We start from the raw sequence: 72,089 nt of genomic DNA, 5'->3' as shown, positions 1-72,089 counted from the left end.
ATTTGGCATGTCCCACTGAGCACCCACCCGAATAGAACCGTTAGGCTATTGAATAAGTGCTACTGAGCATGATCCACTGGGTATGAGTCCAAAGAGCCAACTGGGTCACTGTGTACCCGCAACTGGGCTCGTTCACTGTGCATGTACCAGAACAGACAGTTTGGCCAAATGGTTATGTGTAATAAGCATGTTTCCCTGAGTATGTCCCCGAGCAGACAATTTCGGCCATTGCGTATGTATAGGTGGACATGTGTCACCAGTTGTCCAATCTTCAAAATGGTTGTGTAGTATCGGGTAGGTGCGCGGATAGATAAAGTCAAGAAGAGGCGCTAGAAGTGAAGTCGGTAACGGAAAATTGAAGAAGAAATTACAAAGAAGCGAAAAAAATTGGTACCGAAAGTATCTGAGTCGGTTAAAAAAAGTGAAATGAACGAAATGAGACCATAGCGTGCATTGAGCGAAGAATCTTTAGCCGGCTGCATAAATTGATGTCGTCGACAACCGAAGTGAAAAATTTGCCAATACTATGTGTTCCTGCATTACATCAATACTTATCTCATTAAAACCGATATTTATAGGGAAATACGTAGTCCCGGAATTATTTTCGCTTATTGCTGTGGCACCAGCACAACATATAAGTGATTGTCCATGGTTGCGTGATCGCTTTGGCGTTACGCTGCTAAGGAAGACGGTCTGCGATCACATCGCGTCCTCGGCCGCGGCATTTCACTGGGGGCTAAATGCGAACGCGCTAGTTTGTAACGTACATTGGCTGCACGGTAGAGAACTGAAGGAGCTCAAAATTGATCCGGAGTTCCCTACTATGGCTTCCCTCGTAATAATATCGCAGTCTTGGCACCCGAAACCACATACTATTTTTAGAACGTATAAGTGCAAATTGATAGCTTGGGCTTTTCGGCGGAAATAAAAGGCACACAAAAAAAGAAAATACCTTCTTTCATGAAAGCATGTCAATATTTGCTTTAGCAGACGGGTTGTGGAAGTGTTGCAGGAAGCGTCGGGGAAGTTAAACTGCAAGGCATCTTGCTCTTTTTAAGATTTTTGTTCAAAGGCTAACTGCTTTCCAAACTCATCACTCGCCCCGTATTTGTGTAAGGCTTAGGCTGAGAGACGCCAAGAGAACAGGCTCGTTCTTTATCACCAATGTTTGAGGAGGCATTATTCCTTGCGAAGAAGCTATGGGGCAAACAAAATGAAGTGAAAGTACTTTGAATATACGAACTTCGAAAGTGCGTTTAGATTGCACAGGGTCAACTTAGGAAGGAAAACTGATTTTTAGTTTTCTATCAAAACACTCGAAAACTTCAGTGGGCTTCAGCATTGGCCAAAAAGAGCGGTAGAAGAATAAGAAAGCAAACACAGTCAGTGAAGTGTATTTGGAACAACAAAGCCTATAGAACTCAGGCTTTTGGAGGTTATACTGCATTTCTAGAAACACCTGACCATGTAGTTGAACTTTCAGCACCATATTCTCAATTTTTATATGCACCGCAGCGTTATGTAACCATGATGAGCTCAAACCACGAAGGCTTCCCGTAGCTTGTTTCGTTATACGCATAATTACCCCTTTTGCGTATAGCACGAAAAAATAAAGACATTATTTGAAATTCTCAAACCACATTACACACTTGAGTCGACATGCCTACGACTTACAAGAATAGAGCTCTAAGGACGAAGACAGTGCTTAGAACTCTACTACGCGTCGCTGCTAAAGAGTTGCTAGAGCCTTAGCCTCTTTCCACCTCGTGCAGGCAGGCCATTAGCCACAAGAAGTTTGAAGGGCGCCCTGTGAAGTTACACTTCCGCTGGGGGACTCCGGGCTGCTGCGCTGCGCTCGCTCGCTGGCTCCGTGACGGCTGCTTGACGGGGTTGCTTCATTTGACCTGCCCACGTTTTTTTTTAAATGCCGTGAATTAGAAGGCTCATAGTATTGCATGTACGTATATAATAATCTAAGCCATTATACCCCGCGAAATCGAGAGGAATCGCCGTCGGAATCTCACTCAGTTTCGATTGCTCGGGGCGCCGTCCGCTGCCCGTCACTTGCGTGTGCCTCGTGGATTCCTTATCAAGAGTGTTTCGAGGCTCCAGCGCGATCAGTATGGTTCGCCTGCCCGCTTTTAATGACGAACGGCACCACTTGGCCTTCGGGGCGCCACGTGGGCGCTGCAATACAATGTTTGCCTAGGGTCAGCGTACCATGCGTGAGTGGTCGCACGCTCATTTGGCCACGTAAATTGCAGTAGATTTGCCTTGCAGCGTTTTGAGCATATCAATGAAGGCGTGTGATACCATGTCATGCGGCAGTAGGTGATTAAGCCATGGATCAGCAGTTTAAAAGATGGATCAGCTCAGACATGATGAAGTGCGAAAACGCCCGCCGTGGTTGCTCAGTGGCTGCGGTGTTGGTCTGCTGAGCACAAGGTCGTGGGATCGAATCCGGGCCGCGGCGGCCGCATTACGATGGGGGCGAAAGCACTCGTGTACTTAGATTTAGGTGCACGTTAAAGAACGCCAGACGGTCGAGATTTCCGGAGTCCTCCACTATACGGCGAGCCTCATAATCAGAGAGTGGTTTTGGCACGTTAAACCGCAAAATTTAATTCTTTTTAAAGTTCGAAAACAACAATTGTGCGACTGAGTGTGAGAGCCCAGGTTTCCTTGAAATTTGGTGCATGTTTCATTTACAAACGTAGGATTCCCAGTTTGTCGTCAAAACAAAGTGACGCATGACCAGAGCATAACAATAAATCATTGAATTTGCAGCGTCACTTTCACCAGAGCAAACAGACTACACTAGCACCGAAGCGTTGTTTGCATTTTAATTCTTACCACTGACCGCCCAACCCAAGTTTGTGGCCGTAATGAAATGTCTAAATCATCTGGCCGAAGGGGGGACAAAATTAATGGACAAATGGGACAACGTTACGTATACCCATGCTGCAGTGCTAACCGACATTAGATGATTAAAATTGATTACTTCCACCATGACTCAGTACGGCCCCCACAAGTAAGATGGCTCGACGTTGACCGGCTCTTCGTTTCTGGCTGCTGCCTTGCGTATAGGGCACAGTTCGCTGCAGACATTTGTCAAGGGATATAAATAATAATATCACTCAACAAAAACAGGTGACAACATTTGCCAAATATAAATAAATTGTTGTTTTCAATATATTTTGCTCTTAAGCGCACCATGCTGTATTTGAATCCGAGACAAGAAGGTAGATAAGTTTATGACCGGCACTCGACCGAATAAGTAGCTGGAATGACGAACAGACGAGGACAATGAAATAGAGACACACAGGCGCAATAAAAATGTTTTGCGCTACAAAAATACTTTCAACAAGGATTGTACGTAATTTATTAATTTTTATTGATTACAGAGTATTCTTATTCTTACAATGGTAAATTGTTGTCTTCCGAACCAACTGCGATCCTCTGAAAGTGCGCAAAACAAAGAAATTATGAGAGAACTCAACTCGTGATCTCTGTCGACGATAATGCGAATAACATTGCAGCAATGTAACGACATATTGCATTCGTGAAGTTACGTTTATTTAATATGTTTAGTGATTAAATATAAGAGATTTCTTGCCTTCGCTACATGCATATATACGATATCGTCCCACTTTCCTATGGCACTGGCTTTCCAAGGTAATCAGCAGCACATACATAATTGCCCAAGCAAGTAGACAACTTGGGTCACTCCGTCAGCGTAAGAGCTATATTGATAGATATATAAGCTCAAAGTGGTTGAAGTAGACAAAGCTTGCTATTCCTATTAGTAAAGTCAAATCACGGTCTCCTAAGGAAACATCAAGGTTACGCTATAAGTACTAATGAGATTTATTTTGAAGAAAATTTTGTTGAACATGCATCCCGGATTGGATATATAAAAGATCGTGGAGAATACTGAGTTCGAGGCCTTCCACACGCAATATTCTAACATTTGTATTGTAAGCTGACAATATATATATATATAGCTGCAATGGCGGCGCTTGCGGAGGCATGGCAGTTCTATCTACATCTTGCGGGGTCAACTTCTCGGTGGAAATACGGCATCATTCAACGTGTCCCGTTCGAGTTTCGTTGCTCCAAGTCGTCTACTGCGCCGGCTCTCATCACATCTTATATCTGTAAAAATGCATCGTATATAAGTGAAAATATTCGCCCCAATAGCGCGTCGCAATCTATCTTGAATACACCCATCTATATATATATATATATATATATATCCCTCATTGTATAACGGCATGCATTGCACTGGTGTCCCTTGAGAGTTCTGCATGAATTTAGATAAATGGGCCTACCAAGAATTTGAACTACGTGTCATATGCATGTGTGCTTAGTGCCAACACCCATCTGTTGCGTTGGTGTTTAGATAAAATCAACATTAAATTGAAATAATTAAAAAATGGCACTTTTCTAGTCACTAACAGAGCAGGCGTTCCAGGTTTATATTTTCTCTAGGAATGAAGACGTAGCTAAAACATAATATATAGTTAAAGGCAGTAAAAATGAAGTTACTGATCAAATCTTATAAGGTTATTACTACAAAATTTGCCATTACTTTTCCATATCTGCGCCTTAGAGAGTTTTCACGGTATGCTAGTGGTAAATACGGTAATACAATCTCGTCATATCTCAGTACGCATCGCCGCGAGCGAACATCATAAAGCCTGCAGCGTTCCCTATTCATAATTATTCGTGGATGAAAGCAAACTAGCTCTGACTTCACATTTTCCTATTGTATTGAATTTGTATATATTTTTTTCAAGTATATCTTTAGTGATGGGGATGCGTAATTTTCATCAACTAATGTTTTTCTCCACGGGATGTAGTCGCGCTTCAAGCGCAACCAGAATTGATGTCGCTGCTCGTTGGTTTGGAACAGCATTTCAGCCTCACCTTCGTGACGGTGTGAATTGACTTTTTATACAGGACCGTATAAAGCAAACAGGCAATGAAACCAAAAAAGCATACGGGTATTTACCTGTAGTTAAAACTGAAATGCAAGAAAAGGAATAAACAAAAGAAGGACAAGGGAAAGATAACTTATTGCCAATTTGTTACGCGTACGATGCTATACAAATTATGCTACAGCGACGGCCATCAACGCTTCCCCTAATTAGATCTAGAAGTAGATCAAGCATTAGGAGTGTTAGCCAAAGCCACTCAGAACAATGGCGGGCGGATGTGGAAGACCATTTTTCGCCCGATGGCGCCACGTAACACATGATCTTCGGAGAATAGGCATGCGGGTCATAAACCCTCGCATGCTGCTTAATGGCGACTGGGCTGCCAGATTCGAGGTAACTGCTATGAATGAGCTATAATGGAAACGAGGCGGCTTGTTTTTTGGCAATCAGGGCCATATAAAACAAAAAGTCAATGAAGCCAAGGAAAGCATAGGGGTAGTTAGCTATGGTTGAAATTAAAAGGCGCAAAACAATGAAGAACAGAAAGGTGCAAGAGGAAGAAATGATAATTGGTCAACCGGTGAGGACCGAACCCATGGATGTATATATATATATATATATAGATATATATATATATATATATATATATATATATGTATGTCGGTGTGTGTGTTTGTGTGTGTGTGTGTGTGTGTGTGTGTGTGTGTGTGTGTGTGTGCGTGCGTGCGGGCGCCACCAAGTGACCATATAACAAGCTACATGTACAACGGGTTCAAAAACACGGTCGCTTAGCCGACGCGAAGTCTGGCAAATAAACCTTGGGGCCGTGCCTCCTTTTCAAATCTGCGTAGGTTCTGGTTCACGCACTCAGCAGGCTGTTCAGTGACTGTGTCATGAGAGTGAATCGCTATGACCGAGGTTACATGGAAGATGCATTAAGGAATTAATGTTTGTTGGCCTCAAATTTCTTCCATTTATAATATCAACCCTGGAAAATATAAAGGTAGCTGTTTTCTGCGCGAGTGCGCAGCAAGAGCGCAAGCAAACGAATCAACATACAGCTATTTTATTCGAAGCGCAGGACACGACTAAGGCAAATCCCCCTGCTGACTCCACTAGAGCGCCGGTCACAGCGCCGTCATCAGTCAAATACGAAACTTATAGCCCATAATGTAAGCTAGCTGTAGAATACCACTTTTCACATCGATTCCTCGAGTGCTCAGCGGGGACAAGTAACCACTCTCTCTTTTGCATTGGACCCTTCAACATTTTAAAGCGAAATCATTATTTGCCCGATTATGAGTAAATCCATCGGCGTCGGCGGCGTGACCGACCGATGGTCCTAGAAATGTCCGACGGTGAAACAGTAAAAAAAAAAAAAGAAAGAATGCTAGGGTTTACATCAGATTCCTCAGGAAGGTTCTTGTAAACAAAGTAAGTTAATTACCTTTATAGGAACGTTTGGTACATTTTAGGTAGGTTGAGTGCCAAACGAGCAAACTTCTGCTACGCCAAAGTGTCTCCACGGTTACGGCTTTCTAAAGGTGTCACAGCCTAGTACGTGCGGCATAAACGTGGGACCTAGTCCGCGCTTGAAGTTAGGCACGTGACGGCGCAGTCAATAGGGAAGAGGTGGGCCTTGACTGTATAAACTTAGCGCGCTGCCACACCTGCGTCACTTGCTCTCTGGATTTCATCGGTGCTGTGTCTCCTGCGATGGACTCTCGACGCCACGTGATGAGTGCATAAAATGAGCCAGTCTGGGGCCAGTATATACGCAAGCACACACACCGAATAAGCAGACTTAATTCATGCAGAAAATATCAGTGCAACATATTTATCCAAAGGCAGTCTAATGCTATCGCTTTCACTTAGGTAAGCAGTCTTAAATGTCTCGGCCGATTTTCTTTTTTTTTTGCTTTTTTTAGAGCATCGTACTAGGCAGTAGCTAATTCTCAGCATCAAGGTTACCTAGACAATAATATTCAAGCTGATAATCGAAAGCGCGCCTAAAGCAGGATTTATAAATTGGGATACATGGTATAAATAGACTACCTCCTCAAGGCCACTACTGTGTCTTCGCCTATTTCAGAGTCGGAGGCTATAATTAATAAAAGGCAGCAACATGAAAGACCACACGCAATTTCATTGGCGCTGAGCGTGAAGAGCGGCAAGCTACGAGACAATATCAGCTTTGATATAGCTGGATGCATTTATATATACATCACACATATTTAGAACAATCGCATTTCATTCGTTTTTGTGAAAATCGAAAATAATAGATGTTGGTACTTCCTCTGCTTCAAAACAATTAGCAACGCCAGCGCACCGATCATCGGGGCATCATTTGAAACTTGGACTCCGCGCCTGTCACTCTGATATTGTCGTCTAGGATGCAAATCCTTCCTGGCAACTCGCTGCCGTTCCACAAAGTGAATTCGAAACCATGTGAAGAGCATCGACTTTGAGGCACCTTAGAGTCGACGTAACTAACTATATCGGAGGGGCGCATTGGAAAGCCTGAGTTCCTTCGCGCTAGAGTAAAATACTTTGTTAAATTCCATCTTCTCTGGTATGCGGAAAGAACAAATCGTTTGCTACGCCGCTCTCCTCTTTTCACTGCGGAGAGATTTTGATCGATAACAATGTGTCGAATACTTCGCTTACGGGTGTCCCCTTGTTCTGCTATATTCATTTTTGTGATGCTGGCTCCTCCCATTCATGCAGTGGTGCTTGGCCTGACCTAATTCGTTCGTAGATGACAGTACTACCTGCTTCAATGCATAACAGTAGCACATATGTCGATGTTGGCGGATATTATCTCATTGGCGGGCAGAAAGTACAGTCTAGGCACCAGTACAACACAATGCACGGAGTCACTTTAGCATGCCCTTGAAGTTAGAAGATGCTAAAGAGGGATATCAAATTGTATAAGTAAATAACGTTACGTCTTCAACGGCCGCCCGTACAATATATTTGCTCAATTACAGGCTTAATGAGTAGAACCAGAAAATCCAAGAACGAAAAGCGAGTAACGACCTTGCCCTGAATTTATATCACCTACTCACTTCACATCATGGATCTTTACAGAGTTTGTTGGGCTCTATTTAACTGCTTACCCATAAATAGTAATTATGCTGCATTAAAAAAATAAATTATAACTACAGTTCACCTGGCGAGGTGAACTGGATGTTTTTATCCGAATGGATAAAACGAACATTTGCGTAACTAAGCGTAATCAACTTACCAACGTCCAATAACACGTAAAGGCATGAACGTCCTCTAACTGAGCTCAAATACCGGACACTTTCCATGCTGTCATAGTGGAACTTGGATGAACTAAAATAGCTAAATTACGGTACGTATAAAGTAAGCTATCCCTGCCTGTAAATAAATAAATAATGGAGCTTTACGTGCCAAAACCATGATCTGATTTTGAGGCACGCCGTAGTGGGCAAATCTAAGTAAACTGGTGTTTTCGCATTTCTCCGCCATCTAGATGTGATCGCCATGGCGCAGATTTGATCCCGCGACTTCGTGCTTAGCAGTCCAACACTACAGCAACTAATCAACCATGGCCGGTACTTCCCGTAGGCTTTACGTATACAAGAACTAAGTCGTTCTTTCGGTGGCGTACGTGCCATTGCCATTTGGAGGCAATCGCTTTACTATTGAACTGCATGTTTCTTTCTGTTTTGTTGTGCTGCCTGAAAATAACCTGCCGCTCGAAAGGAAAATAGACTGTCAGCTCCGCCAGTGTCTGCAATGCAACGTTTAAACACCGAATCATGAGCAACTAGTCGTTTATTATTTCGAAATCTTGGAAAACATTTGTAGTTACCCACCGTGGTAGCTCAGTGGCCATGCTGGGCGCGGTAGCCGCATTCCAATGGGGGGAATGCAAACACTTTTGTTTAGCGTGGATTGCTTTCCCGTTAAACAATGCCAGATGGTCAGAATGAATTCGTAGTTACCCACTACGGCATGCATTAAAACGAGATCGTGCTTGCTCACTCAATGTCCAGCATATCTTTGAACAGGTTGTAGAATTCGGAAAGCATTTTTTCCTAGCTTGTGTGACGAAACCCACAAGGCGTCCACTTTTGCTTGCGAACTGCGAAGCTTCTATTTGACGTATAAAAATGACTCTATACCACTGCAGTGGACGCGTCACTGGCATCGCCTTTTATATGTCAACTGAAATTCAGCCTAAAAGCTATACTTTTCCCTAGAAAACTTCAAGAATTAGACTCATTATTAACGGCTAAACCATACACAGTTTGACAATCTACAATTTGTATCACGACAGAAGACACTGATATTCACGTGACATTGGTGGAATGCTTGAAAGAATGTGCTCAGAATTCGTCACTTTAATGTGCTCGTCATGTCGTAACAGATAGCCAATAAAGGGCGTGAGACTCTTTAGAATTCCCGAATAACGTACTTGAATGGGAGGCAAAAAGCTCCAGTTCCTTCTGTACAGTAACTCAAAGGGAGTCTTTATGGCAAGATCGTATTCATTAGGCGTATTCCTTGCTAATCCGTAGGCATTCTAAAACAATGAATAGCTAATTGCCGACTTCCTTAGGCAAATTAAGAACTTTGGGTGTCAACGGTTTCCCTTCAGCGTAAGATGGCAGTAGGCTGGGGTGCTCTTTAGACTGACCCCCGATGACGGACTCACCGGGCTTTTAATTTCGGGAGCAGCTAGCTTTCTGCCTTTGAAGGAGCTTTCATAAATTTAGTGTGTTCGAAGTAGTTGCCGACGATTCAAATGCTTCTTTACATGTTTGAATCCACTCCACATATTCGTCGCTCAGCTCAAGGGGAGAGAGAGAATGTATTTCACTGTGTTGCATGAAGTCATCGCTGGAGGCGTGTTGTCATTAGAACTGTAGCACAACTCTACCGTCTTTATTGCTCACTTTCTGGGGCGCAAGAGGCGCTTAGTGCACTGTACTTTGCACTACGAAGGCGTTTCAGCCCTTACCAAGGCCCTACATAAGCTTTTTGTCACTGGAATATTCCTATCTCGTCGTAAGTGTACATGTCTTATGTGATAGAACAAATAAAGCGACTGCAACAAGATAGTACAATAATTTTCTGTTTGTTTGTTTCTTAGTCTCAACAATGCTAACACTAAGCTCTTTTTTTTCTGAATTGTCTTCCACCTCTTGCATTACACATATGCCTCATCAGCAATGCGGTTTGATGCATATCGTATTTTTCTTCAAATAACAAATAAATGAGCAAATTTACATTTTTCTTAAAATATTCATTTTAAGAAAAACTTAAGTGTATTTTACCATCTCGCATCTCTCGTAAAGCATCTTTGACTGAATGTTACCGCAGCAGCGCCAGGGAAAATTTCAACTTGTCTACATTATAATATGAGAAATAAATTACTGACTAATCAGAATTCAATTCGGACGCCACAAAATTTTTAGGCTGTGGTGCATACTTTGCATGCATGAACTATTTTTGCAACATAGACAGTCTAAAGTTAGTTCCCTGTGCCAACGTCCTGTGCACGCATAAATTTCGCTCTCGCAAGTCACCACAATGGTGCTCGGGGATAGCAAGCCTAAGAAGATGTGCATGACATTTATCTATTTAGCTGACCTGTTCATTGCGTACGCGTTATTTGCGCTAGCCGACATTTTGGGACTCACTGTACGGATGTCATTGGTCAGTGCATCCTATCCACCAGTAAAGTTAAGTGAAGGTTAATGTAGCTCTAAGAGAAAAGTGTCAATAATTTTAATATAAAACCACTCCAAAATATAACGCTGCAAGTCATATAGGTGACCAGGTAACCTGTTATTCTGACACTGAATTGACGCAGAACAGGACGTATGTTATATATAATCTGCGCTACAAGTATGCGTCGTACGGAACAGCAATGTCGAGGACATATATACGTGCCGTTTCACGTTCTAGTTTCATTCACTCTAAAAAGAGATATTACGTTCTCGATAAGTGATCAAAAAGAGTTCAGATGCTCATGCTATAATTGCACTGCTTGTAAGTAAAATGAATGGCACACGATTAAATGAAGGCCGCCGCAGTGCGGCCTGTCCAGATTTAGATGTTGAGAGTGTAAATTTCTTGCTGATTTTTTTACGAACTGGCACTTTGTTCCACAATTCCAAATGAATTAAGCATAACTTGAGCAGTGTAAGTTGCGAGCAGGTAGTTTCCGGCCCACCATGCTAGCTGTTTCCCTCAACACAACATAGCTTATATATGTTCGTTTTATCGCCCTAACTGACTGGAAGACGTAAGAGTGCTAACGCTTCGATAGGCGAGTAAATAGCCGCCCTTATTAGTGCCATGACAGATTCTCTGAGTGTGTTGATTCGTGACTCCTTGTCTCGGAAAAATGAGTACAATGCCGCTCCTCTCAGCCTTAGGCACAGCCCGCCGCAAGAGCGCTGGCGAGATTGAGCAATGGCCTCACTTCTCTGTTACTATAGAAGCCTAAGCCAGACGCGATGAGACTGGCTGTAGTGGTGCCTCTTAAACTGCGCTGCAGTCAACGTCTTCCTCCACGTTGTCGCAATAGCATTCAGACTACCCTAGAATATGGCATCGCGGCAATTCCTTTATTTGAAGCGTTGCAACGACGCAGGAGGCTATTTCTTGAGCATCTACGATACAGCTTGCCTCTACAGAGCAGTAGCTGCAACACTCTAACGTGTAGTCAATGCGCTCAAGCGAAGGTGGCCAGAGACTACCTGCAATTGCTACAATGTACGTGAATCCTAGAGACTAAAGTCTCATGACTACCCTGGCATAACTGACATAGTTATGGAAGTGCTCAGACCACACATCAGGCAGCATGCCCGTGACACTTGACAGCGCATGACGCCAGTGCCAGGCACCCATCTCTGGAATGGTCTCGGTCCATTGCGTCTTTCGTCCTGCAATTTCATACGTGAGCAGAGCTCCGGTTATCGTAGCCGCAAGTCTAACTTTGAGAGCAAGAAATTCGGAAGAAATTTCAACTGCCATCCCAAGATTTCAAGCAGCCTTGTGTACGCCTGTAACTCTAGGCATACAAAGACGATTTACACTGACGGTTGAAGAGCACTGCGCGCATTTGCACGATCTTTGAGCTGCCCTGCGAACGCAGGAATCTCACACGACTGCGCCTTCTACTACAGCGAGTGCAGCCCTTCAAAGTGCTCTTCGCGTAATTTGTAAAGAAATGTCTGTTACATGAAGCCGTCGTCAGTTATACAAAGCAATACTATAAAAAGTCCGCTATCCGACCAGGGGCAAAAACCAAGCCACCAGCTATACCAGCGGACAAAATTCCGTAACAATGAAGGCAAAGCGACATGGGTGGTAATTCTGTAAATGTGGCATGGTGCCAAGTAGGCAAGTACTATTTGACAGCGCTTTGTTTCGGTTTCCCACCACAAATACTGAATCAGCATAACTTACTCCTTACGACGTTATGACGCTGACAAAACGTGGAAGATTGAAGCAAAAGAAAAATAGAAAGCCTGAAATATAACTAGGAACGATTTCTTTTATGTTCCATTCTAAGTGGTGCAGTAGATACGATGTTTGATTCCTATTTCCCAGCTTTAAAGAGCATTTATGAGGTCCTGCAACTATTTACAGTTTACCGTAAAATCTGCCTTTTCTCTTCATAAGGGTTTCTTTGTTGCCAGAGAAATTTTCACGTGAATATAGTGCTTAAAATTTCATCTTGACGATCTGACCGGTCTGATGTGATGGCTGCGAGTTCCCTGCGGCATTATGGGAAACAAATCTACTGATGAAGCTGCTATGTCTGCCTGTAATGATGGCTTGCATTCACCTAAAACAAGCTCATGCAGTGACGTCACCTCACATGGTCGCGGGTGGTGACACTTGGTCTATGAAGCACACAGAACGTTTTCAAGACACCTGTCTATATCGCCAGGAGCCTTTTCTTCAGCTCCGTATAACACCTCTACTGAGCCAAGCAGAAATAGCTATTGTGGGCCGACTGTCGTTTCATGTTTTCGCAAGATATTTTCTTTGCCTTACTGAAATAGATAAGAATTTCCCTATAACGACCAGCCAGAAACGCCTCAAGCGTGCGCTATTAAGAAATGACTTCTGTGATGGTATGCACTACTTCTTTCTTTCTTTCTTTCTTTCTTTGTTTCTTTCTGTCTTTCTTTCTTTCGTTCTTTCTTTATTTTATTGTTTCGTTCTTTAATTTGTTCTCTCTTTCGTTCTTTATTTCTTTCTTTTCTTCTTTCATATTCGCAGTTGCATCTTTCCTTGACTACGGGTTTATGGACCATTGCTAATAATATTTTTTTCTACAACTGAACAACCGTTTTAAAGAACTCGGCTTCATGATGACATTTTTTAACGACGGGGACTATAGACGGAACTGTTTTCGAGTATGAGTCACCGTAGCAAGTCACTCAAGGCTTTCCCCTTAATATATCTCAACACTTCGCCACTGGCTGTTGGAACGACGGTGACCACGACATGGGATAAAATGAGCCGTTTAGCAATGAAACATACACACGCACGAAGGGAAGCAAACAAACGCAAGCAGACCGAGGCACCGGACCATGGAGCCAACGCACTTGCGCAGTAGAATAGCGTGTCCGCATTTCCGTAATATATCTATTACATTTACTTTCTCAAGCTCCTGCATGGCTTCACCGTCCCTCGACTCTGTTCCAGTAACCACACATCCGGAATGCCCCTTCGCCTTTCCATCCGCGTCAGTCCGCAGGAGCAAACTTGAATGCATGCTCCCCGGCAAAGGCTTGTCGCACAAAGAATGTCGAACTGCTTTCCTTTCTACCGCAGTCCCCCACCTCTCTTACCATAATCTGTGGAGTGTAGAGATGCCTGCTCTCTCCGAACCACTGCGTGGCGGAGAATCTCGCCTCAAGCCAAGTTCCCTTCTTTCTGTGTGGCTTCCATTTCATATCAAGAGCTGCGGCTGCCTGGATTACTTTTTCAAGCTCCCACAGATGTGTCCGATGAGAGATCTGCCGAACTGTGTTGCTGCCGCCGTCTCTGTGTACTTGTATGCACAAGTTCTTTGCTATTTTCCTTATTTCTCCACTTGTTATCATTTTGAGGTGCCCTTCGAACTTTGGTTTCTGGCTTCAGGCATCTGCATGAGATTTAAGGTGAAACTTCTTTTCAGCCTCTGTGCGGAATAAGGTATCATCAGGCTGACGACAAGTACAGAATATAAAAAATACAGAGGACTGGTTCTGGAAGCAATTTCTTAAAGAAGCGAGCTCTATGTAGATGAATTACTGCTTTTACCAGTTAAATCAGGTCGTGTCCTGCTGCTTCCTCTATGAAATGAGTAGGTAAGAAAAAGTTAGAGAAATGAGTAGAAACGAATACACTGCACACTGTTTCTCTTATCAGGTAACACAAATGGCTCAGACACTGTCATCAATGTAGAAACCGAGAACCAAGTGCCCAAAATTCCAAATCTCAGCTTCATTCCAGTTTTGCATATCTTCGTCCATGGCCCTCAAGCATAAAAATTTACACTGCAATCCAGAAAAACACCAAAAAGCTGCAAATTAACCACGTTTTATACAACACCAGAGATAACTTTGGAGGCAAAGAAATCGCAAAAATAATGACGTGTGTGATTTATGTGTTCATGGAAAATGGGCACACCTTTGAAAAAAGCACTTATTATTTGATAGGACCAATAATGCAGAACTACGCGAATGTAAGCGCTGAACATTCTGCGCAGCAATGAGACGTCTCATTATCTTTATGTGATGTTTCACATATTTTTGGTGCGCCCTAGGCGTTGGTCGTTCTGCAACCTTTCAATGATGATTTCTAAAGGTTGCACGAGGAGTACATTGCAATTATTTGAAGCTGCTGATATAATGCTTCCCAACATTGCTGCACGTCAGTAGTTTGTACATAACACGACAATCGTCAGTGGGTACAATTCAGCATATTCCTTTAATGTGAATAGCATCGCTTGTCTACTTCACCTGCTTCGAGTCGGTCGGTCGGTCGGTCGGTCGGTCGGTCGGTCGGTCGGTCGGTCGGTCGGTTGGTCGGTCGGTCGGTCGGTCGGTCGGTCGGTCAGTCGGTAGGTAGGTCGGTCGGTCGGTCGGTCGGTCGGTCGGACCGTCCGTCCGTCCGTCCGTCCTTCCGTCCGTCCGGCTACGACGGCAGGGCTGACGGTGCCTACCAACTTGAGCAGCTGAGAGCTTCGCGTTCGCTTTGCCTGCGTGGGCGCGGCGTCGCCCTTATCCGAGCGCCGTCGTGCGATCCTTATCTCTGATCGACGCGTACTAACTACGCCAAACCATATGGCGCGCGTAAGAAAATCCGGGTATGCAGGCGGCGGAACACCGGATGGTGGTTTGCTCAGCGCGAACAGCGATTCAAGGGCAAGTTTTCCACCGTAACCAGCTTCTGACGCTCAGAAAGCAGCTCTTAGATGCACCCACTTTCGTAGAGAAGTGCGTGAACTCAGACTTTGCGTTCCCAAGAGGTTTACTGGAGCAGTTCGAAGATGGCGTCCTGCATAGGTACTAATTGTCGCAAAGGATGGGGAACGTGTTCCTAATAATCAAGCAGCTGGACAAGCCCAAGTTCTTTCTGACCCTCATCATGTCCGAGCTCCACTATGAGCGCCTTGCCGAAGCCATCGGTACAAGTGCCCGTCCAGGCGCGTCGCCACAAGGTTGAAGCCATAGCCAGCTATCTGCAAAATGCTTCGCATACATCCGATTCATACAATAGGCGCGATCTGCCTAATTTACTTTTCCGTTTCTTCGTTATTTAAACGAAACATGTTCTTATACCAGAGAAGTGTTCCGCTATGCTGCGGGGAAGTGCGCTTTAGTGGGCCATATAATGTTTACTTAGGATGCACGTGCTGTCTTTGTATATACAGTCGCTGCAGAGTAAGGGCTCACTGACCATTCAACAGAAATATTAATTGGGTCTAGAGAGTCTAAGCGACCGGCGGCGCTGCTCTAGATAGTAGGCATGGCGTCGTTCACATATTTAGTAACTACTGTTTTTCATGAAATGTAGTGGTCCTATTTGAGTGGCTTATCCAATCTTAGTGCAACTTATTCGGCTACCATGAATACGCTTTCAGCTGGTCAGTAAAGCCATCACAGTTTTATTTTCTATGCTGAACCTGAAAAACCACGGTCTTGGACATTTATTAATCAGTATAATGAATTTTCTGAATGGCACAGCTGTATTAAAGCACGGACACTGGCTACAGATATAAATGTCTAAAAGAAATAAAAGGCTACAGGCTTCATCTTTTAGCGCGCATATGGACAGTCGGTACTTATAGACTACCGATTGCAGATAATTTGAATATCACTTCTTTTGTCGTTTAGTCGTCCGTTTTTGAGGTCTGAAATAAACTCCAGTATGGAATAAGCCTTCCTCTCAAGCGTTAAAAAGCAGACTTATCACCTTTTTCATGTGTCCTGCTATGATGTGCAAGCCAATGTCAACACGTTCTTGTTCTAAGTACAAGCGATATATTTAATTAGAGGTGCAGCGGGCGATAAGGCGGGGATACTAAAACCATTGCTGGCCACATAGTAGGCGCTGTAATTGGTTAGCGAAGTAGCTAGGAGCAAATTCGGAAGGTGGAGAAGGTTTTCTTGATGCTTCCAGGCTATATATACTTTCGGGTATACAACAATTTTTCTCACTCCTAATCGTAATGTCCTTTGCAAGCACATGCGTTCCAGTCAGCACTGTCAGTCATTCCATTCAAGGATCACCTTGTGTACGTGACTGCAAAACGCAAGCGTAAGCGACAGAGTGGATGTGCTGCACATCGGGCGAATACCAGGCAGCAGGTTCAGTTCTGTCGAGGTGATGGCGGCTCAGTTTACCTGGGCGGCGTTGCCATAATGTCCTACAAATGATGCATTTCCTAAGGTACCATTCTGTGTTTCTACTGCCCCAAGGTGACAAATCACAGTGGACGCCTTCCATTACTCTGCGTGAACAGCTTCGCAGGCAGAATCTTTACCTGACATACCGCATTCGCCTGGACCACAGAAAGAGCATATTCCAAACATTTCCCAGGGTTTGGTGGCGCATTTCGTGAATATTAAAGAGAATTTTTCTGAGGAACATCGATGAAGCTCTGACAAAAGGCATTGCAGAGCCATCTTTGAGTCGTATAAGGTAGGGCAGCGATGAGTTGGCTGTTCTCTAATACAAACTACTGTCTCAAGGAAGGCAGTGAACTTCGAACATGTCAACGTCGTTGACGTAGACAAGAATTGCAAAAGCTGGTCTGTAAGGAATTCTGCCTTACAGAAAGGCATAGTGACAGACAGTATACCAGAACCGAATGTCCAATCGCAGGCCGATATAAAGAAAATAGCGCTTTGAAGAATCGACACAAGGGGAGAAAGCAAGGGCAGGATACGAACTACTGTCAGTGAAGTTGCCAGTCATGAATCCAGGCACGGCTGTAGTGGCACGAGGAAATAAGAAGCAGCATGAGAAACACAAGACATTGCAACGGTACCACCTTGCTGTGACTGCAGTATACAAGACTTCCCTTCTTTTCCCCTCATATCTGCCAAAGCACGTTAAATCGACATCATTCGCCGAGTTTCCATTGTCTCCATTGAAGCGATGAAGCAGACAAGAAAAACTCCAGAGCACCTAAACACTTATGAGGTGTGGTTGTGAAAGCATTGAAGTGCAAGTGAAAGCTTCTGAGCATCCTTAGAGTTGTGAATTCCTCGCAGGGAAGGGAGCGCGTTGAGAGGCGTGGCGCGTTTTGACGCGGGTTTCCGAGCACGAGAGCTAACGTTACGTGGCATCGCGGCGATGCCATCTCCCAACATGAAATGCCTGTCTCTTTATTGAAGAGCAAGTACACCATTTTGCCCGCTGTGCTCCGCCAAGGGGTGCTCGCGACGTGGCGTCCCAGTCAATGGGAAATTAGGTGCCCTTTTGCTCCTACAGATGACAATTAAATTCCGGCTGTTTCACTCATGTGACGTCATGTGACGCCATCGCATCAATAATAAAAATATTGGTGTTACCGGGTATCACCGGGCATCTTCCAAATAGAAATGTGTGATGAAGATATTGTCTACGTAGAAAGATTGGCCTACAAAAGCAAGTTCTTCCGCACTTTAACTGACAGACTTTTGTAATTTGATACCAACGAGACGGGGAGCAAGCGACTTTGGAGATTATAGAAGAACAATTTCGCTGGGAATACCGCACCAGTGTTTTGAGAAATAAAAGAAAAAGAGAAACAAATCATTTCTAATAGGCCCAGAATGTACATTCCATGGCGCCTCGCTTTTCTTTCCTCAACAATGCGCAAAATAGCTTTTGTCGATGAGTGCAAGTTTTCCTTCTCGCACACAATCTGCAGTGAGAACACGTCGCTCAACAAATGAAAATGAAATACTTTTCACCTCTAAAGATGCTGTCATGATGCGCGAAATGCAGGTATTATTGCTGCAATTTAAAGATTAGACGAGTAACAACGGCTAGTGCAGTTCTATAGATGTCACTTTTAGATCCGACTCACAGTTACTGCTTTTCTTTCTCGCAGTAATACAGTTATTCCTTTTTATTACATTTGACGCTAGGTATGTCAATACTTCTGCTGTTTTTATTGTTGCTCTAACCAGCGTAACAGTAAGACAACGGCTATCGGTTATGAAAATTAACTGGTTTAGATCACATTATGCTGTTTCATGCCTACGGAAGAAATCATTTCATTATTGCATTCGCTGTGCTTAGATCAACGTTCAAAAGAAGAAGCTATAAAGAAAAGCCAGCTGCAGAAGCACTAAGCACGTTTCGAACTCTTTAATCACTAAATAAAATGTACACCACAAAATTAACCTAGCAATCTTCTTTTTATTATGCAACTTATTTTCTCGCTTGAAGATAAAAAGCTCGAATGATGCCGTAGGAATGCAACTGCCTAATTAGTGAGCCCAGTCAATGTATTTACGTTTATGAACAATGTTCAAGCTTGGGTCCTAGTTTTGGCATCGAATAATGCCAAACTGAAGCGCTTTTCCAAGGAGAAGGTTGCAGAAAAACATATCCGGCAATGACGCACATTTAGAATAAACGCAGGTGACTGTCGTGGCCAGAGTAGCTTTTGTCGATAAATCATCTCAATATCGCATGACAATATAGATATGTTCACACAAGATGTTGGGCTTCCACAACGCAGGATGACTCGCGCAATGTTCGCGCCTTGAAAGACATTCAAGCGTGTTAGGCGCACGTTCTCATCAGGTCCGCCATTGAAGCAGGCAGGGTCGGTTTTACCAGCCTTCGCCTCAACCTACGTTATATATTTCTCGTGAAATGCTGTGCACAGGCTACCGAAAGCTACACACCGCTGACATTGTCCTTGAGGAGTATGCGCGGACATGGTTTGGAACCATGAGGCAGCTATATGACGATATGAATTCCAGCAACAGCTTCTCAGTACATATGCAAGCTTGAACACTGAGAGAACGAGCTGAATGTCCAATTCAGGCACAGGTATCACGGCTGAGCAAAAGCATCTAAATGCTCGTGGAAGATATGTGCCGACTTTCCCGGTATGTAGATCCATTCATCCAAGAAGCAAAGTAACTTGACACGCGATGTTAAGGAAGAGCTATTTGGGTGGCGTGCAGTGCTAACCAGCCTGAACGGTTGCAGTCTATCCCACGGAAACCACGTCATCATAAAAGGCGCTGCAGCACTGACCAAGGCAGTATAACCGAGATGTGGGAGCCCTATTGCGGAATTCTCTCGCTGTGCCTTTGGAAAACGCCGAGCCTTGTAGGAGCTCATCATGCTTGTTAAACATATGTTGCAACACAAGTGCTCCCAGAGAGAGCAGTTGCCCCGGCAACGACCAGAACATGTGGAAACGTTGACACCAGAGGCATCTCCTCTACGACTTTGTTAAACTAAGAGACTTTATTTTTTTTTGAATAAACAGTGTGAAGTTAGCGCACGTGCTTGTGGTTTGCCTCTTTGTAGTATCTCGTCACGTGTTTGTTGCAGGAGACGTGTATCTATAGCTTCAGGTGTTACCAGTGTCTAAGTTTCTAACGGCTTCATTATCCAGAACTCATGAAACCTCCTTCTGATGGCTCTGAAAGCTTTCCTGCAACATGACATGAATTATTTTTACTAACTTGCTTCACATAAATATCCAGTAGAATCGTTGCACCAGTGAAAATTGGGAGGCTAGCTTTTCATATTTTGGAAGCAGCAATATTCACGAAGATTATTACGATTCCTATTATTTCCATGTTACAATATCGCACTGCATAATTTCGATCTCTATGCGAATTGAGTGGCTTAAGGTTTCAGTGATGCTCTTGAAATGCACAATCCGTTCAATAATATATTTTCATCCGGGTAAGACCATGGCAATAAATGTATAACGCAGAACTACTGTAAACTCAGTAAATAAATAAATAAATAAATAAACTACTCCCTCTTATCTCCCTCCTCGCTGCGCTAGTTATATCACGTATTCTGTGAATCAATAAAAACAGAAGCGACAAACGAGGAAAACTTGAGTTGTCGCTATTGTCAGGCGACGAATGCATGAACGGAAATATGCATGTCGCAGAAAAAAATTCAGATTGTGTTCAAGTGCTTGGCAGAAAGGAGTTATAGATAAATTGCAGCCTGTGTCCGTTCAATGTCAGTGTACAGATCCGGGTAAAAGGGTTCAAGGAAAGCCGTTCTTCATCGGGACTGAGAGTGTCACACTGTTTTATACGCTTCGCGGAAGCTGTCTAGAAATACATAATAAAGAACGTAAACTGTATAGCAAGCGCTAAAGCAAACAAGGTGAGGAAACGAAAACGATGCAAAAATCACAGCTTGGTGGATACATTGAGCAGGAAAACTGAGCCCAACAGGGCTCGGGACAAGCGTGTCATTCGGCTTCTCTCTACGCGTTTCTCCGTATGGTAGAGCAAATCTTCAGAGCTTCGGTACACGCAGCAACGAGGAAGGACGAAATTCTTAGTGAACGGTACGAGAATGCACGGCAGAAAGTAAGTGTAACCATGGGAAATAAAATGACCAATCTCTGTCTGCGAGGTAGCGGCGAGCAAAGATAATGAGCCAGCACAAATAAAGCATGAAACGCCCTGCACGTCACGCAGATGGGCGATACCCCGGAAATGGTGGGCCGAACTTGGGTGTAAACACTTGAAGCGTGCCCAGGAACAGCATACACAAGCTACAGGCGTGCTAAAGGAGGGCGAAACGAAGTAAATTTGGCAAAGCTACAAAACACACAAATCAAACAGAAGAGGAATGCGCCAAATGCTTTCTTTCCGTACGAGTGGGAATCGTGTACGTGTGGACTTGAGGTGTTTGCTGCTTCAGGCGCGAACGAAGGCTGGCTACACCAGAAGCAGTGCTGCCTCTCCCTTGTTTTTCCGTGGCAGAGGATCCTCATCTGCGCCCAGTCAGCAAGCACGTGCGCTGGACTGTTTGGAGAAATAAAGCAAAGACGTCTTTTCGCCTATGGCCAGATGGGTCTTGTTTCTCCTGCCTTATTTACCATCGTTCACTTTGGCCTTGTACGGTCTTCTTTTTTTGGCAGACTAATTTTTTTTACCAGCTAAGAATAATTTCTCTGATAACCTCAATGACATATGGGGTGATGGGGGATATAATTTCTTAAGCGTAGTATATTGTGTCATTAGTTCTGCATTGATCTAAAGGTTTGGCTCAAGCCTTTCATCGATGTTCCCGAAGGGTTAAAATTTGTCTGGCTGCGTTTTTTTTAATGAACAATACAAGCTTTGCGATTTCCAATCTCCATCGCGTTCACACGTTCGCTTGAAATGTGACTGCACTTTTTATTTAGTCAAACAAATACAGGAGACCTGAAAATACAATTTACACGTTTTAAGCGTATCTTGTTTCCTTGGGTTGTCAAATGATTAGGCCGGCACGGGTTCCTTATGGTTGCTGAAAGCGAACCTCTCAATAATATCACGTCAAATAGAATATCTCCAGTGTTTCTAGTTCTACCAAACTGGTGATTCTTCAAGAGTTTCTTTATTTAGGAGAGCAGAAACAATATATATCCAGGGAAATAGTAGCAGTAGTATGATAGCTACAGTATGGCAGCTTTAAAGAAAGAAGCAAACTTAAATTTAATTCTGAAGTATTTTTATGGCTGTACCAAAGAGTAATCCCCTATTTCACATCAGAGGGAATGATGTGCATAAATATTATTGTACCTCACCACAACTTTTGTGGAACTGGTTGACTAATGAACGCATTTTTGAAGATGGCAAGCCATCAGTCTTGTGGGTACACGTTGCAATAAAGCTAATATGACGAGCAGAGCAAGGTTACTAAGTTTGCAAGCATTTATTGACAATGTGAATGACGTTACTGCGCTACTTCAATTTAAATAATTGGCTTGGGTTTGTTAAGTCAGTTTGGATTGCAGGATTTATCTCATGGAGCAAGGAAAAAGTTAGGATGGAGCATCGCGCAAGCAAATTGATGCGAAACCTGCCGGCTCAGCGTGTAATCGTCACGTCCAAGTGTGCGGTAGCTTTTAGAGTACGCGCTCTGCAGGTAGAGCAACGGCAGAGCGGCTGAACAAGCCCGCACCCAATAAAAGCTACTGGCATAGCTACAGGCAACGAAACGTCCCAGCAAATCTTGATTCTGGCTCCGTGACCTCGATGCTAGAGGTCACGTGTTGGGCCGATACTCAGTAAATAGATTGGCGTCACGGAGTGTTCGGTTTCCAAGCCTGGCTGCGTGACGTAACTCTCTTAACTTTTTCCTTCATGATTTTTGCTGTTATTCCGACCATTTATGTACACTAGTGCTCGGGTATTGTAAATAAATTTCTTATTGCTTATATATTATATATGAACATATGCTTTATGTTTATAAGGCACTCCTATAGTAACAATGTCAGGTGTACATGAACGGGAGGGAGAGGGGAGAGGTTGGTGGGAAGAGCCGATTCTATTAAAGAATGTGCAAGGAACCGAAAGAAAGAAACTAAAGTTTGCATAGCGGAAATACATGTGTTGCAACTGCTACATAGAAGGTAAATTTAGTGACGAAATTTAATATTGCATCTGTATTGAAGAAGTTGAAATTAGGAGGATGAATGAAGGAATGAAAGATGGAAACGTTAAATAGCAAACAAAAAATGTCAGTGAAACGGTGTACTGGTGCACTTAAATGCAGAAACAGCGGCGAAAAAATGTAATCAAACTTGTGTACTGGTGCCCTCAATGATAACCGAACGATTCGAGATTTATCTTGCTACAAGGTATGTGAACAGTTGTGTTAATTTCCCCCTCCAACGCCAGCACATAAAATATTTCCACTTTCCGAATGTCGAGGTAATATTTGTATAGTAGTAAGCCTAAGCACTAGAACGTGACTTTCTCTTACATAATCCTACTCTCTCATGCCTCTAAGCGCGCATCACAGTGAGTACTCCTGCGAGCATTGATAAGCAGCATACCCAGGGGAAATTATGGGGAAAGTTTCCCGAGCACATTTGCACCTCGTCTCCTAGCCAAGCACCCTTAAGTATGTGAGTAGTTTTTCCACGCCTCGAGAATAGCAGCCATGCAGTTCAAATAGAACTGCTACTTTATATTTTGATTATCTGCTAGAATCAGCAGCATGTTGTCAGAGTTGCTGCAAGCAAAGCGTATTTTACTATTTGTTGCCCAAATTCGTTTTACCACGACGTCTCGGGGGTCGCAATTATGGTCTTCCTTTTGGAACAGCATATTCAATGACTTGGATAGACTGTATTGATAACCAGAGGTTTCTAGAAGGCGGTGCAACATGCAACATGGAACAAGCAGGATGGTTTTTACAAAACTTCTGAAGGTGGATAAAGCTGAAGGGACACATGGACGGCAAATTGATAACAATTAGATAAAAGATCAATGTGACCTTAAGTATACTGGAACCTGGCGTACAATACCAAAAGCTGAAAGGGACCTACTTCGGGTCACGGCTTTTCCTATATAACAAATCATGTTCCTCACAACACGTTAAGAAGCAAGGAAGTTCAATTTAGCCCTGATATAGTATTCAAATAGTATTCACATACAATCTTGGACTAAAGCATTATTGGGCGCAAGAAGTGGTGTTTATCATCTAGGTATTTGATACAAGTACAGATTATTTATACTTTGCACTATAAAGAAGTAATTACATATAAAGTCAAAAGAAAAAGCTAATGCGAAAACTGTCAAACTTGGACGTCATTCCAAGGGTTCGTCCAAATACATAACATTTTTGTAACAACGTTCATCAGATGGCTTACACATAGCCCAATAGGAATCTGTGCAAACATCCCGCTTGATGATACCATAAACGAATGTTCCTATTAGAAATTCCGTTTCAGCGAACGTGTGATGCTGTATGCTCATCCCTCGGTGTCCTAGGAGAATTTGCTTGCCTACACAAACACATAGGGGTAAATGTATGTATGTATGTATGTATGTATGTATGTATGTATGTATGTATGTATGTATGTATGTATGTATGTATGTATGTATGTATGTATGTATGTATGTATGTATGTATGTATGTATGTATGTATGTATGTATGTATGTATGTATGTATGTATGTATGTATGTATGTATGTATGTATGTATGTATGTATGTATGTATGTATGTATGTATTTTTTTTCTCTTGAGGGATAATGGCAGCCTGCTGTTCATGACCTGAGAATGCCTGCCCAAACGCACCACAGCCCATTCTTATTCTTCTGATTATTTCCGTCTCATGATCCGGATCCGCCGTCACTACCTGCCCTAAATATATGTATTCCCTTACGATTTCCAGTGCCTCTCTACCTATTGTAAATTGCTGTTCTCTTCCGAGACTGTTAAACATTACTTTAGTTTTCTGCAGATTAATTTTTAGATCCACTCTTCTGCTTTGCCTCTCCAGGTCGGTGAGCATGCATTGCAATTGGTCCCCTGAGTTATTAAGCAAGGCAATATCATCAGTGAATCGCTAGTTACTAAGGTATTCTCCATTTACTTTTATCCCCAATTATTCCCAATCCAGGTCTCCAAATACCTCCTGTAAACACGCTGTGAATAGCATTGGAGAAATCGTATCTCCCTGCCTGACGCTTTTCTTTATTGGGATTTTGTTGCTTTCTTTATGGAGAAATACGGTAGCTGTGATAGATATCTTTCCGTATTTTTACATACGGCTCGTCTACACCCTGATTCCGTAATGCCGCCATGACTGCTGTGGTTTCGACAGAATCAAACGCTTTCTCGTAATCAATGAATGCTATATGTATGTATGTATGTATGTATGTATGTATGTATGTATGTATGTATGTATGTATGTATGTATGTATGTATGTATGTATGTATGTATGTATGTATGTATGTATGTATGTATGTATGTATGTATGTATGTATGTATGTATGTATGTATGTATGTATGTATGTATGCACGTACGTACGTACGGAGGTACGTATGTACCAGTAGAGTTCAGAGATAGCTGCGATTTACAAAACATTCACTGCGTTCGTGAATGCTCCGGAGTGATCTTTTCAAGAAAAAGACTGCGACGCGCCAAACATCGTCTTCTTTCGCTGGAGTTATGCCTATTCTGGCCTCCAATATTTATATCAGATGTCACCACTATCATCGCCTCGTGGGGCCCAAAACACTTCAATAATTCGCTTGAGGAAATATATATGGTAGCTTAGTGGTACTCTACTGTCTGGATATCTAACTGCACATTCCACATGGCAAGAGTTAAAGCCATTAGACTATTTTGAAGGCACAGCAGTCTTGGCGAATTTCTTCTTGTCCTCAATGTGGCCTCGATAGAGAGCAACGACTATGGAGGAGGGAGTGGGGAGGATAAAAGTGATAAGTGATGGAAGCGGGCTGACAGAGAAGGATGGCGTCACAACGCAATAGGGCACCAATTGCAATGCATGCTCACTGACCTGGAGAGGCAAAGCAGAAGAGTGGGTCTGAAAATTAATCTGCAGAAAGCTAAACTAATGTTTAACAGCCTCGGAAGAGAACAGTAATTTACAATAGGTAGCGAGGCACTGGAAGTGGTAAGGTAATACATCTACTGAGGACAGGTCGTGGCGGCGGATCCGGATCATGAGACGGTAATAATCAGAAGAATAAGAATGGGCTGGGGTGCGTTTGGCAGGCATTCTCAGATCATGAACAGCAGGTTGCCATTATCCCTCAAGAGAAAAGTGTATAATCGCTGTGTCTTAGCAGTACTCACCTACGGAGCAGAAACCTGGAGGCTTGCGAAATACGTTCTACCTAAATTGAGGACAACGCAACGAGCTATGGAAACAAGAATGATAGGTGTAACGTTAAGGGATAAGAATAGAGCAGATTGGGTGAGGGAACAAACGCGAGTCAATGACATCTCATTTGAGATCAAGAAAAAGAAATGGGGGCATGGACAGGACATGTAATGAGGAGGGAAGATAACCGATGGTCATTAAGGGTTGTGGACTGGATTCCAAGGGAAGGGAAGCGTAGCAGGGGGCGGCAGAAAGTTAGGTGGGCGGATGAGATTAAGAAGTTTGCAGGGACGACATAGCCACAATTAGTACATGACCGGGGTTGTTGGAGAAGTATGGGAGAGGCCTTTGCTTTGGAGAGGCGTAATCAGGCTGATGATGATTATTATTATTATTAGTAGAATGATGATGATGATGATGATGCTGATGATTACGGCAACGCAATAGGTGGACGTGCTTTGATGTCACGGCTGGAAAATCTCGGCACGGTGTCTCCATAAATAGCATGATGACAACTCTCATTCTAGCTCAAGCACCGGGGTCACTCGGCTGCAAGATATTTTCTCTGCGGTTTGTCTCTGTCGGTGACATCTCTGACATTATTTTCCGCAGCTGCATGTGCACTCATTTGTGCGCTCAGCACTTGCCGTAGCCTAATGCGGAGCAAAAACTAAACGAAAACACAAGTAGATTTTGATAAACCTTAATGCATTAAAATTACACACAAGTGATTCCCTGCGCTCAAGAAGTCGAAGACAGCAAAATACATCATGCCCAAGCAAAACATTGTCTGGGAACTGTAAAAACAACAGTAGGAGAGCAGTAACTACAAACCAAATAGGCCATCTAAGAACACGACCCCAGCATGATTAATGAAGAAAACGTTAGGGAGCTTTGACCATAGTGTTTCGAAGAAATGTTACGAGGTAAATTATCCGCGTTAAATGGTAGTGACAGCTCCAAGCATGGTGATTTAGCCAACATGGTAATGATGGGTATTAGATGATTTTTTCTTAACTTTCATCTTTCTGGCTACGAACGGCATGGTGATGTTAGAAAAGGATCATTTCAACAAATTATTACATCGTAATTGGAAGAATTCCACCTGAGTATGCCAGGGTACCGTCTTATAGATTTCTCCAATAAGAAAAATGTGGCTTCATAGTGATTCCCATCTGAATTCAAACTTACTTGTGCTCTTGCGTAAGTTTCCTTTTCATGACAATGGTCACCTATAATTATTTGTCAAATATTAAGGTACTCTTGCTTAGATTCTTAAGACTGGCAAACAATCACAATATAGTGTTGTGTTGCCAGGCTTCAGAACATTGCCGAAGTCTTGCGCATATTATTCCTTGAAGCAACTTTTAGACTTTGGCCTGTAAGGTTCAGAAACATTTCTGCAGCCTACTGTTTTGCCTAACGGGACATTCTACTTCAATATTACTTACAGGGGTCATTTATGCGTACATGTAGCTTAACGAACAAAATGCCTTCTTTTCACACGTTTTTCCTCGATATATGCGCATATAGAAACAACAAATCGCGTTATCTAAACAAAATTTACACCTTCTGGTGCAGCTTTACTCAAGCGCATCGCGATCATAGTCTTAGCCTAACTTTTCGGGATAACAACAAGCTTTTTTTGCACTCTTTCGCTGTCATTGTAGAAAGCTTTGAACAACTTCGAGAACTATGGATTGGGACGGGAAGGCTTGCCGTAAAAACATAGTCCGTTTTCGAATCGTTATAACACTCAAGCAGCAGTCTGGCCTCCGAAGCCATACCAAAAGAAAAAAAAAAACAAAATAAATGAAAGCGAAGGCAATATGCCGCGGCAAGTATATTCGATGACGCAATAAGGACAACCTCAGCACTGCTTAAAACGTTGGCTGTTTGGAGCCCAAATAATGCTCGCGCTAGCACTATCCGTAACTTAATTCCACCTCTTTTCCAGCCACCATCATGGGACACCTTCTCAATACATGACGCCTCGGCCTTTCGGCATAAGTGATGCGCCATCATATTCATAGAGTTCTTGCTTACTGCAGCAGCTTCTGAAATGTCTTTCTGAATTAAATTGGTCTTCTTCCACGCAAACAATAGTTTTAGCTGAAATACTGATACACATGGAAATAGCATGATGAAGGAGAGATGGTAGTTTGCTCTATGAGTGTCAAACGAGTCGCCAAAGCTATTACTGCTTTTCGAAGCTAGTTAAATAACGCCTTCCGTAAGCACCGGATTTCAAGGTGCAACAATTTGTTTGCGGAATATTTATTTTACCGCACATTTTAGACCACGCACGCACCTAGGTAACCCATCACTGAATAAGCGTTACAAAGTCTTTTTTTATTATTTCCTATTTCCCCAGAGTTATCAAATGTGTTGTATGCAGTACTCTTCGCTTGGGCGTCGCATTCACCAATGCATATACGTTTTTGATTGGAATGGCTGATAGCGCCGAGTGCAATGTCTACGGTGTCGAGGACACTGTAGAATATCTACTGTGCTACGGCCTATCTTTTGAAAATGAACGACATGGCCTCTATACAGCTCTCAATCAGTAAGATAAAAAAAAACCGTTCATCTTCAACAAAATCTTGGAACCATGGCCTCGCATATCGCAGCTACAAAAAGCCCCGAAAGCACTGCTGCAATATGTGAAAGATACCGGATTGAGTCACCGTCTATGATGCGGACTCAGTGACCGAATGATATCCCCAGTGGACTTGCTCTTCTCCTTTTAATCTTTCCGTTCCATTTTACCTTGCCCCAGTGTAGGATAGCCAAGAAGTCTCAGTACTGGCAAACCTCCCTACCTTTGATTTAAAATTCGCTCTCTCTCTCTCTCTCTCTCTTCGTTAGCCTGACAATAATATTCGCTGCATATTTTTTTATTTGCGATCTCGCACGGAAAGAAGCAGGGAGGGAGGCGCGTTCACATTTTTCTTTTGATCTTTTGCTAGGAAGACGCAGATCGCAGGTGATGTTACGGCACCCCCGACGCCCCCGACGCAGGCGTCTTGGCTATAATCTTAACTAGCTAGGTTTACAACGCCGCTGTTTCCACCACTTCGGCGGGAACGATGCCTCACTCGGGCGCGGTCGGGCCCCCGCGCTCGCCGCGAGACTCGAAGGTGGACGTCGTAGAAGTCGAAGGGGCGACAATTTCTCCGGAAGAATATGACGACCAGAGCTGGATTGCGGCTCACAAACGCCGTGGTAACGCCAAGAGAAGCCCACACCTCGACGAAAGATCAAAGAACATCGGAAACTCGCCGGTTTCAACGGCGTGTAAAACTGCGAACATTTGCATTCAACAGAGACCGATGGCCCCGACGCTACCGCAGCTACCGGAGGATGAATACAAGATCGCGATCCGCCCAAGACATGGGCTCGACATGGCGGAACAACGCTTTGCGTACATAAAGGATAGCGTTCTACTGGCAGCCACACTGACACCAAAAAGTGCCGGAGAAAATACGCTACGAATCAATACAAGACAAAACACCATGATCATGAGCACGCGGAAACTGGAGAACGCGAAACGCTACAGCCAGATACGGCAAATCCAACTCGGATAGGACACATACAGTGCGGCCGCTTACATTACTACGCCAGAGAACACCTACAAGGGAGTCATACACGGTATACCAGAATACGACACGCCCGAGGACGTGGAAAAAAGCCTAGTGAACAGCAGAAACCCGACTATAAAATCCGCAAGACGCATGAGCCGCACCGATTCGGTTGTGATATTGTCTGAAGGTACATACGTGCCAATCTTCACGTATTACCGCGGAGCAGAGTACCGATGCCTACTATATCGTGAGCAGTGGCCGCCTCGGCCACCTCGCGGATGTCTGCCCGACACCGAACAACAAGAAATGTTGTAGGCGCGGAACTCTCAATCCACCCGACGATCATCAGTGCTAGCTAAGATGCTCCATGTGTGGGAAAGAACACCTCACGGGAGACAAAAGTGCCGTGAACGATTCAAGACCCCATATTTTCTTAGAATGTGGCAATGGAAACAACAACAACGGAATGAACATGAACCGCAGAATGCTATAGCGGGCAGTCACCCGAGTCGGTCCAGGGAGCGGTCGGGCAGCACCGAATCGCACAAAGGATCGACATGGACCAACTTCCACGGCAGCAGACGCCGCGACGCTAGCCGCTCTAGCTCGTTCCCGAGACTCCATGGTGAAGGCGGTGGCGGCCGGTCGAACTCCAAGTCCCGGTCCAGGTCCCGGCGCAGGTCCGAATTGAGATGGGATCCGCACCACACGTAACCCCGGAGGGCTCCGGCGGGGATAACGGCAACAGAACGCAGGTGAGCTGGGCAGACACGGTATCTGGCGCTGCTTCTCCGTCTAATATAACACCTAAATAGAAGGGTCCGCCCTGGAGCAGGAAATGATCCATATTATAAAATTACAAGCGCAAATTAATCCTGAAAACGCTAAGCAAAGAGGGAAAATTCAACAATTAAGGTAAGAAAATGCTTGACCTCATCAGAATAGGACATACGAGCCGAGAGAAAGAGAGAAGAAGAAGAAACTTTATTATAAAGTGAAAGGATTTATGTGGTTGGCGCCTTCATTCCAGGGCTCCAATGGCTGTCGCTGCCGCTGCCGCTCGTCGTATCAGGGCCAGCCAGACCTGAGGCTCGGAGCGACGGAGTATCGCTTCCCATAGCGCATATGTTGGTTGGGGTGATTGTAGAATAGGGATATCCTCCGGCAGTTTTTGGAACTCAATCGTGACGTGGAACGGCGTCGATGGTGCACCGCAGCCTGGGCAGGTGGTGGGATATAAGGTTGAGGAGAACTTGTTGAGAAGGTGGAGGTTAGGATATGAGTTGGTTTGAAGCCGTCTCAGGGATACGGCTTCATTCCCGGAGGATTTGGGGGGGGGGGGGGTGATATCGCAAGCGCACTATTCTGTAACAGTCTAGAGTGTCACGGTATGTGTTGGGCAAATTCTGGGAGACTTGATATGGGTTGCTCGCCTCACTGCCAGGTGCCCGGCAGGTTAGCGCTCGGGCAGCCGCATGAGCGCGGTCATTGCCCGACAGTGAGGCATGAGCAGGTGTCCAAATCAGCCTGATGCGTGGTATTGAGGGATCTAGAATGGCGGTGAGCTTACGTGTGCTGGTGAGGGTGCAATCGGCTTCCTGAGGTATATGACCCCTGAGGTAGGCTCGACATGCGTCTTGGGAGTACGTAATAATGATGTGGTCATGTTTTGGTGATCTCTTCATGTGACTGACAATGTGGTTTATGGTGAGTGCTATGGGCAGCGTCTCCCCTGTGAGCGCAGCCGCTGCTTGGACGCTACAGGAGTTGACGATGTTACTCTGATCGTCCGCCACCCCCGACCCTTGTCTTTCTTAGTTTCTAATCGCAAGAGCATAGTGGGCAGCGCCGGTATAATAGACGGTGCCCTCCGGCTGGGCGTTGAGGAGTTTCCGAAGGTATCTAACGCGTGCGTCCCGGCAACCATTATGATGCTCTGGATGCATATTGCGCGGTATGGGCGCTATGGTGAGTAGGTTGGGATGATTGATGGGACTGCGACATGTTCTCGCGTAGAGGGTGAATGCTGTGGGTAGCCTAGCAGTGGGAGCAAATACCTGTCTGTGGGGGTCAGTCTCAATCGCTCAAGTTGCGCCATTCTGTGTGCTTCGATGTGTTGCTCGATGATATTGTGTAGCTTGAGAGGAAGTAGTCGTTCCAGGGAAGCATATGCAGGATTTCCGAGTGCTTCTTTAACGGCTCTTCTAATAATTGTGTTTATACGGTTGGTCTGCAAGAGCGTCAGGTTGCGGTGTGGGAGGGGATAGGTTACCCGGATGATAATGCATCCCTTTACCAACCGTAGCACATAGGCTTCCTTGAGTCCTGAGTGGCGGTTACTTACACGCATAATCATAGCGATGATTTGCTCGCACTGTCGTCCAAGGAGATCTACCTTGAAGTGAGCTTTGGCATTGGATTGTAGTTGATAAGCAAGGATTCGAACCTTTTTACAGTGGGAATTGGTATGCCTTGTATTTTCACTTCAATCACTGTAATTGGCGTTTCAAACCTGCTTCAGTGTCGGATTAGTAATAGTTCTGATTTATGCAGCGCACATTCGAGGTCTCCAGAGCTACGGCTGCACTATATCCACCGCCGTCTGTAGGCGGTCCTGAATGTCTCCATCCGAGCCGGTGCTCGTCCAGAGAGTTAAATCATCAGCATATATTGCGTGGTACAGCCCCTCAACCTTCTCCAGTAACTGAGGTAGTCTCGCCATAGCTATGTTGAATAGCATCGTCGAGAGCACCGGCCCCTGAACTGTCCCCGCTCTGGTAACTTTAATGTCTGATGACTGCTATGCACCCATCCCCACTGTCGCTACCCAAACCTTGACAGAGGCTCGCACGTAATTGTACGTACGGGAACCACAGGGGGAGTGGGCCAGGTTCTCAAGGATGAGACCACGGGAGATATTATCGAAAGCTCCCTTGACATCAAGTGCCAAAAGAGCTCTCGTCAGTGCCCCGAAGGGGGAGGGGGTCAACGAGATCCTCTTTTATCTGAAGAAGAGCATCGTGAAGGGACACATGAGGCCGAAATCCAAATTGTGTGTGAGAGAAGAAATTTTGCATGTCCAAGAACGGCTGAATCCGTTTTAGGATTACATACTCAAGCAGTTTTCCAATGCACCACGTAGAGGAAATTGCCCGTAAACCTTTCATCGACAGAGGTTTTTATGGCTTGAGCATGAAAGTGATTTCGGCACTTCGCCATTCCAGAGGGAGAGTGCCGGCGTACCAGGGCTGATTGTACATAGTACAGAGCGTTTTCAGATCCTCATACGGGAGATTTCGCAGTAAAGTATACCGTGTCCCCTTCTCACCAGGTGCCATGTTCCTATGAATGTTTGCGAATGCGGCTTTGGTTTTGTGGACAGTTATGTCAGCGCCCAGCGGGTCACGTTCTTCTCTGTACGGATAGTCCGGATAGCTTGACTTAGAGCCATGGGAGAGATACCTTTGTTCAATGTTCTTCAGGAGCTGGTCTCCGTCTCCTCCGTACTAGTGGAGGAACATTTGAAGCTGCCGATTTTTATGGGATGTCGTGATTGTCGGATCTTTTAACGACCGCAGGATTACCCAGGTTCCCGAAGTGCCCAGCGTACCACTTAGCTTACCACAAAACGTTTGCCAGTTAGCACTAGTTAGCTGGTCTGGGTATTCCTGGGCTGTTCTCGTGATCTGGAATATTCTGTAGCGCAATTTTCGATTGAACTTTGGCCGCTTCCATCGCATCGTGAGACCTCGACGCGCGTCCCACAGATGTAGGAGATGTGGGTCAACCTCGGTGGTCTTTGTGTTCGTGGTTATGCAGCTAATCGTTTTGTTCGTATCGTTGCGTCAATCAGGGCCAACTGGCATAATTTTTGGGCTTTCATCTCCTGTGGCTCGATCCCCACGGATTTCGCGGTGTTTGGTCCAATTTGTAATGCAAGTTTTCTTTTCAGGGCGTTTGTAACTTGTGCGATTGATGCGAATGATGCGAATGTGGTGATGGCTACGCTGCATCTCGCCAGTGTTCAGCCACTCGCCCTGCACCCCCCCCCCTCGTGAAAGTGAGATCCGGGAAAGTGTCTCTCTCGACACTATTTCCCTGCCGAGTAGGCTCGGTATTATCTGTTATGAGGGTGAATCGGTAATTATGCGTGAGGTACCAAAATCGGGTGCCCTATGGTGTGTTGCTGCGATAGACCCAGGCCACGTGTGTGGCATTGAATTCACCGCCCACTACGCACACTGGGCCCAACTTGATGAGTTCCAAGAGTAGGTACTGAAAAATGTCCCACCGTGCACGAGGTGCACTGTATACATTTAAGATGTACAGACTATTTTGTCGCGTGTCCGCGGGGACAGTCTCAATGATTTGATGAGGGATGTCTGACGTGAGAGTAGTGTGTGTATAGGTGAGTTCCCTGGACAAGAGCGCGCACACTTTCGCCTCGCACGAGTCCCTAATGGTCTCGTAGCCACTGATAGGAACAAGTGTGGCACCCGGCTCTTGGATAATTATGATATCCGGTAGTTCTGACGCTGCGGCAACATACTGTTGCACCGAGCCGCGTTTAGATTGGTACCCATGCAATTCCGTTGCCACAGCGTCCGTCCCACCGTTATATTTTGGATTTGCACTGCAGCAGCCATCATTCTATAGCTGGGCTGGGCGAACGTAAGGGTGAGCGTGCTCGCTTGTAGTGACGGCGCTGAGGTTGGCGTAGCGCGTGCGACTAGTGAGGATGAGAAGGATGATTTAGAAGGAAGGGGCTGTGCCGAGAGCTCTCTCACGCTCTGCTTGAGTTCATTGGTAATTTTATGTAGCATTGGTTTCAGCACGGTGGTTTGGAAGTCTACAAAGGCGGCTCGGATCATTTGCTTGACCTCCGTGAGAATGCTTTGTCGCATCTCCTGTATAGCTCAGTGCATTTCTCGTCGAAGCTCATGCTGGAGGTCGCGGCACAATGCAGTTGTGGACTGGGGAGGGAACTTGGCGCGAGGCGCCTGTGATTGGGAGTGAGGTTCGGATGAGTGTGAGGGCGATTTGCGCAGTTGAGGGGGCGGGCCCTCCGCCCACCTTACCCCTTTAGGTCCGGCTGGCCCTTCGGGCGCTGCTAATGGTAGCTGTTGCGGTAGTGGAGGCGGTTTCTTCTTGGCCGGTGGTGGCCCCACTGGTGCTGTTGACGACGGTGATGATGATGATGATGATGACGATGATGAAGGTGATGATGGTACCCGCTCGCGGTTCTTAGAACAGTTGCCAGGGCCTCGGCTCCGAGACCGTGACCGGGATCGGGACCGCGATCGGCTTCGTCGCTCTATAGATTGGGCCCGAGGACGATGCTGTTTCATATTTGTATCTCGAGTTCCTGGCTCAGTCGTTGCTTGTTGGGTGGCTTTTGTGCCCGGCCCGGACAGTAGGCTTCGGTTGTCGGGTGATACCCTTTGCACGTCAGGCACCGGGGCTGGCACTGGTGAGGTTCGGTGGTGAATGGCTTTTCAGTCCTACATGTGGTGCAGTGCTTGATGCTTGGCGTGGGGCAGACGTCCCCACGGTGGCCTGCAGGTAAGGCATATGCTGCGCACCTGGGCGCTCAGGGTGTGTATGTAGCATCGGTAGTCAGCCCCATAATACCTCACGTAGCGCGCCACCTTGAGGTCAGCAAATGAAGGGAGCAAGCGCTATACAGACGAGATTCCAACGTCCTCAGGACGTAGTGTAGGTCGACGCCGCAGAGTCCACGACTAATCAAAATATGTCTATCGTTGCAGTGAACTTGGAAGGGGATCTTAAGGTCAGCGGATCTATTAACACCAACAGAGCCGAGGTGGCGGAGGAATCGGCCATTGCTCTCGCAATGGCTTCCACACTGGCCACGATAATAGTCATTTATTAGAACACCGCCCTTTTAAATTACGCAAAGGGGCGCAATTTCAACGGAATCACAATGAATCCTGACAGACTTCCGTTGTCAGCGGGTTGTCCATGTCATCATGGCGCCTGCACACTCCTCCGTCCTCGGCAATGAAGCGGACGACACCGTGGCTCGAGGACTCACAAGCCGAGCCACGTTGGCGCCGTGGCTGGGGCTGACAGGGGACCGTATGGTTGGCTACAGGGAGATAACTAACCATTACAGATTTGGTAGGGTGCGTTTTCGTCCCGCACGCCCATCGCTTAATAGCAGCAGGCGGGGGCATTGCGCCTCCTTCAAACAAGTACGTATCAAAATCCGGTGACTTATGAGCATCATTACCCAGACCAATACTCGGTCAAACGTAAATTTTGTCAAGAAAGGGCGGACCTGGATCCCATTATCGGGGTCTTTCACATCACATTATCTTGGACATTGCTTCAAAACGTCAGCTGCCATATAAAAAAATCATGAAAGAGGCGCAAGCGGAATTCTACAATTTTACTAGTTTGTTGCATAACTACTGACAAGTTCTCTTTTCTTGTTCAAATTATCTTCCTTTGCCTCCAAAGCAGGGCATACGTTTGGTTATTACCAGCAGTACACTCAACGTTGGTCTTATTCAATTTCCTGATATTTTCATGCCTGCGGGAACAAAATAAAAGTCTCACTTAAGAAACACAACAGGAAATTTCAGTCTGTCGTATTTTGGGACGTTGTTTCTGTCGCTCTGTTGTCTGACGTTCTGTTATTTGTAGTGTGACGTCCTGTAGTCAAAAGTTCTGTAGTTCTTGATTAATAGCTATTGAAACAGTCGTGAATCAGTGTTAATTCTGACAGCATACTGGCTTCTCACGACAGCGCTGTGCCAGAATAATGATACCCGAGTGACAGAGCTTTTCACGCAAACTTTAGGAACAACCCAAAACTTCTTTTTCGCTTCGCAAAAGCTTATGCAATATTTCTGGGAACTTAACTAATGTTTCAGTGTAACGGCACATGTAATTCCACAGGCTTGTGTGCCACATCTTACAAAATAAATCAAAACGATACGCAGCCATTCCCGCAGAGGGTATGATTTCGATCAGTGGCCGATTTTGAGGAGGGCGGTAGGGCGTTGCCGGCGCCTCGTCGTCATGACGCAATTATAAAAATTGGCCACGTCGACTTTATTACCGGTGCTGATGCTATCAGCACTGCCGGCTTCAGACAAGCACTATTGAATACCGCGCAAGAGAAAGTACAGTGTACACCACCGATGCGAAACTGACATACAATTTTAAAGCGTCGCGACGGAAAGCGCTTCTGTCATGGCTTCAGAAAGTGGCACATTTCTAACACCACGACAAAAATGTGTAGTCGCGACAGAGAATTCCTGTTGCAACGTCAGAATAGCTGTTGCGATGGAAAGTTGTTGCGGCTTCATAAACTTTTCTTGTCGTTGCAGAACGTTTGTGTTGCGACTTGAGAAGTCTTGGCTGTCGCGACCGAATGTTTCTGTTGCGACGTCAGAATTGCTGTCGGCTTTCAGAGAAAGCCTTTAGACACGACATAACTATTCGACTGTTTTTAAAGCGAATAGCTTTCTTTAGAGTACAATAGACATCGGTTCGTTGGTGCAGCATTGCGAAAATATATCAGCGCACAAGCAATATCAGGGACCAGTGAAAGAAAACAACATGGTGCTGAACTTTCAGCAATCTTACTGGAAAGCACAGTGCATATATAGATGCTCACGTTCATGAACTACATCCAATAGGCACATGTCTGTGACCTAAGGCATTATCAACAGCGTCTGAACTTTGTACTGAGAAATTGCAATGCTTTCTTCTACATTAAAACTGACGTTGAGCTGAGGCACTGCTCGCCAAATCTATGAATCGCTGTGGTTCTATCATTTCATGCACGAGCTTGCTTTTATGATTACAGATTGCTGCGGCTTCTCTGAAGAGCGGCTTACATGCGCACTTGTCGAGTTTGATGCCAGAAAGCCTGCTTCGCTCTTTCTTGCGTTGCTGCGTGTTTTTTTTAGAGCGCAGCTCTTTGGCGTCCGTTCCTGGGTTTCGCGTCGTCGTCGGCGTTGTCGTCGGCCTCGTAACCAGCTCCGCCCCCCTTTCATCCCCCCAGCGCTAGCAGCGACCGACTGATACCGCTGGATGCCGCTGACGCCGCTAGAGAGTCAAGATAACGTGACTGCATAGAACACCGTCGCCGCCATGCAGAAAGAGGAGGAAAGGGTCCCCCCCCCCCTGTTCTTGTGTGGCGGATAGGGTGCTCTTCAGTTGCCGACGCGCCGGTTATTTCACGTAGGCCCCGGCACGTCGACGAATACATGACCACCTTCCCACGGCTAGACCTGGTTCTTAGCGCTGCGGAAGCGAGGGTATCATATTGTTTGTGTCGGCATCGGCGGCGTTGTCCCTGAAACCAACTCCGCAGCTGGGGTTGACTCACTATCGGCGTCAGCGGCATCAGTCAGTCGCTGCTATCTCTTCCCTCCTCCCTTTATCGTGTTGTCCGCTTGCTGCGCGCGCTTCTGCCCCCATCGTTTGCCGCTGGGTGTACACGCCGCCCCCCTCCCCCTCTTCCTGCGAGTCTCCGGTTGTCAAAGCGCCGGCTCAAACTTAATTCCTTTCTTCGCTCCTCCTCCAATGCAACCCCTGTGCGGTGGCAATCAGAGAGCCAGATCGGTGGCGGCGGATCTGTATATGTGCACCGCCCGAGCCGAAATTGCCGCTGCCGTTCGCCCTGTGCGGTGGCAATCAGAGAGCCAGATCGGTGGCGGCTTGACATAAAGACAAACAGCAATTTCCTAACACTGATGCGGGAGAACATCCCGTTCCTCTCGCTCGTAACGCGTCCCACGGCTGTGACAACCTCGCGAGGCACTTGTATAGATCTCGTCTTTTTGAATCAAGCATTGGTGTACCAAGTCGAACATATATCAGTCTATTTCTCCGACCACAAAGCTTCCTTCATGACTGTCAAGAACTGTTAGTGGAGTCTTTGTTAAAGGAATACGTGTGAAAAATAAAAAAAATTCGGTGATAGCGCATACATGTGTTGCTCGATTTCTTTGCCTCAATCTATCGAAAAGGTGAAACAGCTTATTTGCTGCGCTCAAATTTCGCATTAGGAAGTAACGTAATCGTCAGTAATTTTTTTTTCTTAGGCGATCAGTGTTCCACCTGCTCAAAGTCGGTTTTACTAGCTAATGCTAGAATTGCAGTTCCTGAAAACAAACTTGAGACGATGATAATAACACGTTAGGCTACAGAGATACCTACTTTCAATGTGGTTCATGATTAGGAGTATGCTTACAGGGTGTCCCAGGTAATTTTAGCGAGAGTTTAAAAATATGCGACAGCTACGTAGCTGGACAGAACCGAGATAATGTTGTTTTCCGTCACTTTGACATACTCAAATTATGTTTTTAATTCCACGTCATTAGATAATAGGTCTTAATAAATGAGTCAACTTCTCAAACATAAAATTCAGAATGAGGTGTCAATAAGAAAATTGTACAGGGACATGTAAAACTCCCTATGCAGCTTTCTGTTCCTCAATACATGCTGCATAATGTTTTTCCGGCCATGAAAGAAGCCTGCAAATACACGCAAGGTCCCTCCATCTGGCGGTCGAGCGGCAATTTTCGCGTCCATTTGCCAGCTACTTTCACGGGGGGGACAAACACTTCTATGTAGCAGGCACTGAGCAACAGAAAGCTGTATCCGCAGTTTTTCATGTCGCTGTACAATTTTCTCTTTGGCACTTTTCATCTAACTATAATAATTAAGAGGTTTATTGATTAATGAAGACGAATTATCAAATCTTGCGGCATGAAAAAACAAAATAATTTGAGTATCTCCAAGCGACGGTAAACAATGTTACCTCGGTTCTGTCGAGCTGCATGGCGTTCGCATAATTTTAAACTCTGGCTAAAGTTAGCACGGACACCCTGTATATGCACTGCCCCTACCAGTACAGTTGTAAGTTCAGCGCCGTGGTATCGTCTTTATTCGGTCCCCGCTGTGGCTTGTACGCTCTTTTATTGTCGTAAGCCTTTCTTTGGTTGCTTCAGCCATTTTCGTGGTAGGTCGGTGGTACGACGGTGGTCGAACTTGGGCGAGGGGAGGAGAGGGAACGCGCTCTGGGAAAGGGTGCTTGCTCTCGGGCTGACAAGTTTCGAAGAGGGAATGGGGAGAAGGGGGTGCGGATAACGTAAGCGAATGTTTCCAAGTTTATATGGGCAATAGGACTACTATCCTTGTATCGTATAGCTATCCATTAATTTGCTATCGTAATCGAAGCTTTGCTTTTCTGGTGGAACTGCGACTTTTTTTTTTTTACTTTGTAATGCCTGGTGACAAAATTAAGCAAAATATTGTCCCGAAATGGGTTGCAAACAACATAATTGCTTTGGAATGCCAATTATTATATTGAAATCAGATCTAGTTTTGTTTTCGGTCGACAGCACAATACAGATAAGAGCTGGGCAGTCCGCGTTGTTTCTGCTTTTGCAAGATGGGCCGATACCACAAGGCGTTGTACTCAAACGCGCGAGTAATCCCATTTTGATAGGAATGCAACATGGTATGTGTCTTCGCAAGGTACAAGAACAACGGTGTTTTGTTACTTGGAGACGCGCGGGACACCAGGAGCATGGGTGGCACTGCCGGCGTGGGCCAAGTACAGTGGATTGCACACTGGAGGGAAACGACAGCTGTGGTTACCATATGCATATATATGCGTGCGTTATCTTAGAGCGTTGAATATGAGAAGTGTGCGATGAAATTTACAGGAATATTTGCTTCGTACAATGATAGTTGTCGGGCAATGTATTTCGTTTAAAGGCGTCGAAGAAAAGGCGTCACTCATACTGTTCGTTTTTTGGTTGACGATAGGTGAAGCTGTAAGCTTATAAACGGCAGAAAGTGCAGGGCAGAATGCGACAGCACAAGATGGTGGCAGTAAATATCGATCGCATTATGCTATCGCTAAATTGATGGCCCTCTCTATTCAAGCATGAAGGGTTGCGAGTTCTTTTTTTTCATCTAGTCAGTAACTCCCAGTCCACGATGCCTTTTATTGACTTTTGGTCCCACATGATTGAGCGGTCTCAAACTTACTCATACAAATTAAAACAAAGTATATGTCCACATAGCGGATAATCTTGAAAACCATTTCACTGCATCATTCGTTTGTTTTTTTGCATTCCCGTCAAGTCGGCGCCTTTTACGTCGCCTTTTGAAATTATGCATCCTTACCAACTTGCCTAACATTGTGTTGTGTTTGGTTCTCTGGAGTGCAATGAATTTGTTTTGGCTTGACGTCATAGATCTGTGCCATATGAAAGTAGATCAGTGCCATTTGAAAGTATGGCTTGCAATTTATTGCGGAAGCGGCCCTTACTGTAAACTTTCATAGTGACTGTCAAATTTAGGACGCAGCTGAACGAATTCTAGTAGTTTGTAGAGCTTGTGAACAGTATCTTACCCATGCTTATCTTGAAACAGAAGCTTCCCACCAGTTGAGTCGAATATTAAGGGGAACAGTAATGTATGCATGGAATGCCGGATGAGTTTAGTGGCGCGTTACACACCGCTACTAGTGGTGCAAGAGCGCCGTGACAGGCTTGCTATAAAATTTCAGCACATATAGGTGGTCGTTTATAACAGAATGAATCTTACGCAAACAAGGTCATTACAGCGGCATAATTATATTCTTACTTATCAAGACTACCTTTAATCTGACACAATGGTGAGACGCTTTCTTTTTCAACATTTGTTACATGAAATCTCGTGAAGTACCTCGCTGTCTCTTGCAAATAATACAAAAATCAATCGACACGACCTCTAGTGAAAGTCCGAAAGCATTCATAAATTGCAAATTTCTCTTCTAATCCACCTCGTCGTTGATCTTTGAGCACTTTCTCGGTGCTATTGTACCAATATGCTGTATCTGCAGGCACTACGACCTCGGTGCTATCGCCTGCGACGCCGTCGCCCATGCTCCTTAGGAGAACTTTTCTACTCTTAGTCGCCCAAAAAGAAAAACGGAAATCATCTGCGTCCCTGCTGGCGCCACGCAATCCTTGCGCTGTATTTTTCTTTTGTGTTGTGTGATGTGCGCTTAGGCGAGGTTATGCTCACCACGAACGTATATGGGCGCTTTCTGCAACGCCGCTCATCGTTCCTCAGGATCTCCGTTTGTACAAGATTTTGAGGAAAGCACTTCGTTCTGGCTAAAGATGAAACGGTGATCGTGGCCATCCTTTTTTTTCTTCTTCTTCGTTTGACACAACGATACAATGAAGGAGCGAGTCTTTCGGCTTGGTCCAAAGGGAATGCCGGGCTGCTTGGGACACCGCCAAATGGAAACTCGCCGACAGGCGGCGATGTAACAATGTGTTCCAGCAGCCCCCTCCCTCTTTCCTCCCATGAGCACGAACGAAAGCCACCACTCACTTTGTGCGGTGCCGAGACCGGAAATGCTTTCGGTACGTTTCGTGTATTCTGTTCCTGCGCGTCTTTCTTCCTTATATCTTTGAGCTGCTATTCGACTCACCAGCTTCGTGCTCTATTTTTCGCTTCGGCTATTCTCTTTCTATCTCTTTCCATTCTCACATATACAATTCACTAGAGCCCCTGTCTTAGCGACAGTGCTATTTCATTACCTTCTGACTGATATCTGACCTCCCCCTCGAGATTGTTTTCTGTTCTTTTGTAACGCGCTTATATTCTGTCCCTTAATATTCACACTGAGATCTTACAAGAATTATTGTTGGGCAAGTTGGTGCTTGTTAGCAAACAGCTTTATATCTGCGCGAATAAACGACGACAGAGAGACACACAAGGACAGGTGCAGACTTGCAACTAACCTTTATTCTACAAAGATGACGTATAATACGTCACAGAAATACATCACTGCCTTACACCTTGCATCAGTGTCCCATATAGCGTTGTTGAAGAACGCGATGAAAACAACTACACTGAACGGGTACGTTCAACTAGGCACCATTCCTCGTTGGTGGGCCCGCATTTCTCCCTGCAGTGTGACAATCGGTTACTGTCACGAGCGATACGTGCAGTAGCTCTGAGTGCTTAAGTCAATAGTCAAGTAGAGTTCGCTGCTGGTGTAATGGAAAACCGTAACATTCATTTGCTAGCGTTACACAGTCTTCGGTTCGAAATGCATACCACATTTTCTCCATTTCTGAGTTTATGCCATAACCGTAATCTGGGTAACTATGGTCTGGGTAACCATAGTCATAACCATATGCTGAGTACAAAGAACCTTCGTTATACAAAAGTTATTTTTTTTCTTCTTTTTAGTTCACTAAGTGTTCTTTCGATATATTATACTGATTCTAGTATTTACGAGAGTAAGGTGAATGAAAATTGTAAATTGTAAAAATGTTTATTGTACACGCGGCACCAAGCCGTATTACTTTCTTATGTAATCTCCTCCACACTCATTGCAAGCTTTCTTGCGCCGACAAAGTGCCTGAATTTTTGTAGGAAATAATTTGTTTGCGAGTGTGCGCAACCAATCGTGCACCACGTGGCGTACCTCTTCATTAGAACAAAAAGTCTTGCCACCGATGGCTTCCGTCAGCGTTCCGAACACATGGATGTGGCTCGGGCCAAGGTCTGGTGATCATGATGAATGCGGAAGACATTACAACATCAAGTATGTTATTGTCGCAACTTTTGCACTGACCTTATGGGGCCATGCATTGACACGTTGCATCAGAACATCGGCAGACAGCAAAAAACGGTGTTTCGATTTGATTGTAGGCCAAATAGACTTTAGGAGGTGAGAGTGTGATTTACTAGCGGTAGTGCTCCCTCTCGATGTGAAGTGCTCCAGTATGACGCCTTGTTTTTCACTAACGATGATAAGCACAAGCCTCCCTTCTAATTGCTGTGTTCGGAACGCCGTTGCTTTGCGCGATGAGAAAAGGTGCCATTAATTAAGGCTCGGAAGTCGTGTCTGATTGGAGGGAAAAAACCAGGCTTCGTTCCCGGCGACGATTCTTGCAAAGATGGTGACCCGTTCGTGATCGAGAAGACGCAGAAATTGTTAACGCGCATCACTACAGCGCTGTTTCATTTCAGAAGTCAAGTACTGGGTGCGCCATCTTGCAGACACTTTGTGAAACCCGAGCACATCGTGTATGTTGAGAGCAGGAGAGGAAGTCCGCTATCACCACGCACACAAGCCGGGGGACGCGTCGCTGCAATAAAACTGCCGCATCGAGCAACTGTAACCGATGGACACGCAGCCACTTCGTTTCTTACGTTATGGGGCCAAAACCCGAGAAGGAGTCTATCGTCCACACAACCGTTATTATTGACAACCGCTATTCGTTTCATTGTCCCTGCAAACGAAGCCTTGCTGGAAAACCGACTGACGCCTATCGATTTGCAAGTGCTCTTAACCGAACTCCATGAAAGGAACTGTTGCCTCGCTGAAATTAACGCCTACAGCTGCTTGGGTGCCTGTTCGCTGACAGGCTGTGGAGCTACCTACGAGTAATTCGAGAAGCATCCTTTTCGCCTTGTTGCTCGGCTTAGTACCATCGTCCTGGACGCTCTATGTTGAAGACTGAGACTGACGTTCGTCGCATGCGTTCATTGATAGCACTGCTAAGATAGCACTAGCAGGAGCCCTAGCCTCACGCGTTCTTAATCTTTTAATTTCGTACAGGTTTCAGTAGCGCACAGTGTAGTATGCTCAAGAATGGCTTATGTTTGCGCTTGTTGATATGTCAGCTAGATTCACTCGATGGTTTTCCATCGCGTTGGCTTCAACGGCTGCAATGTTTTCTGGAATCACAACGGGGTTTGCCTGACGCGTATGAAGAACATAGGCCACGAACGTCTCACCATTGGCCAATTTGTGACTCCATTAGCAGAGTTGCCGCCGTGAAAGCCATAGATTGATATGCTGGACTTTCATTCTGCGATGAAATTAGGTAGGCTTCACACATTTGCTATTCAGGAACCCAAAACAGAACGCTGCTGCGCCCCGGTACAGGCGACCGGTGTGGCGGCCATTTTTTACACTCTCCGTGTGCCTTTGTTTCTGCATCTGCTCACTGCTGCCACCTAGTGAACATCCGGCGTGCTGTTATGAACATGTCTGCCAACGTACAGGCAGCAGGTGCCGTAATTCGTGTTTTTGTTACACATTAGTGGTTTTCGCTTGACTTATCCTCGTACAAATGTTTTTTTTTTGACAGTATAGAGAATCGTTTACTAGCACTACGGGCAAGAGGTGTGTTTGTACACTAAGTGTCTGCAATATAGTGTATGGGGTGTCATTGTCATCTTATATAGCCACTAAGCCAACTATATATATGAACTCCAGCCACTTTATGCCTCAACGACTGGCAGCAACGTTTTCAGCGCTACCTAATTATAGCCTTCTCCAGTAATATAATTCCAAATACATTGTTTGCATTATAGAAAGAAACGTTATTACCGAAACATCAAGACCAACATATTATCATAAATGAAATTGTACGTATGTAAGAGCTTCGAGGCACAGTACCGCTATCCTCCCTGAAATTCTGGATTGTACGCGGGAATATAAATTATTTTTGTTAGATTGTATTCATTGCCGTAACTGGTAGCATTACGCCGTTTCACCAGCAATTTCGTGCACCTCTACTGCGTTGGCCTGGGTGCTAGCACTTTTGGTAAGCTTGTCATACCGCATTTTTTCAGTAGAACAAAACAATATTTTTTAATCACTTGCTCTTGTGCGCGAGCAGATTTCATTGGCTAAGGCACTGCCAATGTCTGTATCTTGAGCTGATTGAGCGTAACGAGTCGTTACTGCACGTCAAGCATTGTGCTTTACAAATAAATTTTGATATATGCTTACCACGTGAAATTAGGAAACGTTTTGCAAAGTTTACCATACCAGCACCTGCAAAAAAGAATGTTTGCCCTGCGGCCCTAATTAAGTGGACGTTTCATGGAACGTTTTTGCGGTGCTGCTAGGTAAATTATTTTGGTTTCTGCGAATTGATGGAAGACGCAATCCTCAAATAATACGCTCTCGTGGCTATAGAGAGCTTAACTGGGCTAATCATTCGGGTACAAGTAAAACACAATAAGAATTACTTTTCGTAAGTTGACTTCTTGTAATGGAAGCGCGTTCTTTTTAAGGAGAGAGTGCTACAGACTAAGGTGGTAAAGCTTGGAGACAACTTCTCCAATACATCAGAAAGCCACAATGAGTCGCTTTGTTACACTGTAATCGTAATTGTTTCATTTGGCCCGTTAGAAGCATTCGTATTCTTCCTACCTTCTCATTTTCATCAAATTGCTGTGATAAAACCAGGACACGCTCTTTTCTTACGACTAGGGAAAGTGCGATTCTTACCATGATTGCTTTGTTTTGCCAGTATTGCTTTAGACTTAGGATCTTTCGTGCGATAACTCTGGGCACTATGATAAACTGGTGAGAAAACACAATGCGGGTCTCACCAGAACAAGCGCTCTATTGTTTCACTGTAGATGTGGCTCCGTGCTTCTAATGCAGTGACAAATGAATCAGCATCAGCGGAAACACCCAAATTGGAAAGGGTCTGGCATCGACGACACAAAGTAATCCCGGCACGAAAGACTTCGGGGAACGAAATGAAGACAACGAGAGACACAGGTGACAATAAAACTGGGAAATAAAAGCAAGGGCAAAGGAGGAAAAACGAGGAGAGCGCCGAGATCCTAGAATGACAGCGGAAGACATGAACGAGACAGTAGGTGTCTCTTGTCTCGTTGTGAGTTCCGAGGACAAAAGATACAAAGAAAGAACGATTGCACTGTCTTCCTGATGAAGTTCCTAATGCCAACGAGCCTTTTAATTTCACTGAATAATTGCTAAGAAACAACGTCTTAGATACTGCCACTCGACACATCAAATGCATAACTCCCAGTACAAACCATCAGAACGCCCAAAAATTGTAACCAGTTTAGTCAATAAAGCTTACAAAGGAGGCACGCATGTATTTTTTTCGTCATGCACTTTGCGACAGAACGTTTATATGAGGTATTTCCTCTGAGTGCACAAGCTCATGTGAACAACTTTCTGCGTAATAGCAACGTGGATAATGTCTTCAAAGAAGCTGCTCCGTTCGAGGCACACTTACGCTTCTTATAGATCTCTCTATCACTTTCTCTAATGAGCAGCCATCACCACGGTATGCCATCTCGCGCCAGCACGCTTTTTGCGTGAGCGTAGTACTCTTTTTAAGCGTGGTATATCTATACACACCTTGACTATTGTATCTAGGCTACAGCATATTCCTTCATTTTTCTTTAATGTTCTACACTTCGTGCTATAGTGATTCTTGATATTTTCCTCACACAATATTATTCCTTAATAGCAGATGCTTCATGCGTTTTTAAATGCGGGTTCGCGAATATTAGAAGTTTCGAATGTGAATAGTATAGTACGAACTAAGTATTAGTACTCGTATTCAAAGATAGACAATGCCGTATTTCGAAATATCAAAACAAACGAAATGTTTTGCGAAAACAAAGTTTTAAATTCTGGTTACTGTTATCCGTTGGCAAAACAATATATCGTAAGATTATCGGGAGTTTTGGAATCAATGCATAAACAAAATTTGGAATGGAGGCTTTGTTTTTCGCTTTCTAGGCGAAAGCTAACGTGATAACCTGGGACTTTTCGCTTGTAGTCGGTCATTTAGTGTTTTTTGGATGTCTGATTATTCCCCTTGTTGGTATAACTACAGGGCCACTGTTCAAGACTTCCCATGTCACTACGTCTAAAGCTGAAGAGATCGCGGCTCTCTTCGCTGCGTTTCATGTGATCAACAGAGGGTCCTAAAAATGAGCAGTCTTCGATTCAAGGCCGGCCTTACAATGTATGCAGTAATTTCTCGGACATGGAACTCATGATCGACTGACCAGCGAAATCGTGGAACTTATCCATCGCTCGAGAAAAAAAGAAAGTAATATCCCTTTTCCATGGATACCAGCCGATCTTAGTACCATAGGAAATGATGACGTATATAAGGCATCTCGGACGTCGAACCAAGAATACCGCTGCGTGCCATTCCGCTTTCAAAGATTGACGCTTCGAGAAAGCTTTGCGTTCTACCACGCACACTCTCGTTAACTGAGTGCAATACTGCACATACAAGGTGCAAAAGACTGCACAGACCCAGCCCTTCGCTGCAACTCTGACATCCGGCTGGACTGCACCAACGCGAAGTGTCTCTTCTGTGCCGGTTGTGGTTGGCAGTTTGCCTTCACAAACGCTTATTCAGCAGTAATTGCAATGACTGACAGTCCTGCATATCATGTCACCGGCTTGACAGCAGTGATGCAGTGACCACCTATTGAGTAACTGTCCTCAGTTTGAAGCACAAAGACAATCTAGGTCCAACGCATTAAGGAAATTAATGATCGTCTTCTTAGTGAAGAGAGAATAATATAACAATGCCCCTACCGATCATCAGGTCCCATGGAAATGAAGGCGCTTTGCGCTTTTTGAGAACGTCTGGCTTGTGCGAGCACTTTGACTCTGCAGTGTTGTCCTTGCACGTCTTCCTGCTCCCATCTCTCTGTTGCTCTCCCTTCCTTCCATCTTCTTTGCCCTTCCCGTAGCGTAGTCTAGCCAGCCGGACTCATCGCTGGTTAATATTTTGGCTGCTTTTATCTTTCTTTCTTGGCTCTTTAGTCTTGCAGTATTTTAATACTTTACGCTACAGCCAGCGATGTTTTTCTCTAAACAGCCCCTATTACAATACTCTATGGCACTCAAGTCCTTCAGGAGAGTTCTCTTTTCTTTTTATACAACTTTTGATGTTTTCTCCGCAACCATTTACGCATAATTTTTTTGAAAAGTTGTATGTTTGTCTATGCAATATTCGATTCGGTGCTTGATACTTATTATTCACATGCGATTTGCTTTCGAAAACGTTGATACGTACCCGCCTATGCTAAGCTTGCTATGTCCCCGTTGATAAACGTTGATATGTACCCGACAAAGCTAAGCTTGCTTTGTCACTTCTTCCGACTTTCCGGACAGTGCTGCTGCCGCCGGTGTGTGGTCTTGCTTGCGCATGCCGCAGGGTTTTTTCAACACCACAAAATGGCGCTCGCCTCCACCATCGCCGGAGGGAAGCTCATTATTTTTCGAAGCGAAATCGGGGATGCCTCAGAACACGCACCTATAAGGCGAGATATAGGAAGGAAGAAGAAGCATGTGCTTGCTGCCGTAAAGCTGAGGAAACGATGGAGTATGTTTTATTACAATGAGAAGACTTCTGCCCAGCGGTTGATTTAGGCACCACTGGCCTTCTTGCAGCCTTTGGGTTGGAAAAGTAAACATGTCCGCAATAGAAATTAGTAAGAGGCGATTGTAAGATCGGTGGACGAAGAGTACAGAAACGACAAAAACCGGAGACGTACAAAAGCAAAATTCGCAATAGGGAGTCAGAAAATTTTTATTGTGGGAATTCATAGCGTTGTTCTTTCTTTTTTTCTTTTTTAACAGAGATACGACATTAGACAGTATAATAGGAGGAGCTCAATCGCGCAACCAACCGCACCGTTCCAAAGGGGATGCTCATACCATCCATCCATCGATCCATCCATCCATCCATCCATCCATCCATCATGGATGAATGGATGGATGGATGGATGGATGGAACGATGCGCAGAGAAAAAGCAATAGTGCACTCATGGTAACCTTTAACATCAACTGACCGCTCTCGTATTGGAATAAACGCAGAAGTAATTGCACATTTTCGTCCAGTATCATTGCCAATTACCGTCAATCAAAGCAGACAGCACACAAAGCTTCGGGTTCATAGATTCCCACAGTGGATGGGATCTGAACATTTTTATTAGTCGTGCCAGAAATACTACCACGAAAGCGTGTTAACGCGTTCTGATGTGAATTTCATTATTATATTGTAATTCTCAACGCGGATCAGTCATAGTGAATGTCCCGGGCCTTGTCGCTGTGCTGAAAAAAAAGTCACAGTGTTTTATATCAATAATACAATGGAAACAGATATCTCCAGTTTTCTCTGATAGCCTCAGGCAGTTGCAGTAATGTTTGGAACACAATCTACAAAAATGTAGTAGAGGCGAATGACAGAAAATAGCCGTGTACAGTTCAAACGAATACAATTTTGCGTGTCTTTGTTTATGTCGTGGTCGTTGTCAACGTCGCCGTCTTTGTTTTTCTTGGCCATGAAATCTTTCTGCCACTTCGAGCTCGTGCACTGCTTTTGCGGGATTCATTCCAAACTTGTGGTGCGCATTCACGTGGCACATTGGGCTTGAAGCAAGCATGCAATCCCTCCACGCGTAAAAGTTTAAATAACGTTAAGGAAAGTGATACCGCAATAGCGTATATATTCAGTGATCACTTTTAGGTTTTAGGGAAAATTTTTATAAAAATTTCTGTTGCAAAGTACATTATTCTTGTCCTTGAGTTGGATTGTTCATGATGGCAAACATGCACGGAATATCGAAACATGTATTCAAGTGAATACAGTTATTTACCAATTAACTTCTGAGATAGTTACCTTACGGCAAATATTGCAAATTTATGCATCATAGCCAGTGAGCGTCAGGCGTACCCGCTTGGAATGAATTTCCAGATTGGCACGAGTTTCGAATTATGCAGCGTCAAATGCACCGTAAAAACGCAATCTTGGTCCATTTGCCTTTTTTAACAGAACGCGCTTTTCCGCATTGAAGCATGAAACGAACTTGAACGCCCATATATTTCGTCCCACAATTTCGGAATTAATATATCAAAACTGCTATAATCCTGGAAATTTATTTCAAGCGTATGCGTTTTCCAAACTCAACGGCTACAATCCGTTAATTGCATGATGTGCAAGAAAGTAATGAAGTAAGCTAATTATCACTTTTTGTTAATTATTTCAACATGTGTTTCAATTTCACCTCCTATAATGTCCGCCTCTTCGAAAACTCCAGCTATACATAAGAATTAAGCCAACTGCGGCACGCGATATTTAAAATTCGGTAAAACATAAAAATTATCACCGTGTATATCGAAACAATAGACTTGGAAGTACTATAATTCTGAAAGTACACGCATCTTTTTTAGCAATAGCTTTACTCAAATACTGAAAGCCAATAGCTTTAATTCTACGTCTGTGTCACGCATTTCTTTGGTGGCCGGTGGTAGTCGGATTTTGACCGCCGACGCAAAGATGCCATGCAAAGGCCACATCTTCTCGCCATAACCATAATTCCCTTGCTATATCTGAATGATCGCCGCACCCGAGTTTCATCTAGTGATTTCTGTAAGAAACTATGGTTTATAAGACGCTCGGCTCAAATGCGCCTGATAGTTCATGCCGTAAAAGGCAGTATGCTGCTTGGATGTCTTTTTTTTGTTTTACGCTACACAATTTGGTATCTAAATCAAAGCAGAACGATAAGACGTTGCTAGTGTGGTTGCCTGGACGAGTTTTTGATGCCTAATCTTCCAAGCCCAGCGCACCCAAGGACGAGTCGCGCACAAAGAAAGAATGGCCAACGCAAACTGCACAGACTCCCAACTAAAAAATATATTGAAGCTACACGGTGTAAAAATATTCGTGCTTTAAATATTATTAGAAAAAAAAGCCAAATACACAAAGGAGAAATAATATAGTCAGGTGTAAGTACAAGTCGTACCGGTTGTGAGAGACCATGCTGGACTATGAAACTGGAAGGAAAGGAGCGGGTAAGGGAGTAGTGGGGGAGGATGACTAAATGATACATTTTTATTACGAACGCCATCCAGTACACTACCACTGCATTCCAATAAGGGGCACACAGGTTATAAAAGAAACGTCGCAACAAGCATAAAACGTATCTTACATCGGAACAGAAACACATATCCTAATCCAGATCATACGGCAAGAAAATATCATTTTCGAAGAATGACATTGTAGTGTACATAAGCAAATGCTTGCCAGCGCACGCAGTTTTAATGGCTTTAACGATTCCTCTCTTAAATGGGCCATTGATACGAAAAAATGTAAGTGGAACAAGCGGGACGATGCACGAACGATCACTGCTGTCAGTGGATATCTTGGCATACACTGTGCAAGTTGTATTTGGTGCCGATGTTTCCACTACAGTTTATCATTAGCCGACAAAAAATCGTCAATTGTCGAGAAACATTATTCAAACCACTGCACTTGCATGCGCAGCAAACATGCGCGAGTACGTGCCCGATTTTGCTCTCGAAAAAGAAGCTCACTTTCTTGCCTCACCATTCCGGTGATCATCTCCCCAGGTATGAAGTTGTTATACACATTTTTGTACATGTTACTGAGCTGTACGCAAAACATCATAATGCAATTACAACTTGTTTCAAATGAAGCGGAAACTCCGATACCCAATGCGACGATTTTAAATGATACAAACACAGCAACAACGCGATATTTTCATGAACTAGCCATATGCGCTCTGCAAGGCGTACCTTAATGCGTCTACAACTTCGTGATGAAGAAAGCAGTTCGAAATATTGTCATCCCTTTTGTTTAGCATTATTCGGCCCGAACAAGCTGTTAAAATCTCATCGTTAAACAAGGCGGTGCCATCGCACTTTGGTGGTACTTCCCCAATTAAATTATATGGTGGACCAAAATTTTGAGTGCCGTAAGCATAGGCACCTTAAGACACCTTGTGCGCAAAATTTTTTGAATAAATGTGCGTGTAAAGCATTGCGAAACATGATCGCAGTGCACAGAACAAGGTCTTGAGGTATGGAAACATATGAAGTGGCCAAATAGAAAACAGCCCAAGCGTACGACTACGAAATCTCTCAGGGAAACAAAGGAAGACCGATATCCTTCCGGACCTGGAGTTTATTACAGGTCCTTCCGTTTGAAGGATCAATAATTTGATCGTGTGGGCAAGAAACTCTTTCATACTGCACCACAGTTTCACTTTTCGAATGTGTATTGTTTACTTTTTCTGCGAGAAACACGAAGTTGTTGCTCTGCTGCATTTTTTGCCTGTTTGTTTACTCTGTTGAGTGTGTGATACGGGAGTATAAGCAAAGTTCTGCATGGTTTTATTGGGTATTTAGTTGTTGCTATTTCAATAAAGCTGGGAAGACGGTGCTTCGAAAAGTGAAACTGTGGTGCTGTATGAAAGAGTTGCTATATAAGTGTATATTTTGCTTAGTCTCATGTTTATATGTATATATATATATATATATATATATATATATATATATATGATTTGAAATTAATGAAACCCAAGGAGCATGCAGATTTATGTTTATATATATATATATATATATATATATATATATATATATATATATATATATATATATGTATGTATATAAACATAAATCTGCATGCGCCTTGCGTTTCCTTATTTCAAATCATTCCTGAAGAAATACAATCATATAGCTTTTTCCTGCAATATATGCTTTTTGACAGAATGTGACCCGTTGTGTTGGACCGGTGCCACTCAGATCAAGACACACATTTTAGCCTCTTGGGAGTGGAAGAAAACATTACAAGCGAAATGCCCACTCCTCTGTCGCCGTTCTTCTAAATAACCGACATTCCAGTCAGAGACTCGAAGTCGACTTTATCACACTTAGCTGGATGTCGCGTGAACTCGCGTGAGAAGAGGAAAAGATAGGAACGGCAATAAGTAACGTCCCGGTATGGATCCCACATACGTACGCATGCACGGTAAGTGTTCGTTCTGCGTCTATTTTGTGTACGGGACCGGGGTTGTTTCCCAGAGCTTGAGGTAGCGGGACGAAGATGGATCATGTTTATACGAGTGTTTTCATAATATCAATGCAAATGCTACCCTGTAGCAAATAATATGGAAGGCGCGCTAGGCTAGGAACAAGCGAGCTGACTACAGCGTCACTGTACTCAAATACAAGGAAACCTATCAGGTCATGTGCAGGGCTTCTCTATGAGAAATTTCATCGCTTTGCCAGTGTAGACTTTCGGGAAAGGTAAGGCAGAACCCGTCTGTGATCAGGGAAGGTTTGTTTTTGTTGGGACAGGAAGCTTTATGGCATAAAGTCGAATAGGAGAACGTGGCCGCCTCCAGTGTATGAACGTCCTCGGCACGTCCTCCACTTTTCCTGTTCTTCTGTTTCAGACTCGCGGAAAGCTGCCCGAACGACTTGATGCTTCACTGAGCTGTCCAAACCAGCCTCGAAGGCTGCGGCGAATAACGGGGCTATATGCGTTACAATCACGTGTGCCTGGTGCCCCAAATTGAGTAGATGTTGCAGAAGGAACACCCGTAATGAAGTTCTGGCGCCCTGTCTTCCGTTGGAGTCACAAGATATTTATGAAAGAAGCGTGATCAAGCGAACAAGTGCAGCCGTATGCCAAAAGACGGCCTTATTCGGCGTCATAAATTCTGAAGTGTTTCATGTACGAGCCAAGTTTAATGGAAGAGACTGCTTTCAATTATTAATTTTTCATGCTCATAGTTCTTAGTTATATATATATTGTGAAGTATACCTTATGCACGCGGCTACTTCCAATATATTTACACGTAGGCCCGCGATGGTGAATATTGCGACCCTATAGCGATCGGGAGCACGTCTTCTTTCTCCTATTTAATGCATGCACGCTGTGGCGGCTCTTCCGTATTATCAACCCCCGGCCGTGAAAGCACCGTTTCGATCCTTAAGGTACACATCCGTGGTGAAAGGTGTGTGAGGGGGCTTAAGTCACTTGCAGCTGACGATGACGCTGAGGGGCGGCGGGGATGATTTCATAAGTAACATCGCCCACTTGTCGCACCACATGGTATGGACCACTGTAAGGCGACAGCAGCTATTATAAATGGTCCACACGGCAGATGGGCGACCAGAGATGTACCGGAGAGCCCGCAGAAGAGTGCACATCACGATCGTGGCAATGATAGAGCTGCTTCTAGTAGTCATCACGTGGCACCGCGTTGCGGGATTATTCCGTGGCAGAACATGCGGGCCAGGGCAGCAAGGTACCCAATGGCGACGCAGGTGCTCGGCCGTATAGAAGAATGGTGAATAGCCGTCAGTGTTGCGACGCGATGTATTATACTCGAGCGTCGCATATGGTAAATGAACATTCCAGCCATGGTCATCATCCACAACGTATTTCGAAAGGATGTGGGTGAAGGTCCGGTTGGGGGGTTCCGTGAGGCCGTTGGTCTGCGGGTGGTATGATGTGCTGAATTTATGCTTTGTCGGGCACGAGCGAATGTTGTCTTCGACGACTGCTGAGAGAAAGCTATGGCTACGGTCAGTTATTAATTGGCGCGGAACACCGTGTACTAAAAGGAAGTCGCAGAGTACAAAGTCAGCGACGTCCATAGTGCAGCTTGTTGGGAAGGCTCCTGTCATGGCGCACCGCGTAGCGTAATCGGTAGCGACGGCAAACCATTTATTTCTGGAGCCCGAGAAAGGACACGGGCCAAGAAGGTTGGGGCAGGACGTCGATCGACTGGCCACACCCGACTGGAAGCGCGGAAGGTTTCTTCCGGCACTGACAGGGCTCACAAGCGGCAACATAACTGACCTAACGCCGTACAGAGCAGGCGAGACATGGGTAACAGTAGCGACGCCGTACATGGTAATATATGCGTCAGACATCCATGCACCCAGTCAAGGGAGCGTGTTCGGGGTGTGGGGAGGGGCAGTCGAACGCAGGCGGGATGGGATGACGAGCAGAAGGTAAGGGCCATGGGGATCAAAATCACGGCAATGTAATGTCCCTTCCTTGAGCAGACACATCCGGAGAGGTCTGTCACCAGGCAATGATTCTAGCCGCTCGATGAGAGTTCGTAACAAAAGACCGTGGCGTTGCTCGTAGGCGATTTGAAGCGACTGTGACACAGAGAAAATAGAATGATGGCGTCGGCATCTGTCGGTTCTTCTGCTGGTTGGCGGGACAAATATTCTGCATCCTGATGGAAGCGTCCCGTCTTGTATACGACGGAGAACGTATATTCTCGGAGGCGTAAAGCCCAGTCAGTGAGTTGTCCAGTGGGGTACTTGAGTGAGGATAGCCAGCAGAGAGCGTGGTGATCACTGATAACACAGAATGACCGTCCGTAAAAGTATGGACGAAACTATGGAACTGCCCACACAGAGGCGAGGCACTCGCAGCGGAACACGTCAAGAATCGCAGAGACATTTGAGAAGCTTGTAGAATGTGGGAGAGAAAGCGATGACGTCGTCTACATAGCCTAAACAAGTGGGTCACTTGAATCCCTGAAGCAAAGAGCTCATAAATCGTTGGAAGGTGGCCGGCGCGTTATAGAGACTGAGAGTCATCACCTCGAACTGATAAACGCTGTCAGGTCTAAGAAATGCAGTCTCCTCTCAATCCATGACGTCGACGGCAATCGGCCAGTAGCCGGACCGTAGGACGCTATAAGAAAAATAGGTGGCATCATATACGCAGTCTACAACTTGAGCCGCTGTAAGGTCAGAGGAAACCACCTCCTCAATGTCAATGCCACTGCCGGGGGATGACGTCGCTGTATGGGCTGAGTTTCAACAAGCTTCCGCTGTTAAGGGTTCGACGTGATCATCCTGCAGAGCGCTAATTTCTGCCAATAAGACCCCTTGTGGGACTACTTGCGCGGTTAGCAGAAAATTGCCAATGGGAAGGTAAGTACGATTGCCAGTAATTGTCGGCGTAGTGCGCGAAACAATAACACCGTTTGTAAGCATAACGAGCTGAATTGATGCGACCACGTTTTTGCCGTCAGGTACAGATGGTGTGAAAAACAAGTCGATGCGCCCCACACATTTAGGCGGGAGGCGAATAAAATCCATCAAGCCTAAATAGATCCGAGGCGCGTCCACAGGGTAGGGAAGAAGAAGGAAGTAAACGCGAAGTGAGCCGGCCGAACACTCATAGAATGCAGGATGAGTGGCGCGCACATACCGACCGAGAATGAGTCCGTAAGAGCAATACTCGTTGGCGGTGAAAAGAACGACGGTGCTTCTCTCAGCGATGGTGAGCCTGGTAGAGCACATACCAACAGGAGCAACAGTCCCTCCGTCGGTGACACACGGGGTTCGCTTCGGGGTAGGCGTCGTAAATTTATTGAGCCGACTGCGTAAAGCAGCACTCATATTGAACACATGCCTGCCGGTGTCATTCAACGCGTACACGGGAACGTTGTCACAGGATCCGATGATGGGTTGTGCATAGAGGGGGCGAATGAAAAGTGTGAACTATAGGGAAGAGGGTAACCGGCAGAAGAATAGCGTGTCAGGGAAGTCCAGCGACTGTGGCAGTGGCGAGCCATATGACCGACGCGGCAGCAGTTAAAACGCATCCCACTTTTTGTCAGTGATGCGTTCAGATGTAGTAACGTGGGTGAGCTCACAAGACAAACGGAGTGAAGCTAGATGTTTGAAAATTCTTGGCGGACGACTGCCTGTATGAAGGAGATCGTCAGCGGAGAAGGACCAGAAGACGGGAATGTAGTGACCGCCGGCTGTGATGCTTCGACGTCATGACGAATGAGGCGGGTTAAGTTGTCACATCGAGAGAGCTGGTAGAAGGGATCGTCACAAGATGACACAGCAGCTGTGTTGGGAAGGCGCGTTATGTGTTGGGGTACTCAGTGGCTTTCGCGTGCTCGAGACGATGGCATTCCTCGATGACCGAATCATATCGAAGTTGGTAAGGATGGTAAACATCAGCAGATTGAAGGCATCGTCCGCAAGACCTTTGATGATGTGACTAACCTTAGCGCCCTTCGACATACTCGGGTCGGCCCTGCTACAGAACGCCGAGAGATCGAGAATGTGCGACACGTAGGACTCGGTCGACGTCTGTGCGCGTGTGCCAAGGACCTTCTTTACTTGGAGTTGGCGACAAAACGGATTGCCAAAAATGTCTAGCAGCTTGTCTTTGAAGAGACCCCAGCTTGTGATCTCCCCTTCGTGAGTCTTGAACCAAGCCCGTGGAGTGCCGTCGAGGTAAAAAAGAACGTTGGCGAACATGATAGTCGGATCCCACCTTTGACTGGTGCTTTGTAGTAAAATTCGTTCCATAAAATATATGTTCTGCCTGGATAAGCACAATTGGAATGAAATCAGATAATGTCTATTTGCTCATCACTTTAAGATTGGCGGAGCATACAAATGTTAGGGCAAGAAAGCAGTTTCGCAGCTTCCATGTGCAAGACTACGTTATGCGAATACATGGCTACAAATCACCCAGCAGCACGCGCCCTCCCGTGGGCATAACATACCGCATTACAAAGCAGTTTCAATTCTTCCTAACCAATTTCATTCATTCATTGGAGTAAATGTTGTTTCTTTTATTATTTAAGTACCTACATATTCCGTGGTACATATATGCATATGAATTAACTACTGTGTCCCAAGGCTCACTAAGTAAATATCAATATTGAGCTATAGGTTATAGAAAGAATCGATTTGGCAATTAAATTTCGTCGTGTGCAGAGACGGTGCTGACTTAAGAATCAAGTCTATTACCTTTCTTCCCAGATGGCATCGCCGGCTCCTCTACTGCGCTCACAGATTTCGTGTGCAATGAGATCGATGCATCTCTCACCTTCACTACACCTAGCTCGTTAAATTATGACATGGATCTTCGCCGTTTGTTGTCCTCTGCTGCTTTGTTGACACTCACACCTAATTGTGATTGCAATCATTCGCTGCTGTCAGCCTAGCCTCAAAGGCTGTTGTCCAATAAAGGAGTTATAAGCTCTCGAAGGTAGATGCAATCTAGGCACACACAATTGGGCATTATTAAGTGAAAACGCCAGACGCAGCGATTTGTTGAGAAACGGCAGTTGGCCCTTTCGAAACAAGTGATGGCAGCCATGAACAAATGCGTGTCAGCCCACCTAGATTTACGATAGCAGCCCTCACGCTCATAAGTCACACGAACAGAGAAGCTGAAGATTTTGTGTTGACGCACTGGCTTTGCGATCATTTAGACAACTGCACCTCGGCTTCTCACGGAATGGCGGCTATCGAGGATGTCGTGATATTCATAGCAAACAGATGGGGCGCCCACTAAGCTGATTAGCGTCCTCAGTCAAGCTTTGGGAGCTTTGAAGGACGTTGCCTGAAGGGAAATATTGTTTCCGTGCATCCGTGCCAGCTAAGCCACTTGCTACGCGGTGACCGATGGGACAAAATGATGGCGCGATAGAGTAGCGATGCTTTGTGTCTACTGTAAAAATGCGGGATTGTATTTACGCTTATGAATTCATGCAAGTATGTGCATGTGCGTCTAGCCTTAGAGATCTGCTGCCGGCTTTACGTTCAAGAAAAATGGTGGTTTAGTCGACATCGCATTCTTTTAAAGTGAAATCCTTAGGTGTGAATGTTGGCGGTTTGTTGGCGAAACTGCGCCGTTAGAAAAGATGGCGTACGCCACACACACACAAAAAAAACACGTGAAGATACAGAATTCGGCGATCCACCTGATATTTCACAAGGAGGTTCTTGTAGACAAAGTAAATTAGTGGCTTCGAATCGAAAATTTTGCACATTTCGCAGAGTAACTAGTTGGGCTTGTTGGTTAAGCATAGTGGAAAGCTACAGTGCGGGAACCGATGGCTCTCGCGCTGTAGCTTTTCACTAGGTACATATAGGTTGGGATGGGAATCAAACTCAGGCTTCCGGGGTGTCAGATAAGCATGTTTCCCTGAAGCCACGGCTTCAGAAGGGTCCGAATATCTCTGGGTCCGAGCATCATCTGAAGGCTCTGAATACCTTTTTCGAAATTCAAATACCCCGCCATCCAGCCAGGGGGAGTGGTGATGTTGCATACGCCACCACCTCATTGCTTCTCCGACTGCGGGTTGGCTGGTACAGGACGGCAGCCCGCCGGCACCGCCTTGGGAAAGCCACCTCGCCAGCCTGTGCCTCATGAGGTGACCTTCTGCTGGCCTGCTCTGCTCACGGGGCTGACTTCTGCAGGAGTTCTCCCGCTTGAGGCTCCCATGTTCACGACAGGAAGACATCCTCTTTCCCACTCGTAATCAGCTACCAGCCTTCCTAAGTGTCGTCGAGTATGTCGACTCGTTGGGGCTCTCGGCGAGGCTCTAGGAAATTTCTTCAAAGCTGAATAGCCTGAGGGCTATTCACCACCTCGGGCCTCCTGATCCGCCTCAACTGCGCTTTTGCTGGGCCACCTCCTATGGTCTATCACCAGTCCACTATTCTGGTCGAAGCCACTGGGCCTTCCCGGCCGGGCTGCTCCGCTGCTGCCATGGCGACTGTCTACCTTGCTCCCTACTTCTATCTCCTTCACTCCCATATCCAACCCCCTGCTGTCGCTGAGCCGTGCTACCTAAAGGTTCACAGAAGATAGTGCCAGCCTTTCCTCCTTTCCCCACAAGAACCACTTCTCCCCCTTTGCTGCCATCGGTGAGCAAAACTCGTCCGACAGGACGGCGGCACCGAGCCAAGACAGAGTGGTGTATTCGCCGCAGCAGCTCCTTTTGGTCAAGTGGCGTTCGGCCATACCGCGACAAAACATGAAAATCGAACTCTCTGCTACTTGCAGTTTGTGCGTGTTTCGCGGGCCAGCAAACAACCAGACGTTGGCTCATCTGCTCTATTTCACGCAGACGAAGGGGAGAGTCGCAAGATGGAGGAGTGATATAAAGCATTAACGTTTGAGGTACGTCATCGTCCTAGACAAAATCATAAGCATGCTGACGTGTTCTACCGGTTTCACATACCTTAAGAGACTTAGTCACTACATCGAAATCCCGTAAGGCTTTGGAAAACAGCATAAGAATTGGTGTTTAAGAACGGGAAAATACAGGAGCATGAAACACAGGGCACACTATACTAAGGCGCATTATTCGACAATCTGGCGGACATTGATGAATTTTGGAGGGCGTGCAGAAAGGTCACACAAGGATTCATTTGGACAAGCACAAATGCGGCTGTCGGCAACTGCATTAACGCAGGCCATGAATGTGAGATCTACAAAGCGAAGTTCAAGAGACGAGAAAAATAAAATGGTAGTGGCAGTCTTTTGCGATGGACACTTCGCAATCCTACACCTCGCTTTTACAGAAATTAAGATGAAAGGTGCGAGCATGATGTAAACTCAAGCATTTGTGGTTGGCCCGGACGAATGCATAGGATGCGGCTGCTTGCGCGAAGACGCAAGCTCCGTGAGTTCACTCCTGCAAGAAAGCGGGCGCATGAATTTCAAGGTCATTGTTACTGATAATTAGCCCGTTTTTCGAAGTCTGAAGCTTCGATAGTGGGTAGCACAAAAGTGCAGCATACCACCCTGAAGGTAAGGTAAAGTAGACATGGTTATTAGAGATCTAATTAGGTTCATCCCTTTCTATCGACACTTTAAGCGTGGGTCTAAATCTGCCATTGAGACAGCTGTCTCTCGCGTATACCGCATGACTTGGTTGCATACCCAACTTTGCGGCTCTCGGGAAAGTATACCAGTTTCCTCCTTACTGATAGCTTGGCTTAGTTGATGAAGTCGTCCTCCAAGAAAAAAAAAACTATGGTGGAAAAGCAGAAAATATTTGGAGGACGCTTCAGCTTTGCCTTTCAGAGTGGAATGGGAGGGCATTCAGAGATCCCCGACTGCTTCTCATGCTTCCCGATAGCTGCATCTTATGTAACAGTACCGTTTACCGAGAAAGGCTGGTAGTGAACGCTGTGCACGAATGTGAGTTTTCCTGTAAAAACGCGGCCTCTTGCGTGGGCCGCGATGAGGCGTTGGCAAGAGCAATCTGAAGGCATTCCAAGAAACCGGGCGCGCTGCTCCGGGGCCTCCAAGATTTGCGCGCGCCAATTCCGGACCTCGTGGTCGGTCTATGTATGGTAGAAACGCTGAAATAGGGGTTTGTTTCAGTTTCCACGTAAAAGAATTATGTTTTGTCGTATATTGAGATTACAGTCCAACGCCATCATGTCTGTTTTGTGTGTAGGTTGTATTTTCCGATTTTTCTGACGTATTTTACTTTGAGAAAGTCAATCAGTTCAGTAAGTGCTTTGCGCTTCACGCAAGGTATGCGTGTTTGTGCATGCTTGGTTGGGTTTGCGAGGCTCGGAATACCTTTTGGCGAAACGACGGTTGACACGGGACGCCAACGTCATGTTTTCTGTGACACGGATGCCAGTAATGCTATCCCGTTATAAAGACAGCGACACAGAATGAAGAGGAACTGTTACAAGCGTCACCACTCAGAGCAATGCGATTCTGAATCTCCATTTACGGGTCCTTACTTTGTGACAAAGATTGCGAACCAGCAGGATCTACTGAAGACTTGCTATTACCATGGCATTCGCGAAAGTGTCGAAAAGGCGTCGTCAGCGAATCTACTTCCATGGCACCTCTGGAGAGATGGAATGAGGAAGACCTACAAGATATAGTGATCCAAGTGGAGCGGCAGAATGCTACGAAGAAGAAGCAGGTCTAAACAAAAAGAAAAGCGCTGAACATTGTTTAGTCATTTGTTTATGAAAATTATATTACTATAATAAATTACATTTTTTTCCTATACCATACCAATCTTCGCGAATGCCCCACAGTGGGTATGAGCTTTTCGTGAATGAGAGCAAAACGGAGTGAAACCAGCAAATATTGCTGACTTCGTGGTGATCTCGCCAGAACTTTATATATGTATATAAAAACACACGCGCGCGCACGTGTGTGCGTGTATTGTGCGTGTGTTGCGCGTATGTGTGTATGATAGTGATACGAGGTACTCGTACCTGCTCTAGAGGTTGGAAAGGCGAGTGGGGTATACTCGGAGACATGCATTCTTCATGTTCGATGACAAGCGAATGTGTTGCTTCAAACGACCGTCCCAAAAGCGCAGGTTCCAGAAATACCTGTGAGCATCGTAGAATATTTTTTTCAAGAACTAACGTGAACTTTTTTTTGTTGCAGCCCTCGCGTATTGTCGAACATTATAGCAGGTACAAAACGCCTCAATGTGCATTTATTTTTATGTGAGCAATTTTAGATACAAGCTATATTTCTTGTCTGAACATATATATTTACGTTTTCTAGACATGGGTACTTTTCAACTATCGCGTGCATCTATATATGCCTTTTCAGATGATGCTCGTTTTCTTAAACACTACATTGACTCCTCTCGACTCTCACTGTTCGAGAATATCCTTGCATCAAAAGAAAATTCTGAGTGCTTTTCCGTGTAATATGTCACCCAGATGCCGTTTCAGGCACTGCTATGAAAGTCGACCAGCAAATGTTTTCTTCGCAGAGATTTCACTCAAGTATTTCCACAACAATGTGCCCGTTTACTCGACTAACACGTTGCAAAAAAATGAAAGAATTGCACTTGTACTCCAATGCTCCAGATAAGGCAGTTTCTTTTCTTTCCCACATAGAAGATATAGGGACTCATCACGAACCATTGACCCTCACGTAATAATGATATGCTTATGCATTTGGCAATGAACAACACGAAGACTCAGAGTACATTTAGACAAAAAAAGAACATACGCATGTGACAGTGTTTTCTAGGCTTTCGAAGAAGCCACCAGGCGTACGACGGCCTTTATTTTCGATATCACTGTGCCTTTTGCATATTTGGTGACGGATGTTGCTGCAAAGCTTGGCATTCTTTGTAAGTTGTGTGTCTCGTTTGTTTCTGTTCACTAGAGCTTTCAAACTTTCAGAGTCAATCGTTCGGAAAAACATTCTGCCTGACAATTGGATGCAAACCACAAAGATAAGCAATGATATTCCTCTTGCCCAGCTCGGTTCTGGAATCCCTGCAAAGGAAGTGATTTGTTTGAAATATCACTTTCACGCTTGTTCTTAAAGCTGGTGTATCCACAACAAACCTTCCTTATGCTCGAATACCTTGTAATGAAGCTTAAGATTTTCCTTTTTTTGCTTTAACGCATTTGTACTCTTAAGTATAACTGTGGGGATAACTTATGACATGGTCTACCTAATCAAAATTATTTCGTTACATTTCCAAGGATTTACTTACTCGGCTGCTTGAAACATGACTATAAGAATCATGTGTGCAATAAAACTACAGTTCAGCAAAAACATAGTGACTGCAAAGCATTTTAATAGCAATCGGTAAAACAAACGCCTACTAATGCCTAACTTGGTGCAAGAAAATCGATAATGTGGTCAAAGAATATGCCCTCTCGCGCGATATAGCGTTGTTTGCGCATCCAAACCGTCTCTATTTTTTGCTGAGCCGACTTGTATATAATTGCGCCTAGCAGGCAAGAGGAATAAATACTTCAGTGAAGAACTGGATTGCATTTCCTTCTTCTATTCTTCTTCGTCTTATTATTATTATTATTATTATTATTATTATTATTATTATTATTATTATTATTATTATTATTATTATTATTATTATTATTATTATTATTATTATTATTATTATTATTATTATTGTTATTATTAATATTATTATTAAAACAATATGCAGATGGCAGGAAAGGAAAAGGGAGGAGCAGGATGGCAACTGCCAATGGACACGGCGCAACGCCTGTCTAATATTCCGAAAGGAGCAGCCAGAAACAGAAATGGAAGACAGAACGGAGGGGAAGAAAGAAGATAGAAGGAGAAGGAGGAGAAACATTTAAAATAAAGCAGAACACACAGCACCAGTCGCACACAGTAGCGCCGGTCATTGCAGGTCACGCTACTAAATATAGTTAAAATAGAATAGCGTCTGAGGTATAGTCATTTGAATAATAGAAATAGGCTACAAACGTGGACCTTAACTAGTAAATTCTAGAAAAGTAAGGACACTGCGATGAGTCTGATTGCATCGAGGCGCACACCAAACATTCGTCGAGTTTCGTACGCCACAGGCCAAGGAGATGATAGTTCCTCACTACGACGTACGCTGCGCAATGAAAGCGAGACACTCCAATATGAGGTGCTCGGGTGTCTCGCAGCAACCGCAAGACGTACGCCATAGACTGTGCACACATCCTTGTCCGCATAAACGTACGAACATGTTCACACATCCAATCCCCAGCTCGAGTAGTAGTGCTCTAGTGCGTCGAGGCAAACCTCGACCGCGAGCATGGTGCGGGAACGCTCCATTTACAACGCGCTGATCTGAATGCTGCTTAAATAGATGGCGACGAATCAGCAGACAAAGGTCATCAAGCTTGCAGAAAAATTCAGGGCATACACAGTAGTTATGAGCGCAAGTTGTAGCCAGCCGATCAGTCTCTTCATTTTCGGGGATAGCTCCCTGTGAACGTATCCATTGGGCAACTACAGATAACCCACGTAATGCAACTTTGTTGTTAGAGTCAGTAATGCTACGCACACTGGGCAATCAATTTGTCTGAAAAAAAAGGCATATGAGATCAGGGAAAAATTATTGAACAGGGCGCAAGCAGTAGTGGGGCGCTATGATAGATGTAGGGCGCGAGTGGAGATCGCGAGCTGTTGGCGCCGAGACAGTTGCTCTCTTCTTCCTGTGCTGCTTTTTCGCCTGCCACAAACGCGTGAATGCATCCATCATCGAGCAAGACAGGATAAAGCACAACATGAAAGGCATTACCAACGACGCATTTCCAATGTTTTTGACTAAGGACCCACACGCCACATCTGAACTCGTGACCTTGTGGCTGAGCTTTGACGAACTACGCAAGCAAAGCGTTTTAGCTCGGCGTCTGACGTCCACAAACGATTCCCTCACAGCGTTGACCATCGGCGGTGACCACACTGCGCTCCTGCCACAGATCTAGGAACTTGTGCGTGAAGTGGCCAGACGCACTAGCTAACTCCGGCAATCCGGCAGGTTATAGAGGAGCAGGTTAACGAGGCTTTCCCGTCTGCCTGCCAGCCGACTCCTGCCACCGCACCGCTATCATATGCGGTACCGTCTCCCTCTCCACCCATTCTTGTCGCCGCGCCTCTGACGTATTAAAATGCCTTACTGAAGCCAGGTCCTCTGCCAGCAGTGACCCTCAACCACCAATTCAACCCACTGCGACGCCGCTTTTCTTGGCACAGCTGCAGTACGCAAATCCTCGGTGCATTGCAGACAACTGACTGATCAGCGAGGCGTAGAAAATTGGGGGTCATGTGGCGTGTGTCTGATACCGGCACTTCGCGGTGACCACAAACGCACCAAGATATCCTGATTTCTCATTCCGACACCCCGATCGCACGCAGTCATCACAATAACCTGAAGCATACACCCGGGATGTTCGGTATATGCAGCCCACTTACGACATAAAACCTTTCGATTCTCATGACTCATCATCCCAACGCAGCCGTTCTCTTTCGCCTATGCGTCGCCGTTCTGTGTTCTCGGCGCAGAAAACTGATACCGAAGCCTCTGCACCACGAGCTGTGCCGTCGTTCACCTGTCTAAGTCCTCGCTTGTCCACAGCCAATGTTCTTGAAGTGTTTGTCGAATGTGTAAGAAGTCTTGCGCTTCTGAACATTGGTATCGATATTTCTGTAATAAGCCGTAAGCATTGGCGCCAAATCAGTAAAGTGACGGCGCCAGAAGGTGGGTTTTCTATATGTACTGCGAGCGCACAACATATTGAACCCGTTGCAGCGTGTACGGTCAGTGAGCTCAGACAAGTCGTCATCTACAGCCATTGGCGTAGCCAGAAATTTCGTTAAGGTGGGGGGGGGGGGGGGAGCTCGGGTGCTCCTATGTAAATTCATGTAGAAAATGAATTCGTTTTTTTCGACACCCACTGCACCAAATTTGATGAAATTTGTTGCACTAAACAAGCAAACCTTGAATTCTACTGATTTCTGGTTTCGAAGTTTTCATTTAGGTTGTCAATTCTTTATTAAAAATTAGCAAAAATTGCAAATTTCCAGGAAACCAAACAATCACGTTTAATACTCTGTAACTCAACAATGAAAAGTAATATCACAGTTCTGGGAATCACATCTAATAGTACGTCCACAGTGGACAACGCTGATATGTCACACATGAATTTTAAAAATTTGTGTATTATGGAAATACTGCTTTTGCAGAACCCTTGCACACCACGTAACCAAGTTATGTAAGATATAAATTGACATACCAACTTTGTCGGGTTTGGCTCTTATAATAGATGCCGTTTACAGAACCGCGATATCTGTTCTTGATGCAGAGTTATTAGTTTGTAAACGTGAGGCTTCTATTTCTTACGCACTTTCGATTCTTTGGAAATATTTAAAACAAAATTCAGGTCCTAAATCAAAATTGCGCTTCCAACAGATACTAGAGTTTAACTTTCGCTGTCGAATTCAACAAATGTCATTCAAAGCGGTCTAGGGGATATCTCAGAAAAGCATTTTTGCGTTTTACATGTACTTGAATAGGTCGCGTCGGAGTTGGGCCCGAGCCAGAGCTTTTTAAACAATTTGTCGAGGGATCAAATACATGAACAATAACTGCATTGCCATTGGCAAAGATGCTGCAAACGAATTCTTGAACGCTGTGCACTGTCAAAGCAAGAAAAATATGTATTTTTTCATTAGAACATATACTCGTATGTGCCAAAAATTGCGCCCAGAGTAAATGATATCAATGCTTCCGTGTTTTTTGTCTTTTTAATAAGTAAACAAAATATCACACGAACTTTAGAACTATATCAGTTCGAAACCAGCAAAGCAGCGCATGCCACTGATATGAAACATGTAAAGGCCATGAAGTGAACATGTTGAGAACAAATATGCTAATGAAACTTTGTTAATCAAAACCCTTGTTTACATTTTTGTGCTTATGCAACAGCCAGTGAAAAACCTCAATGACGCTGTCATTTATTCCAATGTATTATGCAGAAGCAGCTGTCACCGGTCGTGTATCCTGAGTAATTGCCCCAAAATAACTGTCCCAACAGAGAGCACGTATACACAGCCGTTCTGCAAAATATGCGAGGGCAGGTGAAATGAAAGTGAGTCAATGCGCATATATGACAAACGGGGTACTTTATTTAAATGTAGTCTCCATGAGCATTTAGATATTTCTCCCCTTGACTAACGAGTCGCGTGATTCCCGTCTCATAAAACTCCTTGGGTTGCTGCTTCAAAAAGCCTGCAACTGACGCTTTCACGCAATCTTCCGACACGAATCTGTTTCTCTTGAGGTATTTTTTCATTTGTCCTAAAATGTGGAAGTCGCAAGGCGACAAGACTCAGATGTATAGCGGGTGTTGCAGCGTTTCCCATTTGAAATTTGCCAGTTTTGTATTAACCACATCAGCGACGTGGGGACGGGCATTGTCGTGGAACAATTAAAAAATAAATATAGGGTTTTACGTGCCAAAACCACTTTCTGATAATGAGGCATGCTCTAGTGGAGGACTCCGGAAATTTCGACCACCTGTGGTTTTTTAACGTGCACCTACATCTAAGTACACGGGTGTTTTCGCATTTCTCCCCCACCGAAATGCGGCCGCCGTGGCCGGGATTCGATCCCGCTATAGTGTTGGGCTCAGCAGCCCAACACTATAGCCAGGTCGTGCAACAAGGTGACCCCATTCGTCAATTTTCCACGTCGTTTGTTCTTGATTGCGACACGCAGTCGATCCGACGTTTCACAATATCGGAAACGATTGCTAGTCTCTGCGGGTTTAGCAAATTCTATTTGTAATGGCACCTGACGATCGAGAAAAGAAAGCCATAAACACCTTTCTGACGGAAACGACGGCCTTTGCTTTCTTTGCGGGTGGTTAACGCGAATGTTTCCACTGTAAGCTGTGCCATCGTGTTTCAGGGTCATAGTAGGGGCGCCATGGAACGTCCCCGATCAGAGTTGCAGACAAGTCGCCACCTTAATTGTGACACCGGATGAGATGAGTAAAGGCAGCGCAGAACTGCTCCGTCTTCTGGCGGTGGTGAAAAATGTTATCCATCCATTGCGCACACAAGAGCGGATAACCGAGATGTTTAGGAATTATGGCGTGAACGGAACCGTGACTGATGTTCATATGCTCTGCCAGTTCATCGATGCTTATCCTACGTTCTTGTCTCATCAGCTCGTCACCCTTTGCAATTTTGTTGGGGCTGATTGCACGATGGTTTTGGCCTGGTCTTGGATCCTCTGTGCAACTTTCACGTCCTTCTTTCAACAATTCACTCCAATGCGTCACAGTGCCCAATAAAATGCAATATTCAACGTACATGGCAGCCATACGGCGACTACTTTCTTTTGGGGAAACACCTTCAGCTGTCAAAAATCTCACGGCACCACGCTTCTCAACTTCTGAAGAGTCCATTGCGTCACGCAACCATGTTCAGCCTAGTGTGAGAGAAATAAAGAACATTTACCCTTACTCCTGCGTGTCACTTTTGTAAATGAGAGATGCCTGTGTGCTACGCGCATGCCTCGCATATAATGAACCGAACCATTATTGCGCGAGATGGGTAGGCTCACTTTTACTTGACTCGCCCTTGTTCATTAGAAATGCGAAGGTACAATGGAATATACAAATGCCTAATAAAGGGCAAAAAAGTGTCACTGGAACGAAAGTTCACTGCACGTATACAGAAAACCTCGCAACAAGGTATTTAAGTATACATGTAAGTCTCCAATAAATATACGTATCTAAGAGTAAGTCACTGTATATAATGCGTCAAACAAGGCAAATAGACATGTTGCGCAATCACGGATTAACAGAATCCTACATCCCGCCTCCATTCCATCGACTCCCCCCGATGTATGGCGCGCGACAGAAGGCGGTTCGCTTGCTCCCCGCTTTTCTCATTTGCGCACACAAGACTCAGCCACCAACGTGGACTCAAACATTCATCCTCCCCTATGCTTTTACTCGCACATACAGCATGCGGCGCGCTCACGAAGTTATCGCCCTTGGACTTCATACGAAACATGTGAGTAACTGCGACAGCAGGAATGCGCCAGAAGGGTCCATATAATTACTATCACAATAATATAATAAGAGTATCTGGCAAATGAAGGGTCCCGTGGCCGATTACTTTCCGCAAAAGAAGTAGTAACGAAACAGAAATTTCACCATGCGAGAATTTGCTCCTCCGTCCGCAACAATCTACTTTATTTTCCTTTTGTGGAGGGGGGGGGGCACCGAAAAGAAAAAGAATGCAAAGAAGAGTAAGCTGGCCAATATCCAATGCAAACTTTGGGCGTCTAATGTGGCTACCGAATGAATGTAGAAAAAAACGTGAGACGCTTGGTCCACCGAGGACCATACGCACAGTGTTCGGTATCCTACACCGGCGAGCCAAGACTTTCCAGAGAGGTTGCGCTCAAGCGAACGCGGTGCAATCCGTCGAGTCCTCACAGTGATGGCGCAGAGTGACCATTGTTTCTTTTTCTCGTCAGCTAGACAGAAGATGTCGAAAACTCTGCCAGTCGAAAATCCACTCAGCCAGTGAAAACCAAACGGCCACCACAGTGCCCCACGTGGTGGTCGGGGCAACACAGGAAAAACGCATGTGCTCTGGCTGGCTCTGGCAGCCCGCGGGTATAGTGTAGCGAGAATAAAAAGAAATTGAAGTTGCTCAATGTGTCCTCGCGAATAAAAGTCAAAGTACAAAAGAAATTGATAAGACTGTTGTTACCCTGGCTGGCTTCAGTGTCTTGACATGCATGCTTTGACGTAAGTGAAAAAAAATGTTGATATATTTTATGCGACATGACCGCACAAATGAACCACCACAACGCTTCGTCTCATCGGACCTCGCTGCGTGCTTTGTCAACTTGTCTGATAGTGTGTTGATTTGGCTTGTCTCGTTGTATGTTCCTATCTAACACTTTAGAAAAGTCAATGCGCAGTTGGTGTCAAATGTTTATAACAATATCAAACCCACAAACCTGCGCAATTGAATATCTAACGCAAAACTTTGCAAATGTCAATGCACCTTTCACTTCAGAAGTTTGAGAACTTTATACCCATAAAGTTTCGGAATTGACATTCACGCGCTTCGTAGATTCCACGGTCGCCGCTCGATTCCCCGGCGAGGCCGCTCGCCATCAAAACGCCCTTGAAACGTTGTGCTCGGATGGGGCTGCTTGCGTTATGTGACTCCCGGTGCATGGGCCTTGCCGCCAAATGCAGCCCGAGTTAACAATGTTCACGGTGAAATGTCCTTTCGAGCATGAAAAAGACATTCTCTACAAAATTCAGAATGATTTCTGGCGCCGGGGGTTGCTTTGGTCGACGGTACATGGACAGCACGAAAAAATTTCGGAGGGGGCGGGCTGAAGCACGATAAGCCCCCCCCCCCCCCTGGCTACGCCCCTATCTACAGCGTAGAGTTTCTTGTGGACTTCGTGCTCCCATGATCTGCTCATTGGATGGGATTTTTGTCGTGTAACCATGCTGTGATCGTTTGTGCTTATGCTCCGGTAGGGCTATCTGTACCTTATAGACTTGTGTAAGGGCCGCACATTTTCACAATTTTGAAGAGGTGTGGCCCTTAAACGAGATCGAGCCTGTTGGCCAAAATGATGCCGGACAAGCCGGTGACAACTGCGTATTTACAGCGTATATCTGGATGTTTCATTTCATCAGAGGTCCATGCGCAGCTCTCGCCATCTAGTAGCAATACGTGGAACTAAGCAGCGCGTGAAAAATCGCTGATGCGCGAGCTGCACCAGGACATGAACGCGATTGCTTCTCCGATGAATATTTTTTTTCAAAACTTCTGGCTTCCAAATTCGGCGTGCGGCCCCTACACGGATGCGGCATTGACACGAGTCTGTATGATATTTCTTGAGGCGCAATCCACTTATGTGGCTCTTCCTCGTGATAAAAAAACATGTCGTCGCCGTCGATACTTGCCTTTGACCTGAGAGTGCCCTCAACATTTTCGTTTCCTGTGGCACCCTTTCCAACGCCACTATTCTATTTACGCCATGTGACATTTTGTTGCCGCCACAAGAAGTCAGTGCCATTTGCCGGGCTCGCGCTCCATCAGGACAGTCTCGGACTACTAGTTTGCAACGACAACTTAAGCCTACTGGCTTTGTATGTAATGAAACGCTTGGCCACGTTCAGCCTGTCGACGCTGATGTTATTGTACCCCTTGGTCTCTCCGAGCCTGAGATTAAACATCAGCTGAACGCTTTGAAACCTCATTTTGCGTCCGACGCCGTGCTATCTGATTCTTTTCTCCATTCCATCGACAGCTACCTTGCTCTCGCTGAACAGACGCAGATTCTTGAACTTCTACTCGAGTTAAGCACTTCATCTGGCTTCCAGCAAGCGTCAGTTGAGGTTGTTTACGTGATTGGCACTGGAATTCACGCTCGTTTTCGACAGCGCCCGTGCCATGTGTCAGCTGCAGAGCGCGGTTTAATAACGGAGCAAGCCGA

This window comes from Dermacentor variabilis, chromosome 2, assembly GCF_050947875.1.
Source record: "Dermacentor variabilis isolate Ectoservices chromosome 2, ASM5094787v1, whole genome shotgun sequence".
NCBI classification, from domain to species: Eukaryota; Metazoa; Arthropoda; class Arachnida; order Ixodida; family Ixodidae; genus Dermacentor; species Dermacentor variabilis.
This window is presented reverse-complemented; position numbering follows the sequence as displayed.